This window comes from Xiphophorus maculatus, chromosome 22 (assembly GCF_002775205.1).
Source record: "Xiphophorus maculatus strain JP 163 A chromosome 22, X_maculatus-5.0-male, whole genome shotgun sequence".
NCBI classification, from domain to species: Eukaryota; Metazoa; Chordata; class Actinopteri; order Cyprinodontiformes; family Poeciliidae; genus Xiphophorus; species Xiphophorus maculatus.
Window position 1 is genome coordinate 2,421,422 of NC_036464.1, and position 69,542 is coordinate 2,490,963.

At 41.5% G+C, this 69,542-nt stretch overlaps 6 protein-coding genes and 3 long non-coding RNA genes across 11 annotated transcripts; 3 read left to right on the forward strand and 6 right to left on the reverse strand.

Moving 5' to 3' along the window:
• Positions 1 to 2,692: 2,692 nt before the first annotated feature.
• On the reverse strand, positions 2,693 to 16,099 carry slc22a15 (solute carrier family 22 member 15). 2 transcript variants are annotated; one of them, XM_005815685.2, is made up of 13 exons: positions 15,954 to 16,098; positions 15,225 to 15,374; positions 15,011 to 15,143; positions 14,279 to 14,443; positions 14,077 to 14,206; positions 11,938 to 11,998; positions 10,276 to 10,442; positions 9,283 to 9,423; positions 9,059 to 9,144; positions 8,460 to 8,568; positions 8,310 to 8,382; positions 5,682 to 5,840; positions 2,693 to 5,595 (listed from the first exon to the last, which is right to left on the reverse strand). In XM_005815685.2, the coding sequence occupies exons 1-13, from the start codon at positions 16,035 to 16,037 to the stop codon at positions 5,551 to 5,553; spliced, it is 1,503 nt and encodes a 500-aa protein (XP_005815742.1). In that variant the 5' UTR covers positions 16,038 to 16,098; the 3' UTR covers positions 2,693 to 5,550. The 2 variants fall into 2 exon arrangements, with proteins under 2 accessions (XP_005815742.1, XP_023183332.1); XM_023327564.1 differs by lacking the exon at positions 2,693 to 5,595 and having other exon boundaries at positions 5,796 to 5,874; positions 15,954 to 16,099.
• Positions 16,100 to 16,163: 64 nt separating this feature from the next.
• On the reverse strand, positions 16,164 to 18,049 carry LOC102229974. The gene has a single exon (XM_005815684.2). The coding sequence runs from the start codon at positions 17,829 to 17,831 to the stop codon at positions 17,130 to 17,132; it is 702 nt and encodes a 233-aa protein (XP_005815741.1). The 5' UTR covers positions 17,832 to 18,049; the 3' UTR covers positions 16,164 to 17,129.
• A 771-nt stretch (positions 18,050 to 18,820) lies between these two features.
• LOC111606706 lies at positions 18,821 to 20,554 on the reverse strand. The gene is made up of 2 exons (XR_002752216.1): positions 20,255 to 20,554; positions 18,821 to 19,656 (listed from the first exon to the last, which is right to left on the reverse strand). It is a non-coding gene; the product is annotated as an uncharacterized LOC111606706 (long non-coding RNA).
• A 289-nt stretch (positions 20,555 to 20,843) lies between these two features.
• LOC102229712 lies at positions 20,844 to 22,756 on the reverse strand. Its single transcript, XM_005815683.2, has one exon. The coding sequence runs from the start codon at positions 22,647 to 22,649 to the stop codon at positions 21,810 to 21,812; it is 840 nt and encodes a 279-aa protein (XP_005815740.1). The 5' UTR covers positions 22,650 to 22,756; the 3' UTR covers positions 20,844 to 21,809.
• A 428-nt stretch (positions 22,757 to 23,184) lies between these two features.
• On the forward strand, positions 23,185 to 28,208 carry LOC111606715. The gene is made up of 3 exons (XR_002752220.1): positions 23,185 to 23,263; positions 25,572 to 25,733; positions 28,110 to 28,208. It is a non-coding gene; the product is annotated as an uncharacterized LOC111606715 (long non-coding RNA).
• A 2,729-nt stretch (positions 28,209 to 30,937) lies between these two features.
• LOC111606714 lies at positions 30,938 to 32,307 on the forward strand. Its single transcript, XR_002752219.1, has 3 exons — positions 30,938 to 31,058; positions 31,760 to 31,873; positions 32,086 to 32,307. It is a non-coding gene; the product is annotated as an uncharacterized LOC111606714 (long non-coding RNA).
• An 839-nt stretch (positions 32,308 to 33,146) lies between these two features.
• kif11 (kinesin family member 11) lies at positions 33,147 to 44,111 on the reverse strand. 2 transcript variants are annotated; one of them, XM_023327013.1, is made up of 27 exons: positions 43,939 to 44,111; positions 43,631 to 43,744; positions 43,039 to 43,168; positions 42,857 to 42,954; positions 41,901 to 41,979; positions 41,648 to 41,833; positions 41,451 to 41,575; positions 40,814 to 40,904; positions 40,595 to 40,740; positions 40,421 to 40,517; positions 40,254 to 40,349; positions 40,030 to 40,118; positions 39,313 to 39,379; positions 38,460 to 38,533; positions 38,274 to 38,388; positions 36,262 to 36,333; positions 36,053 to 36,188; positions 35,807 to 35,979; positions 35,608 to 35,733; positions 35,197 to 35,352; positions 34,953 to 35,092; positions 34,718 to 34,878; positions 34,522 to 34,640; positions 34,224 to 34,446; positions 33,613 to 33,749; positions 33,428 to 33,538; positions 33,147 to 33,351 (listed from the first exon to the last, which is right to left on the reverse strand). In XM_023327013.1, the coding sequence occupies exons 2-27, from the start codon at positions 43,702 to 43,704 to the stop codon at positions 33,241 to 33,243; spliced, it is 3,132 nt and encodes a 1,043-aa protein (XP_023182781.1). In that variant the 5' UTR covers positions 43,705 to 43,744; positions 43,939 to 44,111; the 3' UTR covers positions 33,147 to 33,240. The 2 variants fall into 2 exon arrangements, with proteins under 2 accessions (XP_023182781.1, XP_023182779.1); XM_023327011.1 differs by having other exon boundaries at positions 33,147 to 33,354; positions 43,939 to 44,110.
• A 6,849-nt stretch (positions 44,112 to 50,960) lies between these two features.
• Positions 50,961 to 53,371, forward strand: LOC102220095 (early growth response protein 2b-like). The gene is made up of 2 exons (XM_014471438.2): positions 50,961 to 51,156; positions 51,232 to 53,371. The coding sequence occupies exons 1-2, from the start codon at positions 51,054 to 51,056 to the stop codon at positions 52,206 to 52,208; spliced, it is 1,080 nt and encodes a 359-aa protein (XP_014326924.1). The 5' UTR covers positions 50,961 to 51,053; the 3' UTR covers positions 52,209 to 53,371.
• A 2,175-nt stretch (positions 53,372 to 55,546) lies between these two features.
• LOC102220352 (2-aminoethanethiol dioxygenase-like) lies at positions 55,547 to 58,825 on the reverse strand. The gene is made up of 2 exons (XM_023328054.1): positions 57,881 to 58,825; positions 55,547 to 57,794 (listed from the first exon to the last, which is right to left on the reverse strand). The coding sequence occupies exon 2, from the start codon at positions 57,648 to 57,650 to the stop codon at positions 56,889 to 56,891; it is 762 nt and encodes a 253-aa protein (XP_023183822.1). The 5' UTR covers positions 57,651 to 57,794; positions 57,881 to 58,825; the 3' UTR covers positions 55,547 to 56,888.
• Between the last annotated feature and the right edge of the window lie 10,717 nt (positions 58,826 to 69,542).

The window sequence follows — 69,542 nt, forward strand, 5'->3', positions numbered from 1 at the left end:
AAGGGCCAAACTAATACCACGTGTAACAGTGCTTTGGATGAAAAAGTCACATAAAGCCAAAAACAGCAATTACCTGATGTAAAAATATTCAAGGCTTTTATTTTGAAATTATTATTATTCTCCATTTTAAAGTTCCAAAGTAATCCAATGTGTAACAGTGCTTTGGATGAAAACGTCAAATAAAGCCAAAAACAGCAATTACCTGATGTAAAACTATTCAAGGCTTTTATTTTGAAATTATTATTATGCTCCATTTTAAAGTTCCAAAGTAATCCCATGTGTAACAGTGCTTTGGATGAAAACGTCAAATAAAGCCAAAAAAAGCAATTACCTGATGTAAAAATATTCAAGGCTTTTATTTTGAAATTATTATTATTCTCCATTTTAAAGTTCCAAAGTAATCCCATGTGTAACAGTGCTTTGGATGAAAACGTCAAATAAAGCCAAAAACAGCAATTACCTGATGTAAAACTATTCAAGGCTTTTATTTTGAAATTATTATTATTCTCCATTTTAAAGTTCCAAAGTAATCCCATGTGTAACAGTGCTTTGGATGAAAACGTCAAATAAAGCCAAAAACAGCAATTACCTGATGTAAAAATATTCAAGGCTTTTATTTTGAAATTATTATTCTCCATTTTAAAGTTCCAAACTAATCCCATGTGTAACATTGCTTTGGATGAAAAAGTCATATACGGCCAAAAAAAGCAATTACCTGATGTAAAAATATTCAAGGCTTTTATTTTGAAATTATTATTATTCTCCATTTTAAAGTTCCAAAGTAATCCCATGTGTAACAGTGCTTTGGATGAAAACGTCAAATAAAGCCAAAAACAGCAATTACCTGATGTAAAACTATTCAAGGCTTTTATTTTGAAATTATTATTATGCTCCATTTTAAAGTTCCAAACTAATCCCATGTGTAACAGTTACTGAGTTAAATCAGTTATATACAGCCCATAGCAGCAGTAGTTCTAAAGGCCAGTTCTCAGTCCTGATCTGTTTCAACTGAGGATAGATAGAACTACAGCGATGCGTATTCGTAGTCCAAATCAGCAGCCAATAGCCTCTTGAGTTCCGTTGCTATGGCAAATAATGGTCTCAGCAGGTGTGAGCTCTGAGCTGTGAGCTCTCAAACACACAAGTGTGTTTGAGCAAACACACTTTACTGAAAAAAAGCATTGGAAACAAATCCTTCTTGTTCGGGAACCGTAATACATATTCGAAAAGCGTTTCGAGCGTATGACAGTTCAATGTGTCTTCTGCGATAGTCCCGAGATTCATATCTGTACCTCACTCAGAGCATTTACAGTGATGAGAGAAAGAAATGTTGTGCCCAGATATGAACCGAGATGGGCTGTCACTCTAATTTGAAGAAAAATGAGAAACTTTGGGTCGCTTAGAGGCAAATTGTGGACAAACCGTAACTGGTATCGACGAGCCGTCTTCACTTTCGAAGAGATCACAGACGTATCTACAAAATGAAATTTGAATGGCATTTCTAGGTGAATTTGTGACGACACAGCAAATCCTCAAAAATAGGGTATTTCTAGGATTTTTCCCATTGAGTTATAATGGGGTTTTTTTCGCAGTTTTTTGCGAATTATGTCGCCACGTTAAGCCCAAATCCCACCAAAAATAATAGCTCCAATGGCGTGAATTTTCTGCACGTTTTGATACCTCATTTGTAGGTGTGCACCCAGCGGTATGAGCCGCATTAACGGTTACGGAAGAAAAATAAAGAATTATAATAAAGAGACGCTTCTCTCCGACAATAGTAATAGGTTCCTGCCATTGCTTTGCATGGCAGGCCCCAATAATAATAAAGAAACTTTTCTTGGGAGAATAGCAATAGGTTCCTGCCATTGCTTTGCATGGCAGGCCCCAATAATAGAATTTAATGTTGAAAATACATCATTAAATAAAATTTGTCTGCACAACAAAATACAAACGAAGCTGAAGTTGGTTTCCAATTCCAGCTTCTGATTCGGGAAATGGCTAAAGGGCGATTCCACCTAATTTTTCACTACCTTCCGCATCTTTAATCGACTCTAGTTTAAAAACTACAACACCTAGAAACTTCAAACCTGGACTGGATTATTCTGCTCTGATACCAGGCTGAGCTGCTGTGTTCAGCCTGGATGAAGCAGCAAAGAGGAGCAGCAGCTTCATCACCACGTCTGTTTGGCCCTGATCCAGTGTGAACGCTGTGTGAAAGGGGCTGTGGACACTTAGAGATGGTGACCTCACCTCTGACCTTTGCTCTGGCTCTCATCTTCACACTGATCCATGCTGCTGAATTCACATCAGCTCACACACACTTTCTACCTTCACCTGCAGAGGAAACACACATCATTGATCAGCTCTGATCATCCTTTACATCATTAGAGCTGGAAAAAGATCAGCTGCTGCTCTGATTGGCTCTTCTTCTCTGCTTCATGTCAGTGTCAGTTGAATGCAGTCAGAGGAAGCTGCATCAGCTGCTGCACTTCTACTGTCAGGCCACTAGATGGAGACACGGAGACACTTTTACATTCACTGATTCACTGACTGAACAGCAGGAACTATTTTATTTCATAAACAAACTCTATAAATGGATTATCCAACCAAGAGTAACAATTTAATAATCTGACTGAATCAAACAGATTTTAACGTTAATATTTTTATTTTGAAAGTACTAACAGGAAACAGCTGGAAGTTGTTGCATCTGACTTTAATGGTGGACAGAAAGTTTGTTCAGAGAAACCAAAGAATCATCAGCTGATCATCGTGATGTTTGATTCCTGTTCATCAATAATCAATAATCCTGTAGATTAATCTTCAAACAGATTAAACGTTGATCTGAAATCAGAAGTGAACATTTTCTCCGAACATCAGAGAAACAAGCAGGAAAATTCCTGAAGACAAAATTCAAGTAGGAAACAAAACAAACTTACAGTTTATTCAGACGGTCCAAAGATCTGAAGAATGAAATGAAACTTTATTTTGAAGATGATGGTATGAAATCATGCACAAGAACAAGGAATGCTAAAGGCATTTTTGTACCACAGTAATCTCAACATGTTTGAAAAGGAGTAGGAAGAAGAAAGAAACTTTTTACTGAATATCTGAACAGACTGAGACCCAACAGAACCAGGAGGCCTCTAAGAACCACTGTCCTTAGCTACAGGTAAAACAATTTATATCAGCTAAAATCACAATTAGCAGTCAGACATTTTAAAGATCAGTAGTCTTGATCAACATTACCAAGAGACATAAAAACGTCTCTTTTGTCTTCTTCTTGTTTCCCTTTTCACAACGTTGTTCTGCTAACTTCTCTTCCTGTTAGTCGTCCAGTCAGGGTGAGCTGCATGCCACCGCTCTGAGTCGTTTCATTTCATTTATCTGGATATTAACCTCCAGAGAAATCTTCATTTCTACTGCCTGAGGTTTCTATAACAGTGAGCTGGTCGTTTATTCTGTTAAACTTATTCTCATCATTTTATTTACATTTTTTTAATAGAAACACCGCAATTGTGAAAATCGGAAAGGATTTTTGCAGATTTGTAATGTTTTGTTTCAGGCTGAACAAATAAACATCAATGTCTATATTTTTCTTCAACATTTATTGTAAAATGTTTTTAGTTTTGTCTTCTCGACCCACTTCTGGTACCAGTTAAAATGCATCCATCGTGTTTACCCAGCTCTCCTTACTGGTCCGGTTCGGCCCACTGACTTCAAACCACAAACCTCAGGATCAGAGATTCCCACAGCATGACACCTGCTTTACCGTGCTTCAGAGGTTTGGATGAGTGTTGATTCATCTAAGGCAGAGAAATTATCTAGTTTTAAACTGATGAAGATTTTTCTGCTCATTAAACCACAAAGACAGAAAAGAAGAACAAAGGAAGAGAAAATTCATATTTTTACTCAAAGTTAAACCAAAGATTCCTGTAAATACAATAACATCCATTTAGTAACGTTATATTCATTTCAGTATTTACAGAGTAAACAAAAGGCTTTCAGGAATGTTGCAGTGTTTTTAGTCCAGGAGCTTTGATCCCTTTAAAAAATCCTTAATTATCATTAAAATGAACATTAATCCAACTCATTTTACATCCATTATTACTGGAAAAAAAAACAGGATTTAACATGTCAAAATATATCAGAATTTACTACAAAACTAACTTTTAAATCAAATTCAAATATTTAGGATTGGTCCCATAAATGTGCAGATTTAAAGTTCAGAGATTTTCTGACCTAGGAGAGTTAAAGACGCTGCAACATGAACCAGGAATTCATCTTTAGAGGCTTTTATCAAAAATTAAAGGTTTTTATTCCAATTTTAGGATTCAATCAGTAGAAAAACTCTGATAGTTTGAACCCTGAACCTGATGTTGGTCTGAAATCTGGCTGGGAAAAGTGACGTTTTATGGAATATCAGGAAGTAAACAGGAAATAAATAAATCTATTATTGGTTGTTTTCAGGATGTTTGATGATAAACATGAACGCAGCAAAAACAAAATATTACCAAGAATTTCTGTCTAGTTCTTGTGTAAATATCTTAGTGCACTTGAAATATGATTAAAGTAACTTTCCAATGTAATATAGGAGATTAATTTAAGGAAACAATTTAACAACGAGTTACACCAGCTGAGTATTTCACTAAAATGTCTGTCATTCAGTTTAAAACTATCAATATCTTGCTGAAAATGTACGTGTAAGTTAGTTTTGTCTGATGTCCAGTGAGACGTTTGGACCAGAAACCAGACAGAAATCCTTGGTGATATTTGGTGTTTTTGAGTGTCTGGTTCTCATTATGGCTGTTGAACATCAGAGAGGAACAGTTATTACCAACCACAGTTTCTCCTGCAGTTCAAAATGATTTCCGGTAGAAAAACATCCACTGGAGTTCAGGAAGCTGTGAAAAACTCGATTTCAACGTGTAAACAGGTCAGATTAGATCTACATGTGATCATGAAACTTTCTGCTGCGGCTTCAATCTGATCACTTTCACTTCCTGGTCGTCTGAAAAAGCCAAAGCAGCCAGTGACTCAGCATCACCTCTGCTTTTAAAAATAATCTGATTCCGTCCGGCTCGGCTTCCTGGCCTGCACTGGCAGCCACCAGGGGGCAGTAGAAGCTTGATTCATATAAAACGCTTCATGGAAAATATGAAACATCACTTGATCCATCACTTGAGCCGCCATTAAACCGCGTTACATCACCGCTTTCACTGAAAGCGAAAAAAGTTTCTCTAACGGATCAGAACCACGACCCGGTCCCGGCTCAGATTAAAGCTCTGCTCCCAGCAGATCACGTTTCCCAGCTGATCATCAGCTTCTGGGTTCAGTGAACTTTGACCTGGCTCTCTGGCCACAGGAATGTTTAAAGTTTGTGCTTCACTTCCTGCCAGCGGCAGCAACATCTGGACTGAAGCCAGGAGAGAAAAACCTGAGAGGAACCGAGGAGAACCCTGCAGGCGGCGACCCGGAGACTCCCCGTCTTAAAGGGACGGTACGCCGCTCTGAAGCGGCCGCTCCCTCTGGACCGAAACGAAGACCAGAGCTTCACTTGTGGTTTGATTTCAGTTTCTCCTCTTCGTACAGCAGAGCCTGCAGAGAGAAACGAGACACTGGAGATAAAAATCTGGGTGTTTAATCTGATGACGATTTGAAGGGTTCTGGATCTGCAGCATCACCTTGTTCTCCAGAACCCGGCTGCCGCTCGGGCCGCTCAGCTCCTCCAGAGTGTCGGCTGCAGGTCTGTTCAGGGTCTCGGGCAGCAGGAGGCCCAGGCAGCCTGCAGACAAACCGCTCAGGCAGAACACGGTGAAGGGCATGGAGGCGTGGAGCGCGCGCTGAAACACAGAGACGGTTTCACTACAGCAACACCTGAGGGACAAAAATACACTGACCTTTAAACTCCTGACCTTTAAACTCCTGACCTTTACGGGATAAATTACACGTTTCCAGTTTAAACCTGAAAACTGCATTTAAATAGAAGAAGAAGTTTTTTCTAATAGTGTCTAAAAACTTTTGACTGATGACTAAAAAATGATTGAATCTAAATATTTACAGTGAAAATCTAGAAGCTGTGAATCTTTTGTCTAAAGATTCTGCTTTTGGTCTTCATCACCGTTTCCCTGAAGGCAGCAGTTCATGCAGATCTTTAACGAGTCGCCAACAGCAGTCAAAACTTTATATTTCATGACTTTCTATCATTTTCTAACAATCCAGGCAACTTGTTTGATTTCACTTCAGTGATTCCCAACTGCTGCGTCTCGGTTCCTCAAAGTTAAATCTTTCTATGTTTTTTAGTTTTGAGGTGAAAAACGGATAAAACTGTTTATATCTGCAGTTCTCAGAGGCGCCACTAGGGGTCGTCACATGCTCAGGGTGCAAATGGAGCGGAAAGTCCCGAGGTTCTGTTTAAATGGGTAGATTCTTGGGGATTTTTCACCTCAGGTCAAACATTGTGCTGCAGTTTAATGAGATGTTAAAGTTATCTCTGAGGAAAGGTCGACGAGTGCAGCGGCTTCAGATGGAGGGTGTGGTCGATTGTTTACATAAACATCTCCATGGCGACGCTGTCCTGACACTAGAAACGTTACTGTGGTTCAGTTTTCAGCTACAATCATGTAGCAGCTGCAGCTGCAGCGTAAATTCATGTTCAGGCAGCTTCCACTCGGCATCTCTGCAGCCAAACGCTTTCTATCTGGTGCAGCCCACGCTGCTGTCCTCCTACAGCCATGTTTCCAATCAGAACGACGGTCAGACTCCATCAGAGGCCAGCGGGTGAGTCATGAAATGACTTGATGGAATTCAGACGACCAACGCCCTGAAAAATCTGAAACGGGCTGGAAGGAGGAGTTCGGTTCTGAACTATGTTCTCTGTGAAGCGGCTGTCAGAATGCAGCAGAGAGAAACCACAGAATTACATGGTGTCAAACACACTCCTCTCATTTAAAACCAGCAGTCAGAATGTTATGAGGGGAATGACGAAGCTGAACCTGACTGGGCTCATGTCTCTGCATGCTGCCAGTTAGCAGAGGAAATGACCTGAAAATAACTCTTTGCACTGAGTTGCTGGAAACATTTGATGTCAGACAAAAACTGATTGTAAAAATAAATATTAAAGTGCGTTTTGACTCTGGAAGAGGAACCTCAGCTCTGGTCGATCACGAACAGACAGTTTCTAACTTCCTCTGGTCCATTTTAAGGATGTTATGAAAGTCTAAGAAGTGGAAATGTTTAAGAAAGTTTTCCATTACTGCAAGACGCGTTTGTATATTTTTATATTTTCCCTTGAATCAAATCCTCCGAGTGAAAAATCACCGTCACACAAACATGTTTGGGTTTATTTACAGGCATCTCCTGGTTTTCTGAACCATAAAATTAGCATCTAATCCTTTTTACCCATTTTAATAACTTTATTTAATAGCTATATCAAAGCATTAGCATTGCTGCTGTTATATTTAGCAGCTTCTTAAAGGAAACATCGGCTGTTGGAGGTCAGATCCGGTTCAGTTATTTAAGTAACTCAAATATGCAGTAAGCCAAAACCTTGGGTGTTAGCATGCTAACAATAGCAGCATTGTTATGATGTTGAGTCATTAAATCATCTTTCCTCTGAACTCTGAAGTCAATGTTGCCACTGCTGGAAACTGATGATTAACCTGCTGCTTCAGTCACTGAAAATAAGGCGTGGTCATCAAGAAACGCTGGACAACATCCAATCAGTCGCATTTATTACAGAGATCACAAAGAGAGAAAGAGAAAGAGAAGGGGAGCGAGAAAGAGATAATTAGAGACAGAGATAGAAAGAAAGAGTTAGAGAAAGAAAAATATAGAGATGTACAAGGAGAGAGAGAAAAAAGAGAGATGGAGAGAGAAAGATACAGGAAGGAAGAGAGAGAAGAAGAGATAGATTTAGAGAAAGACTCTATGACCTCTGACCCCTCCTGCAGCCTCTGCAGCATTTAATGATGAATGCAATCTGACATGCTGCAGCAAAGATTCAAAATGGCTGCTCAGCCCGGTCCAACATCCTGTTCTACTACCAAGGTCCAAAGAGTTCTGGATTTCTCACTTTGAGCTCACATCCCAGTATGAAAAGGTTCAGCCCCAGTATAAAGCCTGACCCTGTTATACTGGGAGTTTCAGTGCAGAGAAGCAGAAAGCATGACAGAAACCGAAGAGGAAGAAACACTTCAGTGGTTTTCTTCAGACTTAAACAAACAAAATACTGAAACTAAAAGCAGACGATCTGCAGTAGAACCGGATCAAACATCGGCTTCGTTTTCCCTGAAGAACCGACCAGAACTCACCATGGAGGGAACAAACGGCGCCAGGATTCCTCCGACTCGGCAGGACATGGAGCACACTCCCAGCCCGGCGTTCCTGCAGCACAAACGGCTCGTTTAACCTCTGACCCCACCCAAACCCAGCCCAGGTGTGGCTGAACGCCTCCAGGTCACCTGATCACAGTCGGGTAGAGCTCTGAGGTGTAAACGTAGGCGATGTTGAACGCAGCGCTGACCATCAGCTTCCCCAGCAGAGCCAGAGACGTGATGCTCAGCAGAGACCCTGAGAGGAGGAAGGAAAGGAGGAAGGAGGGATGGAAGGAGAGGAAGAAAAGAAGTCAAGTTTATTTGTACGTCACATTTCAGCAACAATTCAGGTCAAAGAACTTTACATGATAAAAACATCATTCAGTCACCAGTTATGAACAAGCAACAAACATTACATCAAAATCACACAAATGTGTTTACCAATGTTACATTTATTACTAATCAAAGGCAAGAAGGAAGGAATAAAAGGGAAGGAGGGAATGATGGATAAAGAAAAAAGGAGTAATAATGAAAAAAGGAAAGCAGTAAGAGAGGAAGATCACACAGAGCTGACAGAAGCTAAACGAACATCTGATGACAGGAAGGTTCTGTCGGCTTCTGAATAATTTATTAAGAGGAACCAACATCCTGGACCTCAGATGGCCCTCTCTCCACTTCATCATCATCTTCAGACCTGAGGAGGTCTGAGCCGTGTCCACCTGCAGCAGCAGGAACCGGAACCTCACCTGAGTTCTCTGGGATGAGCGTGGTGCAGAGGCAGGCGGAGCCGGCCAGGAACAGGAAGCTGGACATGCTCTTCCTCCTGCCGGCCCTGGAAACAGGAAACCAGCAGCAGATCAGCAGCAGGAGCAGCAGAGGAACCGTCTGCTGCTCCTGGAGCCCTGGAGGGCTCTGGCTGCAGGCGCCGGTCCGGCTGCGACCGGAGCCTGCAGGCGTGTCGGCCTCTCACCAGCTCTTATTGATGAAGTAGATGCAGAGCGGATAGGCCGGCAGCTCCACCAGGCCGTACATGGCCACGTTAACGAAGCGACTCCCCGACGTGGCGCTGGCTCCCAGGGTGAGGCCGTAATACACCAGACTGCAGCAGTACCTGCAGCACGTACACACACACACATACACACACACACACACACACAGGTAGAGTCTGAGGCGTAACCTGAGATCTGCTGAATGGGTCTCAGTTCCAGCTTTTACTATCAGATCAGGAACATTGAGCTCAGATGGAGCTGGAAGAAAATCAACGCTACAGAAAAACGTTCGCTGTCGTGTTTTTGACCAGGCTGAAAATACGAACTCTGCTCGTCTCAAAGGACATTTAGCTTTTAGATCCACACCCTGCTGACATCATGTCATACAGCAGATGATGTCATTGAGATGAACCCTAACAAGATGTTTCAGTCCAACCATCTGCTAGAAAACAGCAGCAAGAAGAGAAGAAACTGGAGGCATGTTGGAAAATAAATGAATTTATAAATGAAAAACGAACATTTACGAAGCATTAATGCCAGGCTGAGAAAAAAAGAAACTTAGGAGCCTAAAGTCACATTACTGCAGAAAGATTTGTCTCAATTATACAGGAATGAAGTCGTATTATAAAAAATAAAGTAAAAAGTAATTAAGATAAAGTCATATTACCAGAATAAAATACGACTGATTCAAGACTAAACTCATATTATTACAATAAAGTCTCAATAATACGAGAAATAAACAAAAATAGTAACAGAAGAAAAAGTAATAAGAATAAATTCCTTAAGTAATTTTAAAAAATCACAATAATAAGAGAAAGTCATATTTTATAAAGTAAAACTAAAATATTGTCTTTAGAGGTAAAAACAGATTTCCTGAATCAAAAACTAAAACTTGTCTCAGTTCCAGATCAGAGGTTCATTTATCTGGACTGAGGGTTAAAACGGCCCAACAGAACCGGCGGTCCGATACTCACCACACGTACATGAGCACCATCGTCCTGAGGCGCAGGACCGGATGGACCGCCAGCTGCAGGACGCCGCCCCGCCTGCTCACCGGGCCGCCGGGCTTGGCGGCGCCGACCCGCTGCAGAACCAGGTTGGTGGCGTTGCTGCCGTTCCTCACCGCCATGTAGCGCAGAACCTCACATTACAAACAGAAACATGTTTAAATTCAGTCAGAAAAGCTATAAAAACAAGAAACCTGCAGAGTCATCGGGTTTGTCCTGAAGAGGAAATGAAATCTGAGATCAACTTTATCCGCCTATAAAACCTCAGAGACTGTTTTTAGTTTTACTCTGGACGGAACCGCTGAACCCAAATCATCCAGGGACAAACGTCCCGACTCGTTTTGATCACTGATCCAGCCTGTTCTAAATAAATTAAATAATAGCTAAATAATTAAAGAAGAAATATGTAAGAAAATTAAATATTAAGAGAAATGAAAAGAGAAATTTTATTTTTAATAAATATAATAAGAAAAAGAACAAAGAAATGTAATATGCAAATAAAGCTAAAGAGAACTAAATAAAGAAAACAAAACTAAACAAATACATCAGAAATTATAGAATGGATAGCTAAATAGGGGACAAGTTAAAAACTAAATAAGACATGTGTAACAAATTGATGAATATATAAGAAAATTCAACTGGAAAGAAACAAAATTTAGAAACTCGTGTTTCTGAATGTATTTAATTGTTTTTATCTTGCAGAGATGATCAGCATAAATCAATATGAACTGAGTGAATCAGCCAATCAGCTGAGCAGTCCGGAGACTCTGATGAACATCAGGGAGGTTTGCTGCAACGCCGCGCCCTCTGCTGCAGCTGCTGCCACGTTTGGCTCAATAAGACAGAAAAAAGCAAACAGATGCATTGTGGGAGTTTTAGTTTGTTGGGTCAGAAGTTAAACTGCTCCAGTTTGATGATTTCTAATGTTATCATTAAAAAGAATGCAGTTAAATCTGGAATCCACCGACAGACCCTCAGAAGGCGTAAAGAATGTCTGGCTGGAAGCAATCCTTCCCATAATGCCTTGCAGGACGCAAACAGACGACCCGGGTCAGAAACACAAGCCTTTGAGTGAGGAAACAAATCCCTCATTCTGCTCCAACGCCTCAGAGTTCAGCAGAAACACCTTCGAGACGCACGCTTCCAGGGAAACCATGGCAACGAGTCAGGAGACACACACACACACACACACACTCCTGCTGTAGGACGAGGACGCCTCTGACCCAGGACGATGATAAATCTGAACGCTGATGCAGCCGTCTCTCCTCAGGACTGACAGATTATCCCATCAGAGCTGAATTTGTCTCAAACAGGAAGTGACATCACTCCCTCAGATTACTGCAGTCAGCTTCAGCCACAGACCAAAACCACAAAACTCACAGGAAACTCCCCACCCACCTTCAGAACAGCTGTGATCCAGTAGCCGGGTTCTGAGGTATCAGCGGCCATGTTGGAACTTCCAGTGTTGCATTCAATGACAGTTGGGAACAATAACCGCTCCTCATTCTCTCAGCTCTTTTTTAGAATGAGGAAATGCCGAAATAACGACAATGTCTCTGAGATTAGTGCAGAGGAAGTGATGTCAGGATGTGTGTGCAGAGGAAGTGATGCGTCTGCAGGTGTCCTTACCTCTTCGGCTCGCTCCGTCTGTCCCTGAGAATAAAGCCAGCGAGGAGATTCTGGAAGAGTTCTGCAGGAAAACACAGACGGGACGCACTAATCAGCAACAGATATTTCATCTGCAGGTTTTATTCTATGAAAAAATCTCACAGCATCACCGTTTGTCGATTTTCTGACGATACAATGGCAGGCAAAACTATTCAAACCCACTAAACTTTTCCATATTTTGTCTTTCAGTTTTTATTCAATGTTTTATTTGTAAAAAATGTTTTGAATCATATAATTTTCTTTCTATTTCACAGTCGTATTACACTTTGTGTTGGTCTGTCACATTAAAATCCAATTAAATATACTGCTCAAAAAAATAAAGGGAACACTTTAAGTGTGAAACACCTGTTTAAGTGTTCCCTTTATTTTTTTGAGCAGTGTATATTTATGGTTGTAATGTGACAAAATATAGAAAAATTAAAGGGGTATGAATACTTTTGAAAGCTTTTTATTAAGTTGCATTTAATCTGAAGCATTTTTGAACTGAACTGAGTTGTGAGGTCGTCTCCTCTGAATATCTGTGATAAAAACAGATCAGAGCTGAAACCAAACATGTTTGCTTCACACATCAGTTTATCTTCTCAGCTGCAGCAGCTTCATCTCCGTTCAATCAGATTTTATTTTCATGCAGGCATGTTTCATCTCCTCTGACACATCAACATGCAGCACAAATAAACTTTACAAATGAAATTAACCCAGAAACACATTTTAATGCTGATGTTTCAAACGTGGCTGAAAGAAACTTCAGCTTCCTGGACTTTAACCTCCAACCTTCGTCCTGTCCTGATCAACCTCAACGTTATTTATAGAAAAGAGGAAGCCAGAGTGTTGCTCTGGTTTCTGCAGAGACTTTAAGACGACGACTATAGATAAATAAATCATAATCAGGATTAACTCAGCAATGATTTAGCTAATTATTTCTGAAGGAAGATCAAACCTTCAGAGAAGTTCATCTCACCTCTGAGCATCTCAGAAATCTGCTCCTCCAGAGTTGTACTTTTTAAGGAGAAGTGTTTCAGCTGCTTTCTTCTCCAGATCTGAAGCTGCAGCGACCAACACTTTCTCTCTCTCTGTTAGTGTTTAGTTTACTCTGACGTTGTTGAGGAAAGCCCAGATCAGTTCCACTACCTGCAGAGGATTTCCTCCTCCTCCTCATGAGTTTATGACTGAGTTTTAAACAGAAACCAAAACAGATTTGATAAATTCCCCAGCCTGATCCAGACCTTCAGTCACTCCCTGCCGTCATTCATGACTCACTGAAGGTCAGAACAAAAACTTTGTGGTTTATAAACTCTGCAGATGTTCCTCTTTCAGGTTCACTTCCTTGTTCTATAGAAAGGATCTTTTGATTTGGTTCAGAGCTCTGTCAGGACTTTTCAAGGAGTTCCAGGTGACCCATTATGCCTCCTTGAACAGATTAGGATTTCAATTTTTATACAAAATTATTCTTAGATAGTCAGGTTTTTATCTGCTCAGTTCTGCCTATTTTGAGCTGTTTAGGGGTCTCTGTCACTTTAAATCCACATAACCTGCTGCTGGCCACGCCCCCAGCTCAACGTTTACACTTGTAAGTGAAAATATCCCCAAACAGATGTGCAATTATACAACCATATATCTCTGAAAAGCGTCAGTAGAACCTGCAGCAAATTGTTTCTGGATGCCAAGTCAACAACAAAACACTTCTCATTTCCAGCAGCCATTGTACAGCAGTAAACCCAGCTGACCAAACATGCTGGAGCTCAGTCTGGGTTGCTAGGTAACAGGTGTAGCTATTCTGGGGTTGTAGGTTTGATCATTTATCCAGACACCAAAAAACATTAAATTATTGCCTTGGTGATTTTTTAAGCGCTTGGGATGTTTTTAGAAACAGTTCAGACCCAAATGGAAGTACAAAAATTTACAAATGTGAATTTTGCGTAATAGTTTGAACTTCATGCTAACCTTAGACTTTTAAAGTAAAAATTTCAGATTTTACTCAAAATACTAGCTTAGCTTCATAAATTCTTAGCTTATTATAAAAGGAAGTTGACATTTCAAATTCAAATACTTTATTAATCCCAAAGGGAAATTAAACCATTATGCAGCTGAGTTTCTACTCACACAGAGAGCAGAAAGAACAGGACGCCGGAGGAGTTGGCCACCATGGCCAGAGTCCTCCAGGGCCGGACAAAGTAGCCCAGCGCTCCGAACAGAGCAATGCCGACGGCGAAGATCATGCTGGTCAGCGTCCCTGCAGAGACAAGCAGCTGCAGCTAACAGAGTCTAGGCAGCAGGGCGAGCGAGCGGGTCAGCGGCGCCGTACCGGTCATGGCCCAGTAGGACTTCCCCACGTACTCCTGGGTGAGGACGAAGCAGACGAGGCCGATGCCGCCGTTCATCAGCCCCACCAGGAGCCGAGAGGCGGCAAAGACCTCGTAGCTGGGCGCCAGGGCGGTGAGGTAGCCGAACATCACCTCAAAGAACAGACCTGGGGGGCAAAGGGGGCGGAGCATGAGGAGGAGAACCCAACAGAGCCTGGAGGAGGCGCATAATTTAATTATTGATATCTGAAATAAATGCTTCAGATTGTCAGTAATTGATTGTATACGTCTTGGATTAAAGTCTCCATTAAACTTAATAATAAATCATTTACAGTAGTCAGAATGTAATTAGACTTGTCTTAATTATTAATACATCTAGTCATAAACCAATTTCAAATATCTGGAACATAAGTGTGGTGAAGCAGATTTTATGCTAAAACTGCCTGCCGTAGCCTCCTGGTTACACAGAGTGCTGCTGGAGTAAAACATCCCAGCTATGTGATGATTAAAGCTCTCCGAGTGAAACTCCTCCACCTCTGATCCCATCTGCTTGTTCATTCCTGCAGGAATTCATTGAACCTTCAGGCTGATTCCTGACACACTGGGATACAGCGTTGCAGGCTGTTGCAGGTTGGGAGCAACGCAACAACCTCAGGCAACGGTAAAGCAACAAGCAACCCTGATCCTGCTGGTCACACTGAAGGAAAACCAACCGGATCCCCGTTTTCCCTCACCTGTCAGGTAGACGGGCCTCCGTCCGATCCGATCAGAGAGCGGCCCGAAGACGACATTCCCCACCAGCAGCCCGGTGAAGAACAGCGACCCGGCCAGGCTGACCTTATAGGCCTGCTGTCTGATGAGGACCCACTGAGGCGCACAGGGACAGGAGGAAACCCGTTAAAGCCTCAGTGTTTTACTTCCTGTCTGTGGACGTTCGGCTTTCCAGACCTCCGTGACGATGGAGTCCACATCCTCCGTGAAGATGACGTGCTGCTGCAGCTCCCGGTGGCCGGACGAACCACCGTCCTGCTTCTCGACCCGATACTCTGGTGTGTATCCGACCAGAACGATCAGCATGGACTGGCAGGCCATGTAGACCTGAAACACAGAAAACCAGAACATACTCCAACAACACGGAGATTTAAAGACAAGCAGCAAAAGCAGTGCTTGCCACTTTCTTCAGTCAGAGGCTTCATCAGATTGATTGCAACACTGACTGCTCACTGCATCAACATCATACCAACAGAACCAGTTTTCTTCCAGAATTTTATGCTTTTTAATTTAAGACACTGAGCCTTAATACAAACTGTTCTTAGGTTGTTACATGACTCAGATCTTCTTGACTGAAATTAAACTGTTCTGCTGGTTTATAAAGCTTTAAATCGGTTTCATTTACCTTCATAAGGTCACATTTTAGACTGAAACGTTCATAAAACGGACACTTAGAATAAATTGACCCATTCTTATAACCTACACGACCTTATAGGTTTGTGGTAAACTCGCCAACAGTCTGAAGTATTTATGGAAGATTCATTTTCACACCAGGCTCAATATTTGTTGTTGTTTTGGGCTCATTCTGAAAGCCACGTAGCGCTGCAGCTAGTGCTAGCAGAGAGTTTCCTGTCTGGTTTTTTTCTATTTAATCGCTTAAAATATAAATATTTAAAGGTGACGAACCTGCGCCAGAACCAGCACGGTGACCGCCCGCTTCTGGTACGGCCCAAACTCTCCAACCGTGTGGAAAGCAGTCTCTATATCCATGCCACCGAGGCCGAGCCGAGCTGGCTGCTAGCCAAGCTAGCATCGCAGCACAAAGATGAGCTGCACGAGCAAGATGGTTGGCTTCTTTAACTTCCGGGTTCACTTCCCCGTAAATCTATATTTTCATTTGAATTTATTCTAAAGCTTCGGACAGCAACACAGCTAAGAACTCAAACTGATATGCTAACTTAAATGTTTTTGTTTGTTTGTTTTACTTGAATGTTTGTGCAGTTTTAGCGCAATATGTTGCGTCTGAGCCAAATCAAGAGTGTGCCCTGCCTTAATGTCCGAGTTCGCTTCAGTTCAGTTTGAGTGACGAAACGAAATTTATTCAAGAAAGCAAGTTACAGAGCAGTGGAAAAACAAATGAATACACGAGTAGCACAGGATACTGGCATTTCCGGTCCAACGCAAAAATAAATGAGACGCTTATTACTGTTGTTGTTTTAACTCTGGATACTGACAGTCAGACATGCATTACAGAGACTTTACGCAAAATCAAGAAAATTATGGACAGCATCCTGTTAAGCTGCGTTAACAATAGAACTGAGCAAATTGTTGTTGCAAAAATAATTCACTTAATGGAAACAAGCCAATTTCGGGGAAAAGATTTTTTTGATAAAAGAAAAAAGAAAGAAAATGCGCTAGGATTAGAATGTTTAAAGTATCCAAATGAATATATTTGCACAACTGCAATAGAAATACTTTTTCTGAAGCGAGTCAGGTGATCACCAGCTGGACGTTACTACTAGCGAAAACCACAAAGAAGACGACAGGAATTAGTCTTATTCATGGTTCGTAGTTAGTTTTCTCCCAGACTTCGGCCAGCTGGCTTCACCAGAGATCTCACGGCATCGCACAGTTCATAAAAAGTTGTATTTAAAACATAACTCTTCTGTAAAATGGCTGACTACAATTTCCCCAAATAATATTTAAGTGTTTACATCCATGAAGTTTAATAACTTCTACTGCATAACTTATTATTTACCTTGTGGGCGAAATAAAGTATTCTTGTAATTAATTTTTTTTTTTTTTTTTTTTTCACCATGTAAACCAAAAGGATTTTTGAACAAATGGCGGGTTCTTGATAAGTCAAACAATAACTGCTGCTCCAATTGCTAAAACGGCCACAAGCAGAACCGCAGGCAACGGAACCGGACCGCTGCTGGGTTCCTTCTTGAAGGGGTTCGCTTTTGGGTCGCTCTCCTTCTCGCTGAATAGATTCTTCACTTTGCAGGTGTAGCGTGGAAAACTCGAAGTCTTCTTGGTAATAGAAATGCTGATCGTCTTTCCCCCCTCCTTCCATTGTCCCGTTTTTCCTTTCTTCCAGAAGTACTGGACGGGTTCGGCACCTTCAAACGTTCCACCACAAACCAGGGTGCATTTCCTAGAGGTCAGGCTGCTGCAGCCCTGCGGCCTCACGGTGATTTGAACAGGGTAGTCGTCCAGCTTCCTGACCCCCACAACGTTAAATCTGACAGGAAGGACTCTGTTGTTGACCTCCACCGTGAACTGCCCGTCGTCAGATTTTCTCATGTTGCTGATGGTCAGTATTGCGGTGGTCGGGTCCAGGTGTAATCGGCCTTTTAAGTCACCCAGATATTCCACAGGAGCATTTTTCGTAAAGTATTCAGCAGCAAGGTTCCCCTTATGCTTCCATGTGATGGCGGTGATGGCCTGCTGGTACTTTGGGTCGAGCTTCAGACTCTTTCCGACCTCAAAGTAAATGAGGTCCTGAGCAGCGGCCGGCAGCGCCATCAGCACCAGGAGGGAGAGACCAGCCGTCACTGCCATGACGGAGCGTCTCCGCCGCCCTGAATATCCACGTCTAACTTGAACAACTCCACACCATCTAGCCCGCGGTTCTTTGTGATCAAAATGGCGGCCGCTCGTTGTCCTTGGCGGTTGGAAAGAAACGTAACGGTTTGTATGTAACGGCTCGCAGCTGTAGCTGCGTTGAGACAACAGCCGTAAAAACGACGTTTTACTAGAAGAGCTCCACAACCACAGAGCCTGAGGCTCTTTATGATCAAAATGGCGGCCGCTCGTTGTCCTTGGCGGTTGGAAAGAACTGTTAAGGTTTCTGAAATGGAGTGAGCCTCAAAATGTCTTAATTTATACAAATATCATCATTCCAGAGGCGGGCAGAGTGTCCAAAAACGGTTCTGAAGTAAGAGTATCACTACTTCAGCATATTTCTACTAGTAAATGTAGCCGTAAAAAGTATTTGGTAAAAAGTTTACTCAAGTACTGAGTAACTGATCAAATTATGATTTAATACTTAAAAATTACATCATCAAAATATAGTTAAGTGAAAATGTTGGTATTCTAATGATTGAAATGACAATTATATCTAAGAAACAAAAAATATCAAAACCAGGCAAATCCAAATAAGTTTCTTTCAATAAAAAACTTATGAATCTTTAAGGAAAACAGCAAGAGTGTGTCTGAGTCTGGTGATTTTTTTATTTTATTTTTTTATTAAAACATGTTTGTTTTTCATTTAGTGGGTAGAAAATCCAGAAATTTTGCTCAACTTAGAGTAGAAACACTTCATAATAAAATTACTCAAATAAAAGCAGAAAGTATATTAAAAAATACTCCTAAACGTAATCTTTTTTCAAAAAAGTTACTCAATTAAATGTAATTGAGTAAACTAGTAACTAGTTACTACCCAACTTATTCTGACTCTATGTGAGTAAAACAGCAGATCCTGTCTCCTCCTCTGCTTTAGGGCTGAAAATTAAACTGATTGTTAAAAATAACCAAGCAGTGTTAAAGAGTGAATTTCTCAGTCACGTTTATTAACATCTCAAACAGACAAAAAGTAAAAACAGAAACAAATAAATGAATAAAACAAAGCTATCAGGCCCATTGCATGTAATTTTGCATAATTTGTTTGAAAAGGAGCAGGTAGAAAAAGATCTTCTGATTTCCTGCCCTTTATACTTATCAACCTACAAACATTTAAATCTAATCATTTAAATTATTCCCACACTGAATGACACTTAAAACTCACATTCTCATAATTAAATTTACAATGTTCATAAATTATTAATATCAATAATATCCCTTTTGGTCTTTGAGACATCTGTCCTACACAACATATTTCCCAATAATCTCCTTTTTGAACAGATTTTAAATCAGGTTTATAGTTTTACTTTGTTTAAACTCATCATTTAATCCATTCCATAAATCTGCCACACATATTGATAAACAAACCCTTTTATTTTATTTCCTTCCCTCTTAAATTATAATCCCCTATTCTGACAAAACATTTTTTGAATATTATGCGGAAGTTGATGGTTTCTTACTTTTAACATGAATTGCATAGTTTTGAATCTTACAAGGAACATTTGATTAAAAAAACAATAATGGGTTTGTATGTTCCCAATATCAACAAATGATCCACTGTTGGGCTTCCAGTGTTGCATTCAATGACAGCTGGGAACTATCGCCTCTCTTCTCATGCTGTCATTTTTTATTAGGGTGAGGAAACACCCTAATAAAAGGGTGAGGTTACTGAGATTAGTACAGAGAAAGTGGTGTCATGATGCGTCTGCAGGTGTCTTTACCTCTTCCCCGTCAGAATAAAGCCAGCCAGGAGATTCTGGAGGCTCTGCAGAAAAACACAGACAGGACGCACTAATCAGCAACAACAAATCTGCAAATAAAAGTGTTGGTTTACAACAAAGAAACAATAAGTATTAATCTGATTTATTCAAGTCTGGACAGAAACATAAAGAGGAGCAGAAAAACCAAAGGAGGTGGATTAGCAGTGGAATTGATTGCAACACTGACTGCTACTGGAGATCCTTCCTGCTCACAGCATCAACATCAAACCAACAGAACCAGTTTTCTCCCAGCATTTTGTGCTTTCAATTGAAGACACTGCGCTCATTTTAAATAAAACATCTGCAGGATGATTTACAGCTTCTCGACTGAAAGAAAACTATTCTGCTGATTCTATTACACGTTTAACTCGGTTTTATTCAGCTTTAAAAGTGACGTTTTAGCCTGAAACGTCAATTGAATTTGATAAAACAAATTTAGTCATTTGTATAACTAACACGAACTTATTAACTCGCCAACAGTCTTAAGTGTTCATGGAATGTTGCTTTTCACAACTAGAATTAATATTTAGATGTTTATTGTTGTTTCCAGTCTCCTTTTCTCTCTTTAACCACCTAAAATGTAATTATTTAAGTGTGACAAACCTGCGCGTGGAAAGCCGTCTCTATAGCCAAGCTAAGCTAAACCAGCACCGCCATACAAAGATGATCTGAACGAGCAAGATAGATAGCTGCTGTCATTTCCGAGTTCATTTCCTCATAGATTCGTATTTTCTGTTCAGTTCATTCAAAAGCTTTAGACAGCAGCACAGCTGAGAACTCAAACTAATATGTTAAATTAAAGTTGTGTGTGGATTTTTTATATTTTACCGCATTCAGCGGCGCCTCCAACCGGTGCGGTTTAAGCAACACTCCGAGCTAGCAGCTACATTTAGATCACACCCTGCATTAGCTTTCAGAGACTGCTTCTAGGTAAACATACAACCGTTATTTCAGTTTATTATTAAGCTCCAGACAGCAACACAACTAAGACCTCTCATTAATATGCTAAATTGAAAGGTATTTGCATATTTTTCCAATTTTAGCTGCATCTGGAACCGATGTTTAAGCGTCACTCCGAGCTAGCAGCTAAATTAAGAGTGTGCCCTGCCTAAACTTCCGGAGTTGCTTCACAGCGACTTTCATGTAATGCCTTTAAGTTTTTTTTGGTTTTAGAGAAATATAGGCTTCAGACTCAGCGACGCAGCGAATTATTTATTTCACAAGGTACGTTACAGAGCAGTGGAAAAAAGAATAAATACAGGAGTAGCACTGAAAACAGGCATTTACAGTCCAACACAAAAATAAGATGCTTAACAGTTTTTTGCATCCATCAATCACTCTCTCTCTCTCTCTCTCACACACACACACACACACACACAAAGGGTAAGTTAAACAGGTCACACTCATTTTAAAGCCTAAGCTTCCACTAGAAACAGCTCACTATCTTCCTATTGTCCTCCTGAGCAATTTATTCCAGTACATTCAAAAACAAACTTAAAAAGCATATTGCATCTAAGGTAATATTAGTCAATCCATGGCTTTATCATGATATATATACAGATGAGAATACGTCATATGATGCTTAAATAAAATGCAATCCTGTGCAACAATTGAGTCACATTGAATCCGTTTTAGCAGAAAGGCACAGTGGACAGATTCTCTCTAAAAATGGGTTTTAAAAATGAGGTTTTTGCAACGTGACAGCATTAAATAGATATGAATAACACATTGCATTCATTACATCTCAGTTTCTCATCATTACTGTTCATTATCCAAACAGGTCTTTAAAGCAATGTTCTTATGCTTTCTAAAACTCCTGATTCACATGCAGATTAACAAACTGCTAAAATGATGGAAAATAAAACAATTCAACATATTCATATGAAAAAAAACTGGAAAGAAAGAAAGAGTTCACGTTTAAGCGCCGCAGATTTTTTTTTCCCTTCATAATTAATCCGAACATGATGGTCAAATGGAAGATCCAGACAGATATAAACACTGAAGAGCTTTGCCCTCGCTGACAGGAGGAATCTGTAATAATGTGTACATTCACATAGATGCAGGAGGGCAGAAGGATTTATAACCAGTGTGTTCCTCTGGGAAGGCAAACAGAACAAGTTGGAGTTCTGGTCGAGAAGGATCCACAGTGGTCAGGCCCTCATAACTCTGAGTTGGCGTCTTTACCAGGCTCTGGCATATTCAAAGCTCTACTCTCATCCCCATTGGCTTTCTCTCCATCGCCTTGTCTTGCTGGTGCAGAATCCTCATTCTTCTTTGGATATATATATTTCCTGTAGATAAAAAATCCAACGGCTAAACTTAGTAGAATAATAACAATAACGATCCCAGCCACCAGACCTCCATTGACCCCTGAAGATTCCTTGTCTTTGAAGGGGTTCACTAACGGGCCGCTCTCCTTCTCGCTGAATTTGTTCTTCGCTTTGCAGGTGAAGGTTCTGAAGCCCAGTTTCTTCTCCACCTCGCTGAAAATTGTGATTGTCTTCTCATCCTCCTTCCATTCTTCCGTTTCTCCTTTCTTCCAGAAGTACTGGACGGGCTCAGCGTCTTTAAAGTCCTCACCACATGATAGGGTGCAGTTGGGGGATTCGCTCTTGCACGTCAGAGGCCTCAAGATGACTTCAACAGTTACCAGCTTCCTGACCCCCACAACGTTAAATTTGACAGGAAGGACTCTGTTGTTGACCTCCACCGTGAACTGCCCGTCATCAGATTTTGTTATGTTGCTGATGGTCAGTATTCCGGTGGTCACGTCCAGTTTTAATCGGCCTTTTAAGTCACCCAGATATTCCAGAGGAACCGCATCCTTAATGTATTCAGCAGCAATGTTCCCCTTATGCTTCCATGTGATGGCGTTGATGGCCTCAGAAGACTTTGGGTCGAGATTCAGATTCTTGCCGATCTCAACGTATAAAGGCTCCTGAGCCGCGGCCTGCAGCGCCAGCAGTGTCAGGAGGGAGAGACCAGCCGTCAGAGCCATGATTTTGAGCGGTTCTACTGGGTAAATACCGTCATATCAGCCGGAATGATCGACGTTGTGCCAGAAGAGCTTCACTCCCTTCGAAGTCTTTGAGAAAATGGCGCCCGCTCCAAACCCGTCCGAGACAAGGCCACACCCTTGGCTCCGCTCCTTACCCGTCTGCCGGTGTGTGGACCGGCAGATTAATTGTGAGGAGCATTACTGTCACATGCTGATCTGGACTGTAGTGTAGTCGGTACATGTATATATTTTCTCTAAAATATCTTTGCTCTTGACAAATAAAAATGTTATTGAGTTAAAATTTCTTTAGCTGCTCATTTACTGTCTAAAAGTGAGACCCCGCCCACCGCGCTGCTTCCCTCACCGGCTGAAAGGATATGGAAGTACCTCAGTTTCAATATGGCGTACAGATTACGTCATCGCGTACCGAGAAATGGGAGGGAACGCATGAACGTCTTCCAAAAACCTTCAGAATGTTTCTGGAATCAGGTCCATTACAGAAACTGAATCCGGCTGGTTGTTGTGTTAAACCTCTCAATCATTTACATTTCAGGTTGGGAGAATGTGACTAAATTCTGACAAATAATTATATTAAAACCGACGTGGATCTACAAGTAAGTGAGTTGAAACATATTTTAGTAGTATAAAATAAAACTTTAGGTCTGTTTGTGATCATAAAATGCATTTAAAACATGAACATAATTATTGATTTGTGGATTAAATCATGATTAGTGAACTAGAAGTTTCTTTCTTTACCTTCATTCCTACAGGAGATTCTTAAAGAACTATTAACTATCCTTTTACTGTCATTGTGCACGAAATTAAGCACAACAAAATTTTAAAAATAGGAACTCGAAGGCAAGTTACATAAATTGATAAAATAATAATAGATAAGTATATCTCAATGAATGTTAAAATATAGTAGAAACACAAAAACCACTGGGATGTTAAGAATAAATAAATGTGTTTTTAAGCAACGATGCCAAAATATTATTTATTTTTGCGTTTTGTACATAATGATTATAATACATGTATTTCCTGTGATAACTGTAGTGTTAAATAGTGATTAATTTTTTTTTTTTAAAACCTATAATAGTTAAAATATGGCACCTGAAAATAGTGAGATTAGATATGGAGCTCCACAAGGCTGCTCTTTAAGCCCAGTCCTTTTCAGAATTCAAAGACATTATGAACCATAACAATAAGATCCATTTCAATGCTTTTTAGTTTAAGATACACATAAAATAGAACAGTTGGCTGACTGTGGCTTTGATACTGACTCTTCTAGGCATAATGTGAGCAAACAGTAGCCTGTTTCCAGGACTCTTCTGTTTTATAGGTAAAAATTAATCTGATTAATAGTGGGTTAATTAATTACCAAATAATTAATAATAAAACCCAGTTTATTATGAACCACATAGACAAATTTGATTTCATTTGCCATTTAATTATGATATAGTATAGTTACATAATAATGACACTGTACATATTATTTGCGTATATCTTAAAGAGATTCAGAAAATATAAAGATTTGTATTTAGAAACATGCATTTTTTTAAGTAAAGCTTAATAGGAGGAAGGTACTTTTGATTAAAATTAAACCTTATGTGTAAAAATAAATCAGCAAAAAGGGGAAATAAACACATGAATGATTTATGTTAGCGGGGGAAACTGTTGTTTAAATATTAGCTGATATTGATATCCGATATTAATACTGCTGTTATGGCCGATTATCATTATTTAACAACATTATCGTTTTCCAACACTTTCAACACTATAAAAGCAACGAAACCAGTAGATTACCTCTGCTACAGTTAAACTCCCATAATCCTGTGCTTCATCACTATCAGAGTCACATGACCGACCCAAACAACAAGATGGAAATAAACTCAGATTATTTATATCAGCCCAGGTTTACTAATCAGATCGATACGGATATGTTACTATATGACTAACATTGGTCGATACTGATATTATTGCCAATATGTGTATCTATTAACTGGTACTGCATGTAAACAACATGAGCTCAAAATGCCACACCTACAGTTAGCCTCCCAAAGGATTGTGTTTAATAATGGATAAGAGGCTTATTAATTATTATTTAATAACGTGTCACTCAAAGAAAAGCTGAGGATTACAGCTACTTCCATGATACTATTTGTATTTAATTTCCCTTTGGGATAAATACAGTAGTTTTGAACTAGAAAGGAGGAATTCAGGTCTGCAGGAATATTTTTTTAGTTTCTTGTGTTGAGTTGCAGAACGTTTGTCTTTAGAAAACTAAAACGGTACGAAGCAGGTAGATCTCTGTCTGCCGGTCCTGGACCTGCGGTCAGCACTGACCAACTTCATCTTAACACCAAAAACAGAATTATTTTCCATTGTTTGGGCTGAAAGAAAATTATTGTTTCCTCCAAAGCCACTCAAGTCTATTTTTCTTTTATGTTTCTAAATCACAAATGTGCATACTTGTAGTAAAGAACAACTTATTTTTTGATCTCCACGTTTTCCATCTCAGAAGAGCTTAGAATCTTCAGAATCACAAAACGTCCCAGACTTGTTCATGGTTTCGTTGTGGTCAGTCACATTTACAAAGCATCACCACCTTAGGAGGAACAAAGAAAACAGTAACTGATATAAAAGATTAATATTTTCATTCCAGGTTGTATATATAAGAATGTTGTGTTATTGGAGTTTCATGTTAGGTGTTTGTTAGTTAATGGGTTAAGTAATCCTCAGCTGGAAAGGTTTGGGGCAGCAATGGCCAAAAGGCTCAGAAGGAGGATTTCTTGTAGAAGGGGTTGACAGTCGGGTCGCTCTCCTTCTCACTGAATGGGTTCTTCACTTTGCAGGTGATGGTTTCAAAACTCCAAGTCTCTTCAGAAATGGTGATCACCTTTTCCCCCTCCTTCCATTCTCCAGCTTCTCCTTTCTTCCAGAAGTACTGGACAGGCTCAGCGTCTTTAAAGTCGACACCACAAGCCAGGATGCATTCAGTGTAACAGTGTATCGCATGTCAGAGGCCTCATGATGACTTCAACAGGGTAGTCGTCCAGCGGTGAAGAAACTCTCAGTTACAAAAAGGTTTGTGATTCCTGTCCTAAAGTCACTGTTTGGTGTAATCTCCATTTTAGCATAAATCAGGGGCGATTCTAGGATCTGACCTTTAGGGGGGCTGAGCCCCCAGCAGGGCTAAGACCCATGAGAAGATATTCGTTGGTGCAGTTTTCTAAATCCAACTGCACCATTCACAGAATAAAAGAACAATGTTCATTTTACTCTAACATATACTTATAGAGTAAAATCAGAGAAACTTTACATTATTTCCAGAGGTGTATGAACTCAGTTTGAAACAGAATCTCTAGATCACATCATAGCTGCTAACATCTGCTAACATTAATGAGACACAAGCAGCTGTGGAGTCACTCAGTCCTAGAGTGGAAATGAAAATAAAATCTACTGATTTACACCCAGAGGTGGGTAAGGTACCAAACATTTACTCTGGTAGAAAGTAAACATTGAAGAAATGACTCAAGTAAGAGTAAAATAGTATTTGGTTAAAAGTCTAATCAATTACTGAATAACTGATCAAATTATCAATCATTTAATATTTAAAAATTGCGTCATCAGACAGAACAAAATACAAAGTTAAGAGGAAATTTTACTATTTTAAGGACTAAAATGACAATAATTCATATAACAAACACAAACAACAGTCAGACAAAATAATTTTCCAAATCAGTTTCTTTCAATAAAAACACTTATAAAACTTTAATAAGAGCTGCAGATGTGTGTCTGGTGAACTTTTGATTAAAACATGTTTGTTTTTCATTCAAAGGGTAGAAAAGATAGAAATACTTTAAAATATATTTACTCAAAGTACTGCGCACTAAAAATACTCCTAAAAGTTGCTTTTGTTTTTTTTTTCAAAAAATTACTCAAGTAAATGTAACTAGTTTCTATAACTAGTACACTCTGACATCAGTTCTCTACTCAGCCAGCAGGGGGCAGCAGAGCGTCTGCTGGCTTTAATCTCTAATCTGTCATGTTGAGTTTCAGGGATTAAAAGGTTGTCAAACCATCACCGTCAGGAATCCCCACTTCTCCACCTTAATCTCAATCTGAACCAGAGAGATGAGGCTTCATGTTGTGGGTCCAGATGGACAGAACCGGGCCGCGCCGCAGCAACGCAGCGTCTCAGCAGTTAATCCTGCTGCTGCGGCTCGTTGCATAACGTCTTTATACTCTTGTTGTTTTCCGTCAAAAGAGCTTAAAGAGTCCAGAACGCGGTTCAACACACACAACTGGATATGTGACCCGTTTGGGCCTCAGAACCAGAAACATGCCTGTAATCAACTCTGCATAATCTGGTTTATGGGACCAGAGGATGACTGGATCCAGTTTAAATCCAGCCGTAAACCTGAGCTAGCTAAACTATGAAGGCTTTTCACATGAAACCTGCAGGAAAAGCAGAACTTTCTATTAAAATAAAAGGTCAGGTGCAACTTATCTGTAAAGAAAAAGATTTTTCCAAAGAAAATAAGTTAATAGCTGCAAACTTAAATAGCTGGAGTGTAACAGCACAATGTTTAAAATAACATGAGGCAACATGAAAATATGACTCGCATCGTTAACTAGATTATTACTGACCTGCATTTGCTCTGATGTCTAATTTAATTTATATAAAAAGGGATTTAAGTCTTAAAAGAAGATTTATTAAAGCTCAATATCTATTATGTTCAGTTTTAGCTGCGTTATATTTAACAATTCAAACTTTTTCAAACATTTTTCTCAGAATGGAGAACCTGAAGGAGCCTGCTGCAAAATGATGTTTAAAAAGTTAAATCTGCATTTTGTTAAAATATGTAAGTGGTAGATCTGTATTAATTTATCCCACAATAAATGCAGTTTGTAGATTTTTGATACTTTTGTTTGTTCAGAACCAAAACCATCAATGAAATAAAGACACAATCAGACTTTATTCAAATAAACGATGGAGTTTTTAGTTTTAGGTTCTCTCACTCAGTAACTACAGCAGCGTCATTTTTCTGTCTGTTTTTTAAGGTTTTATCGTTTTAATTTCATTCTAAAGTTAAGAAAAAAAATCTGGACTAGATTTAGTCGAATAAAAAAAACCCCGCAAAATTTAATTCAACAATGATGCAAAAAAAATATTGATTTATGAATAATAAATGAATATTATCTTACCATACATGAGGATGACTCCTTCAGCTCACATCCACACACCTGAGGAGATAATCCTTACACACACACACACACACGCACACACACGCACACACACACACACACACACACACACACACAGAGCATCATGGCTCCGCCCACTTTGGTGGAGTTACAGGATCTGAGAGGAAAAATGTTCTGAAAGCTGGAAATGTTTTCAGATTAATAAGGAAGAATTGATTAATTGATTTATTATTGAATCTTTTAAATTTGCAGAACCTTCTAGATGCTGACCTTCTAGACGGCATCGCCGTGGCAACGACCGCAGATCCACAGGAGCAGAAGAAGAAGAGGCGGTCCTAAAGTAGAAGAAGAAGAAAGGCTCTGTATTTAGTAAAAAATAAAAAGTGACAAAACAATAAAACATTTAATATTTAAAAATGACAAAATCAGATGGACCAAATTACAGATTTATGTGGAAATATTGTATTTTTGAAGACCAAATTTAAAATACTAAAAACTCAGAGATGGGTAGTAAGTAGTCAAAATTACTCAATTACATTGGAAAAATATACATTTATTAGTATTTTTACTAAGCTGTATTTTTTTCTACTTTTACTTGAAATATTTTATTCTGAAGTATTTCTACTCTTATTTGAGTAAAATTTGTGGGTTTTCCACCCACTGAATGAAAAATTCACCAGACACAGAAACACCTGCAGGTTTTGTTGAAGTTTCATAAGATTTTTTATTGAAAGAAACTGATATGGAAATTTTGTCTTTTGCCTGATTTTGCTACTTATATGAAATTATTGTAACTTTGGTCCTGAAAATGTCAAAATTTCCACTTAACTTCACATTTTGGTCCATCTGATTATGTATTTTTTAAACATTAAATGATTGATAATTTTATCAGTTACTCAGTATTTGCCTAAACTTTTTAATAAGTACTTTTTTACTCTTGAGTATTTTTTTACTGCTATTTGAAGTACTGCTTCTCTTACTCGAGTATAATTTCCTCTATCCGCCTGTTCTATAAGTTTTTACTGCGTTTCTGCTCTTAAACCATCTTTGCGCGCAGGATTTATGCACAGACTTTGTTTTTAATGCACAAATTTTCTGTAACTTATGCTTCGTTGCCATGGTGATGATGGTCTCAGTCGTGGCGTGCTTCTCTTCCTCCATCCACGGGTCGTACCGGTCCAGCAGCTGCATCAGAGGCGGCGCCTCGGGGATGAGCTGGCGGATCACGACCCGGCTGATGTTGGGCGCCTGCTGCAGCAACAGGATGCTGAGGATCTGCGAGTGGATGCTGTGGAGCCGCAGGCTGAGCGCGGCTCCCAGCAGGCTGAGCGCGGCTTCCACCAACAAGGCAGAAATAGCAAGCGAACCGAAGCACACCACAAACAGAGAAAACAATCCAACATTAAAAACCTTCACCTTTATTAAATGTAGAGTGGAACCAGTACTTGGCAGAAGGAGACCAGTGTCGGGATGGTCTCAGCCACTGTGCGGTAAATCCATCTGCGTTTCCTGACGCACGGCAGAGCGAGAAGCTGAGAGACGGTGGGTCTTTCATTTGGTTGTGGGGTCAAATTCATCCTCAGGACTGACTGAAGTTCAACAAACAGGCCTGGAAACACAGGAAGAAAAAACCTGGATAGATTCATTACTGGCAGACGGAGGGCGGATGTTACGCTGGTGAACTCTGAGGGAAGGTGGCGCTGTTGGAGCTGCTGCCATCCTTCACCGCCGCTATAGGCCAGCAGCTCCAGAATAGAAACACCCAAAATAAGAACATAAAAAGGAGTTTTTATTAAAATTTAACTTTAATAATAAACGTGTGTTTAAAGGTGACCCATTTAACAGGTTAGGATAAGTTTATGGTCTATACAAAACATGTTCATTACATTTTTTTCTTATCTTAGTAGAGTTTAAGGAAAATCATTAGATAATGAGAATTTAGTCTGATCAGTTCTGCATATTTTGAGAATAATCCAAGTTCTGTCACTTTAAATCCTAATGAGCTGCTGTTGGCCACGCCCACAATTCAATGTTTACACTCATGAAAATGGCTGCAAACTGTGGGTCGGTTTTCACTCCAGGTCCTTATGAAGAAGTTATTTGAAACTCACATTTATCTGCAAATGAAAACCAAAAGCAACCAGATGGTCGATAAAACATCTAAAAAATGAGGAAAGTCTCAGCACAGTGAATATTTAAACTGACAACAGATGTTGAGTTTTTCCGGACAGTTATGTACCGGTTCAATACGGGACGCACATTTAACAGCCAAATATGGGGCGACTCGACCTGATTCAGGGGAGCTGAGAAACAGTTTTATAGTGCTAAAGCTAAAGCTAAAACAGGGCTAGAATCGCCACTGGCATAAACAATATTTTTTTAACTTCCGTTTTAACATAAACTACTTTGTACCTTAGTCCAAATTTCATTTTAGTATAACATCCATTTTAACCTAAATTCACTTTTTGGCTTAAATTCCATTTTAGCATAAATTTTATTACAACATAACTTCCATTTTATCATAAATCTCTTTAGTGAATAACTGAAATTGTGTCTCAGTGTAAATTCTGTGTAGCATAGAAACAGAATTTATGCTAACTGATGCTCAGACCAGGTTTTAAGCAAAAATGGAATTTAATGTAAATTAAGTGTTAGCATAAATTTCTAGAATAGCCAAAATTACATTTTTGGCTTAAATTACAACTTAGCACAAACTCTGTCACCATAAGTTCTGTTTTTACATAAACTGTTATGAATAACTTTGTAGCATACATACCTGGAAAATATATGGAACTGGTCTGAGAAACTATTGTGGACGTTTTTAACTTTATCCAATCGGTAACTTTGGTGCACGTCATGTTCCGCTATAAACCGGAAGTTGACTGTAAACAACCGTCCTCCGCTGCTGAGAAAAGAGCCGAGCCGAACCGAACCAGAAGGCTGTTCATTCAACGCTAATACAGACCAAACAGCTTCCTTCACTTCCTGCGCCGCCATTGCTAAACCTACACATAGACATAATATAAGGGTAGACGCCGCATTGGCCGCTCCGGCGCAGGAAATATGGCGGCCATCTTAGAGCGGTATACCCTCATACTTTGCTGAACCAAAACAACAGAAGATGCCTCAGTTCTGCTCGGCTTATTCGTGTTTAAATCTACGAACTGTTGATGTCAGGGACCGGGGGATAACTTTTCACAAGTAAGAATGACACATTATTGTTAGTATGTTGTGAATGTAATATTACTGTACTGTATTTATGCCCACCAGCGAAATGACAGCAAATGTTAGCTATCGGTCTTCAGCCGGAGATTTGATGACAGGAATATGTTTCAAACAGGCCTACTCACAATTTCAGTAGCTTTGTTTAATTATCATTATCAACAAATTTTAATCAAATTTGGAGTTTTATGTTCTTTAAAATATGAAGATCAAAAATAGTGAGTGTAACGTTTTTCTGAATGCTCAGCTTAAGCAGGCAACAAGGCTTCTTAGTTTCAACCGTTGCAAATAACATGGACCTCATTCGGACAATGTTTTTGTTTACACACTCCCAGATATCACGTTTTTGTTTTAAAGGTTTCCAAAAGATAAAGAGAGGAGGAAGAGGTGGGAAATAGCTTTGAGGAGGGATGGATTCACTGCAAGTGATTCATCTGTACTATGCAGAGAACATTTCAAAACGGAGGATTTTGACAAAACAGGTCAGATTGTCAGACTGAGAGCTGATGTGATACCATCAATTTTCAGCTTCCCAGTTCACCTTCAAAGAATAGGTGCATTATTAAAAGTTCATTAGCATTCATAAATGTGCATAATATTAGCCTTAAGGGATATATGTGTGTTTATGTACAGGTAGTATATACTATGAAGTCCATATTCATAAGGTTTTTACATTTAAGGTTGAAAACTACAGAACTACAATAACCTCCACAAAAGCCCAAAGTAGTGAGTATGTGGCCTCTCAAGATGACCCAGAAACTTGTAGTTCAGACCTGCAACCTCAGTCTAATGATGTGAGTATTTTTTCTATTGTAAATATCATATCATAATGGTCAAGATCATATTAAAATCTAAATTATTTTCTAACCCTCATGTTGAATGTTCTCACAAATAAAACAAATAAAACCAACATAGTTGAAGACACACACAGTGCTGCTGTCGTCTGAAAGAAAGTGTGCCATAGTGATGTCTAAGTGATGGGTGATGTCCATCTCTCTGTCTTTAGGATCATTGCTATGCTTTGCCAGCTTCTCTTACCGCTGTCACTGCAAAACATAAGAGAGCGTTGGCAAGAGTGGAATATCTGGAGCGGGACAAGAAAAACACCATGGCCAGAGAGAAGAGGGCAAAGACCACAGCAAAGTCACTTTTGGGGGAATTGAGTGAAAAAAATCTCATTACTGAAGAACTCAAAGAACGGCTTGAATTCTACTCTGCATTTGTGCATTATATGTATATATATATATATATGTGTGTGTGTATGTATAAGGCTATTAGATTGTGTAAAAATGTAATGAATATGTAAATACTGTCACAACAGATAAGTATGTATGTGTGTATATATGAGATTATCGGAATATATACATAATGTGTGTGAATAAATTGCATCTTTGGTTGTATCTTGCAAAACATGTCATACTTTAAAACATTGTATTCCACCAAAATTATTTAAATATGCTAAACTATACGTTCCTATACATGCAATTTTAATAGCTGTATGCCTAAAATTTAATTATGTGACAATGTGATTACTATTCAGCGTGTTATGATCTATTAAATGCGCTGATCCTTTATTGTGCCTGCCAAATATATAAGGTTGAGTGGAGTGGTATACCGCTCCAAGATGGCCGCCCTAAATCTCGTCAGCTCCAATAGGCGAGAGCGGCCCATGAGGCGTCTATCCATATATTATGTCTATGAACCTACAGGCTACCAATCTAAAGCGGCGCAGGAAATCAACGTCATCGTCCGTAACTCAGTCTGTTCACTGATTGGCCCAGAAGAAATCAAAATCAAAGATCTTTGATGGATTTAGTATTCAAAAATTACCTAAGATGGCAAAAAGGTTAAGCAAAGTTAAAATGTTGGCATTTTAAAAAATAAAAAGAAAAAAAAATCAAACTTACAAAATTAAATCAGGCGAAAGAAAAAAAAATTGTCCAAATCTATTATTTTTTTTCCAATATAACTGCAGATTTATGTCTTTTGATCTTTTGGTTGAAACAAACGTCATTCAGTGAAGTTACTGCAATCTAAAAAATAACATTAAACACAGACTTTAAATAGTCTCAGTGTAAAATGAATCAAGCTTTATTACAAGTTAACAACAAAAAATGACAAATGGACGATAAAAATGTTAAAACTGATGTGTGCGGCGGGTTCAGTTCAGGCAGTGCAGCGGCAGCCGCGACTTTATTGGAGAGCCCTGTCCTTCGCTGTCCGCCATTTTGGACCTGGACAGAACCTTGGTCTCCTTCCTGCTGCCTTTCTTCTGCTGCGATAGGATCAGAGCAGAACGTTAGGCGGCGGCCCGGTTTCCCCCCGCGGCCCGGTTTCCCCGAACTCACCTTGAAGAAAGGAAGCCGCTTGCTCTCGTTGAAGACGAGGTTCTCGTCGACGAAGGGCGGCTCGGCGGCCAGACTCTCGCTGCAGGAGCTGAGATCGTTCTCCAGGGAGTCCTGCAGACAAACCGGGTCAGAACCGAGACACGCTCACAGAACCAGCTCAGAGTCAGGGAGTTCACATGGTCAACCTGGCTCTGCCTGTCCTCCTCCTCCTCTGGGCCTTCATCCTCCTGCCTCATCCTCAGCGCCGCCAGCAGCTCGCTGCGCCTGCCGCTCTTCTTCAGAACCCTGGGATAAACAAACTCCCGGCGCTGAGGAGTCACACCTGAAGGCAGCAGAACCGGGTCAGCATCAAAGAAAACGTTTACCTGAAACTCAGCAGATGATGATGTCATCATCAGCTAATTAAAGTGTCAATTTTAAAAACAAGAGTTCTACTTTATCTCTTTTTAATAAGTAAAAAAAATAAATGGGAAACAAAATAAATCACTTGTGAATATTATGTTTAGTAAGAAAAACAAAAAATTATTCATGAACATTTAAATAAAATTTAAAAATTAAAAGCAAATATTACATAAAAATTTAATAATTTTACCAATTAATAATTTGATCAATAAAAAAATATTTAAATAATAAAAAACCATTAAAATAAAAATAAAAAAATTAAAATACTAAATAAAGAAATCAGTAAGTACTTAAAATAAAAATAGTAAATAAAGATCCATAATAATAATAATAATGTTGTTGTTCTGTTTTGGTAGCCCAGAACCCTGACCGGTTCTGGTCCGTTCTTCCTCACCAGTAGGAACGTCCTGCTGCAGCTCCTCCAGCAGGAAGTTTCGGACCAGCTGCTGACCCGCCTCCAGCTGCTCCTCCAGCTCCGCCTGCTGCCGCTCCAGAACCACCAGGTCCGAACCAGTCTGCTTCTGCAGATCCGTCAGAACCCGCCGGTTCTCTTCCTGCCGGCTGCTCAGGTCCGCCTCGGCGGCCCGAAGCCGCTCGGCACCTCGGGTCTCCACACCCTGAACACGGGTTGGGTCGGTTAGCAGAAGCAGAACCCAGCAGAACCCGGCCTGCGGCCCGGTTTAACGCTGTACCTGATTGAGACTCTGGGCCTCTTCTGCCAGCTGCTCCATCAGAACCAGCTGGTCCTGGGCCCGGCGGGCCACCTGCTCCCTGGTTCTGGAGGTCCACTCTGCGTCCTGGTCCACCAGGCCTGCAGCAGAACATCATCATCATCACCTTCATCTCCAGCTGGAGGGGGCGGGGCCTCACAGGAGGCGGTACCGGTACCTGACACAGCGCCGTGGAGGTCCGAACAGCGGCCGCTCATCTCCTCCAGCAGAACCCGGTTCTGATGGGCCGCCTGGCGCAGCGAAGAGGCCAGAGAGGAAGAGGAGGAGAGCAGATGCTCCACCTGCAACGAAGAACGCTGCTCCACCGCGCCGCAGCGGCTGCAGGGAGGAAGATGAAGATGAGGAAGAGGAGGGACACGGTGAGGAAGAGGAAGATCATCACGAGCTCTGACCTGCTGAGGTTCTGCTGCAGCTCCTCAACCGGGCCCTGCAGGGTACTGGAGGCCACGTGCAGCTTGCTGTAGTCCTGCTGGGTTTCCATGGTAACCAGGTCCATTTGGTCCAGCAGGAACTTTGCGGCCCGGTTCATCCCCTGGCAGAAACACGACCAGAACCGAGCTCAGCCGGACCCAAACCCCAGCAGAACCCCCCCCCCCCCGGACTCCAGCTGGTTCTGATAGAACCGGGCCGGCTCACCTGCTGGTGGCGCTGCTGGGCCCATTGGATCTGCTGCTTCAGCCGCTCCTGCTCCTCCTGGAGCGCGCTCAGTCCGGTCAGAGCGTCCTGACGCAGCGCCGCCAGGTCCAGAACCAGAGCGCTGAGGAAGACTCCAGTCTCCTTCATCGCCTCCACCTGCAGAGGGTCGGGGGGTCAGGAGGTCGTGGGGTCAGAGGTCATCAGCAGGTCTAGATAAACATTAATCTCTCGCAGATCTTTGGTGGTTAAAGTTTCAGCTGCTGATTTTCTGAATAATTAAGTTTTAATTTGAACTTTTTAAACTATATTTGTGTTCATTACATTTTCTAACATAAAATAGTTGTTGGGTCACCTAGTGCCACCCAGTCTTCCTCTGATCAGAACCGGGCCTGAATCCGGGTTTGGACCCACCTGATCGGCCAGATCCCGCTGCGTCTCCATGGAAACCTGCAGGGCGTCACTGAGCTCCCTGATGGTGGTCAGACCCGGCAGCGTCTGCACGGCCAGAACATCCTGCACCTCCTGCTGGTGCTCCTCCTGAACCAGAACCAGAACCAGTGGGTCAGAGTCAGAACCACCAGAACCACCAGAACCCCAGCGCTCTGCTCACCAGCAGCTGCAGCAGAACCTCCCTCTGCTCCCGGGTCAGCGCCTCGTGCCGCTCCACCTTCTCCCGGCAGCGGGCGGCGCTGTCCGCCACCAGCGCCTGGACTCCGCCCACCAGCGTTTCCACGGTGACCAGGGCGCCCCGCAGCGTGGCCTCGTTCCCCACCAGCAGGCTGTCTGGATGACAGAGGCAAACATGAGCCCACAGAACCCCAGCCCGGCCCGGTTCTGGACGCAGGGCGCCACCTACCAACGGCGTGGGCGGCGCCGGTCAGCATGCGGGCGTGGGCGGTGCCGTGATGCTGCACACTGCGCTGCAGGCTGCTGAAGGCGCCGTCCATCTTCTGGGAGAAGCTCTGCTGCGTCTGCATGTTGTGCTGCTCCACCTGCAGGACCAGAGGACCCGGTTAGACCCGGTCAGAACCAGAACCGCCTCTCTCTCTAGCCAACATGGCCTACCTTGGTCTTGCGGTCCAGCTTGGCGTGGAGACCCGACACGTCGCTGGTGCTCTCACCGACGGCGCTCAGCAGCTGCAGGCGGAGAGGCCGGTCAGAGAAAACGACGATAAACGAGTTTTAAGGTTTGGAGATAAAAAATATCTAGAATTAAATATAAAACAGTTTCAGTTCCAGTGGATGATATTTATTATTTCTCTGGTTTTCTGCAGCAGGAACAAGATAAACTAACAAACAGGTTCTGAAATATATATAAAGTTATAGTCAAAAACCCCATTTAACAAAAAAATATATAATAACTTTCTTCAACATGTAAAAATATAAGCCAACCTTTCTTCCAATAACAGATCAATAAGTCATTGATCCATTAGGAATAATAAATATTTATCACATTGAAACAATCCAAACAAATCATGTTGAGGTGCATCAAACTTCCTGCTCAAAGTTTTCTGGCTTCTAGCAAAAATAAGTCATTTTAAATAACTGACCTAAAATAAACATTTGATCCAATTTAACTTCAGACAGCAACCAGGAAAACACACACAGGCATGTCCATCTTTGTGGGGACTTTCTATTGACTTCCATTCATTTCTATATCCCAACCCAACCTTAACCATGGACCTTACCACAGGGGCCGCTTTTCATTGGCTGATGCCCATTCTACGTGGCCGTCTCACAAACACACTTAGCTTCCCGTTAGCTAAGTACAGCATAATAGCAGAACTGATACAACTTGTACACCTTGAAGCCTGTCTGCTACACAGTCTGACGTTAGCTAAGCAGATCAATATGCAATGTGTCTGTATCTGACATACACTAAAGATTTTATTTTAGCAGAAAAGGTTTTGGACTAAACTGTTACTCGTGTTAGCCACGTTAGCACCAAGTACAGCTAGTCAGTCAACCATCGCTGTGTTCAGGGAAGCGCTGATTAATAATCGAGAAATAAATATCAAGCCTGGAAACTTGATACCGTAACGGACTGAACGTTATGTTTTTAACGTAATCTTTGCTCGTCTTAAGGGGCGCAGGCGGTTGCCATGGTAACAGGTTTGCTTAAACTACAAAGAGAGAGAGTAAAAAGGTAGGAGTGGTTTTGAGTTGATCACCTGTTCAGGTTATTTTACCTTTCTTTACCTTTGCTGTGGCTCATTACAGCCGCTGTAGTTTCTAAACGTTGGACTAATTACCTCGTTGTTTGTGAGTTTACGTCATTCACAACAAACATCAAACAGAACAAATATGTTTCATAAAATTTTAACAAACAAATGGCTTCTACCGCAGTAATTATGTGAAATTAAATTAATTATATCCCAACTTCAGAAGATTTGCCTTTACCTTTACAGAGCTCTTTGGTTCCTCCTATCAGTCTGTAGCTTCTCATATTGAGGTCAAAGTTCAGATCTACCATAACTGACTGACACCTGCTGGCCTCAGGTTTGCAACCAGCTTGTGACTGAGAAACCAGTAACCTCCTCCCAGATGATGACATGAACTTGTTAGTTCCTCTGTCCATTTAGCAGCTGATATATTGTGAAAATCCGGTAGAAATGATGCTCTAATCAGTCATGTTTACATAGAAACAACGAGCTGGGAGGCTTTGTTTGTGAGACTTGGGATCACGTGGGTCGGTTGTGGGCGGAGCTTGGTAAGGTCCATTACATACCTGATCCCAAACCAAACCACAACTCACACTTCAGTCCTAAATCTGACCACCACTGTTTTTGGGTTTTTTGGGTCAGGCTTCGGTCCCCACAACGAAGTATTTGTCAGGAAAATGGTCCCCATAATGTATTACAAACACACACACACACACCTGTTTCATTAGGTATATTAACTGTAAATAAAAAGTTTCCAAATTCAGGCTTTCAATCAAATGTCAGATTGCATTTAATTGTCGACATTAAAACTCCACAGTTTGGTATTAAAGTATTTTTTCCAAGCCTTGACTGACGGATGGGTTTCCATCGCCATAGCAACCCCGAATCACGGTAGCGACGGGTGAAGGTGCGTACCTGTCCGGCGGCGCTGTACAGCGACTCGTGGACCAAGCTGAGCTCCGAGCAGATGAACTCCTCCTCCACCAGCTTCTCCTTGGTCTTCTCCAGATGCCTGCTGGTCTCCTCCAGCCTGGAACCAGAACCAGAACCGTGAGAGCCCGGCTGATAAAGGCGGATAAACGCTACGCGGAGCGGCTCTACCTCTGCTGCTTCTCATCCAGGTCCATGCTGCACTGCTCCAGCCGGCTCTTACTGTCCAGGAACAGATCGTTCACCTGCAGGGAGCAGAATAAAACTCTAAGACGTTTTAAAGCCAAGACAGAAAACTAGAAATATGAGAAATGGCTGAACGAGAATGGTTGCATTTCTGGATCCGTTTACAGCTTTTCTAATAAAAACACTAACCTGTTTTAAATCATTACAGAATAAACAAGTCATGTTCATTTCCTGAAGTGTGCATTGCCTTTTCTGCTCATCTTTCTGATTGGCTGCCTCTCAAATTCATCAACCTACTTTGCTTGTCAAGTTAGCATAGCAAGCGCAAAAAGTTTCCAATGAGAAATAAGAGGAAAAAAAAACATTTTAAAACTTGATGTTTCTTTACATGTTGTATTATTGTCTGTGGGTTCCTGACCAGACGCCAATTCTGTTTATGGAAACATTTGGGAACCAGAGCAAGAGACAAAACTTCCTTTCACTGAGAAAGTTTAATCATGTTCAGCTTTGGTCGCTGTGGTTTGTCACCCCCATCACCTCCCCACCCCAACCCTCCATCACCAGTGACAGACACAAAGAACGCTAGCTAGCGTTCATCCCAGCTAGCTAGCAGGGATGTATTAGCAGGTAGTTAGCGGTAGCCTCAACCGCCTCCAGTAGAAAAGTCAGAAGGAAAAAAAAAAACGACATGAATGAGATTTCGATTAAATCATCCTGTCAAGATAAAAATTAAAACCAGTGAATAAAATATTAAAGACCAATTTACATTTTGTTTTATGAATTTCAGACATTGTAAGGATGCATGAATACACTAGCTGCTAACTCCCAGAGCAGATACCTTCTTGAGCTCCTCCTCCATCATGGCAATCTGCTCCTCCTGAGCCGTGATCTGGGTCACCATGCTCCTGCAGGACAGAACCGGGTCACATCAAGCCGCTAAAAGCTGTCGTCTTCCATCAATACATTGATTATTGGACCCAAACTTTTCCCTTTCAGTCCGACTCATATTCAGATTAATCAGAAATCAAAACGATCCTTGATGAAATTTTCCATTAAACTGGTTAAAAACATCCAGTGATACCAACTCCCACCTGTAGGTGGCAGCATTTCATCCTATTAGTGCTGCTGCCTCAGTCTGATGTCAAATTACCATCTGATAGATATGGTAACAAAAAAAACAGTTTTAAGTCTAAAAATGTCTCTAATCTTGTTATTTCTCTTCATCTTTTTATTTATAGATTTTGAATGGAATGAGGGAAAAATAGCTGGAATTCCAGATGTTTCAGACTTTTTTCTGAAACATCTGGAAAGATTCTGCTGCTTTGATTTCAATGATGCTTTATGTGTAATAAAGTGAAGATATCATAAGCTTATGCTTCTACCTACAGTTTTTCTTTTCAGTCTACACTTTGTTCCATTGACAGGAACTTAAATATTGTTTTTCTATTTCTATCTGCATGAAAAACTTAAAGAATGAAACAATAAATATTGAGAACTAAGAGCAGCAGAAATCGGTGAGGGTGTGGAGACTTCCTCAGGACTTGGCTGAACTCACTCATAGTTCTCTGATGAAAGGTAAACCCCGTTTTTGTCTCGGGTGGCGGCCAGGTCCCGTTTGAGCCGCTCGATCTCCTCCGTGTATTCCTGACAGGACAGAGAAAAAGCTCCAGATTTACCAGAACATGAAACTATCTGACGGATGAATCAGGAACCAAACGGATGAATCAGGAACCAAACGGATGAGTCAGGAACGTAAACGTCTGAGGAAACGAGCGCCACCTTGATCAGGGTCCGCTTGGTGAGCTTCTGGTTGACCTCGGGTTTGTTCATGATGTTCTTGGCTCGGCTGGCGTACTCCAGCGTGCTCAGCGTCTCCTGCAGGCGGCAGAGGTCGGGGTCAGATATCTCAGAACCGGGTCCGGGTCGCGGTCAGAACCGGGTCTTACCTCCAGGTTGCTGGAGGACGGCGACACGGTGGCGATGATGGAGGTCTTGGTGCGTCCGCCCAGCGAATCCTGCAGGATCCTGGTGAGTTTGGACTCTCTGTGGAAGAACCGGGCCCACAGTTAAACCCAGATCAGCTGCTGGTTCTGACGGGCCCGGGTCTGTGTGCGGCCCACCTGTACGGGACGTGGGGCCTCTTCTCCACCAGGGCGGTGATGACCCGGCCCAGCGTCAGCAGCGACTGGTTGATGTTCCCGGCCTCGCGGGCCCGCTTGTCCACAGCTCCGGAGCGGCCGATGTTCTCGCTGCCGGCGAGGTCCACCTGGACAGAAGCGGGTCGGGTCAGTACACTGGCTCGGCCGGGTCGCCCTGACCGGGTCCGGGCGATTCCTCACCAGGTTGAGCTTGCCGATCTTCACCAGCTCCTCGCCGTCCAGGGTGATCTCCTTCATGTGGATGGTGACGGAGAACACGGAGTGGGAGCGGCTGCAGAGAGACAGGCGGTCAGAACCTGGTTCTGAAGACGGCACCGACCCAGTCAGACATTTATCAAAGTTTGGTTTTTCCCTCCAACCAGTGGGTTTCCATTCAGAGCAACGTTAGCGCGCCCAGGGCGGCCATCTTGTTTTACAGCTTTAATTTATTTTACTTTTAGCTCTATGACAGAATATTAATGTCTGGTTACAATTTATTTTATTTTCTTAATTGTGTGAATAAAAGTCACAATGAATATTAATGTTACCAGAACAACGTTGTGATATTAAGAGAATAAAATAGTAACTTTGTGAGACATGGAAAATAACAACAAGTTAAAATGAGGAAAGTTGAGCATCTTATGAAGTTATACTTTAGTATCAGTTGTACAGATAATAAATAGTTAATTCTTATAATTTCTTATATGACAATAATCTCATAATTAAACAGTCTAATAGTGTGAAAAAGTTACTTTTTGAAAATATTCCCTTTTTGGAAGAACGGACGAGAGACAAAAATAAACTAATGAAAAATCTAAATTGCAGTCGCCATGGAAACCTGGAGTAGGCGTTCATCAGGGTGGAGGCCGTCCGCCTCTTGGCTGCTCCTCGCTCCAGGATCTGGTAAACCTCGTCCTTGTTGTGGACCACCACCTCCTCCAGCCCCTTCACCACCACGCCGCGCTGCAGCACACACACAGGGCCGGGTCAGGGAACAGAACCAGAACCCTCCCGGCGCCGGTCAGAAGCTCCCACCTTGTTGCGGGGGTCGTCGAACAGCTGCAGGCGCTCGTTGACGTCCTCGGTGGGGCTCAGCAGGTCGAACAGCTCCTCGTTGTAGATCTCCAGCAGAGAAACCTTGACGGAGAACTCGGTGCCGTTCTCGCTGAGCTTCTCGAAGATCTGGTGCAGCGTCCGGGGGATGATGCCGGCCAGCGGGTCCTGCAGAACCGCAGAGGGTCAGGCCGCTGGACGGAGCCCCGCCGACCGGGTCAAAGGTCAAACTCACCTCCTCCCAGGTGAACTGCGCGTTCGGAGTCCGCTCCCCCTCCATGGTGAAGGTCTTCCCGGTTCCTGTCTGACCGTAGCTGCAGAGCAAACAGGAAGTGGATCAGAACTCGACTCAAACAAGAAAATTCAAAAACTTCAAGGTTTGGTTTCAAATCTGGGAGATAAAAACTGAAAATTTACTGAAAAAACTGTTTCAATTCACTGTGGTATAATTTATTAGTGCAAATATTCTACAGCAGAGACCATGTAAAATAAATTAAAGATACGTTTTGAAATGTCTCTCATCTTTACGACGACGTTCTTTAGCAGACAGAACAAAAACTGAGCAGTAAATTTCTGCCAAAGAAAAACTCAAAAATGACCTGGGAAATTTCTGACCTGAATTTAAACATTTCTGAGATTTTTGATGGAAATTTCATTTTTTGTTAATAATCCATGTGCAGCAGCTCTCATACATCATCACACACCTGGTCAAAGAACAAAACCCTCCATTTTAATACAGTTTAAAATATAAGCCAATCTTTTATTTCAATAACGGATCAATAAGTCATTATTGATTGTAATAATTAGTATTACAATCCAAACAAATCATGTTAAGGTAAATCACCTTAACATTAAATTAAATGCTTAAGCACAAGATACAAAGAAATTACAAAAAAATCCTTAATTTTCTTTTTAAAGTTTTCTAGCATTTAGAAAAAAAGTTATTTTGTGGATTTTAAAGACATAAGAAAAAGAAAAGCAAAAGAAATGTGTCTGTGTTTTTAGGTGTAAAAGTATTAAATAATGTTTTCCAATTTAAGATTTTAATCAAATGTTTGACTGCACGTTATAACCAAACTGAGCAGTTTGAATATCCAGCACTTTCCAAACCTTGAAAACACCTGACTGAAATTCAAGCATTTTCCAGGAACCCTGTTTAGCGGATCAGGAGGAAACCAGAGGGCGACTCACGCAAACACGGTGCAGTTATATCCCATAATAACCTCGTCCAGGATGGGACACACCACGCTGCGGTAGACATCGATCTGCTTCGCAGCCGGGCCAAAAACCTGGAGAGAATAAACATTCCCAATGAGAGACCAGTTTACCTCCTGGTTCTGACTGGGCTCTGACTGGGCCACAGGGGTTCTGACCATGTCGAAGGTGTAGGTCTTCCTGGAGGACTTGTCGTTCACGCCGCCTGTCCTGACCAGCACCTCCTTCCTGCTCTGGTCGCAGTCGATGACTCCGTGAGACGACCTGTGCTCCATGGTGTTGAAAGGCCTGAAACAGGAAGCAGAACCAAATAACAGGAAGTTCCTGCAGAATCAAACCAATTTATTATTGGTTACGTTTAATATAGACAAAAACACCGTTTGCCTCTTTTCCTCAGACAACAACCAGACAGAGATTTAAAGAGGAGAAACAAAAGCAAATGAGGTGGATTAGCAGAGCTAGCTAACAACTGATGTCATCCAGGACATGTTGCTGTAAAGCTTCATCTATCCTGCAGAACAAACAGGACAGATTATATCCTGTTTGAAGATTGATTAAGAGTCATGAGAGAGAAAAACAGAAAAAAACTTCAGTCAGAGGCTTCTTCTGATCCCTGCTAGACTGACTGCTGCTGCTGCTGGAGACCCTTCCTGTCCCGCATCATCACCATCCACAACGACTCTCTGAAGAAACTTGGGGGTCGGAGTTGCATTTAATTTCCGTTTGTTTTTACCCGGTTTTCCGTCTTACCTGCACCGGACCACCACCTGGATATTGCGGCCCTTCTCCTCTCGCCTCCCTCCGGTACCGTTAATGGAAGCCATGGTGGCCGCAGACAGAAGCGCCTCTCCGCGGTCTGACAGCCTGCGGACGCCGTTAAAGCTCCGGTTAGCAGAGAGCAACACACCGACCGGACCGCAGAAAACTTCACAGCGATGTTTTAGAACCGGTAGAAACGAAGCCATTCAACGCAGAATAAACCGCCCGTTGTTTGAAATCCGCCGGTAAAGATTAGCGTCGCGGAGCAAAACGAGCCGTTAAAACTCAGAGTAACTCACCGAGTGAAGGAGTGTCTTTTCCTCCTGTGCCGCTATAAAGTCTTGTGATCTAATTCCGATCAATTTAGATCAGTAAAATGTCGGTAATCCGTTTTTAATTCCTCCTCCGATTCCTCAAGAACTAACAGAAACCTCCTCTGGCGCTCAGAGCCACAAATCTTCAAACTGTACTTTTAAAGTTTAACCCACCAATAGCCGTGCAGCAACGGACAAACTAAAGACGCGATTGGTCGTAAAGAACACGTGACTCCTTCAGGGTGGAGCATCATGGGAGTTGGGGAAATAAAGTACCACAGTGACTCCAGTAGATGGCGACATTATTCTGAAAACGGTCCAATGAACTTTCAATTTAATTTCCGCATAAAAACATGATACAAAGAGGCTCCATCGGTTGTTGTAGCCAGATTATTTTAGCATCGAAACTTTATAATAAAATACATATTTAAAATTTTAACAGTTTTACATGTTAAAAGATGAAATATTTAGTTCTTTATTAAGAAATGCTCACATTCTGCTGTCTACTGTATAACTGTTATACATCTCTGGAAAATAAAGTTATTTTATTCCCCGCAACAAAAAAAGGCTTGCTAATCTGGGCTTTCTTGTTCTTTCAGTTTTAAGTCAGATCAAAGTCTGGGTTTTGACTAGACCCAAGACTTCGTATTACAGACGTACGTAATACAGAGAGGGATAGAGAGCCGACAGAAATTATACTCAGGTAAAATCAGCATCACTTCAACACATTTTTACTCAAGTAAAAGCAAAAAGGAGCCGTTCAAGAAATTATTCCAGTCAGTAAAAACTAAGAAATTCATCAAAATACCTGATTTAAGATTTAAAATGATTTAATCTGACAGACTAAAATGTATTGCTGGAGTTTAAAGACTAATTCAAAACAAAAAATATAAATAAATATAAATACCAAAATTATAAAATAATAAATTTAGACAAAAGAACTGTCTCAGCAGATCTGTAGATCTGTGTCTCTGACTTCATATCTACATGAGTTAGAGTCTGCTGTATGTCATGATGACCTTTCAGGTTTTTGGAGACTTCTTTCAGCATACTGCAGCCTGCTTCCAGGGTGGATTTGCTTTAACTAGGCCGGGCCTGGAGGAATATGGTGAATGTTTTCCGTCCAGCAGAAAGGCTGATTTCAGGTTGCAGGAGGTTCTGTCCCCTCCAGAATGAGGTCCGCCTCATTTCCATAACTATTTTAACTGTGAGGGTGGCAGCAAACTGAGGTGGGAACGGCATTGTTCCCTCCCTCCCACTCGTTCCCGGCCTCTGCGAGTCTTTTTGTGATCAGCGGCCCACTCAGGACCCGGATGGACCCTCTTTTCCCCCCGTCCCGCCGGGCCAAGCCGCAGATCCAGAGATCCAGAGGAGCGGGTAACTTCTGGGCGACGAAGAGGAGCATCTCGTCTTCCTCTCCTGAAGCCTTCATCTTCTCTCAGGCGACCCAAAAGCGGTGAGTCCGTCCAGAGCCGACCTTTTCTCACGTTTGGGTCAGAAAATGAAAAATGTAACTGTAGGTTTGGTTTTTAGTTGGTTTCTGCAGCTTCATGGCGACTTTTTGGTTGAAAACACGAAGGACTGAATGCTGCTTCTGTGTTCTCAGGTTCGATGAAAGCTGCAGAAATATTCAAACATGAAGCAGAAAATTAGTTTTCCTTCAGGAACTCTGGAAATTTTCTCACCATCTGTAAATAAGCTGCTTTTGTGTTGTGAGAAGATTTGTTTCTTTGTTTTCCGAGTCAAACTCTTAAATGTTCTTTTCATTCGGAATCAGTTTGGATCCTTTATCTAAAATGAAAAAAGGAAATAAAAACATTAGATTATCATTTTTAGCTGCTTATTGTCATTACAAAGACAAAAGAATTAGAAAACTCTGCATTTCAAAGAAAGTCTTGGCTGCAGCTTTAACGTCAAAACTGGAACATTTATGTAAAAGTTCACCTCCAGTTTGTTCATTTTAGAAATATATTAAGTTAAAAGTGGATAAAATATAATAAAAAGCATAAATTATTCAGACTTTAGAGGTTTTTTAAATTTCATGTATTAGAAAGACGAGTGAAAGTTCAGGCCAAAGCTGCACAGATTCTCTTTTTACAGAAATGAAGCTTCAAAATGCAACAGAATAATATTTTAAGTCTTCCTGGGTTTTTTAAAAAGGTTTTTCATATTTCTGTTACAGATTTAACAACTTAGAGCCTTTAAACGAAACTTTAACCTGCAAAGTTTCTTCATGTTTTCTTTATTGGCTGAAAAACAAAATAGTTTTATTGGAGTTTAATTCAAAGTCAGAAAAAAGATGCAAATGATCTGTTAACCTCTAAATTGTAACTATTACTAATAAATGATTATTTTAAGACAAATAATCCAAAAATAAGTTTTTATACTTTGTGTTTTGAAAAGATTTTTTGACTTTTTTTATCGTCTTCATTCATTTGAAGCCTTTGCTCCAATTTGAGATCAAAATGTTGCCCTGATGTCACAGCTGGAAGATTTTTAGTTAAAATCCACTTTTCAGTTTTTGCTTTGTAAACCTTAATATGAATAAATGAAAACCTGGAAATAATTTTAGTATTTGGTTCAATAAAGACAGCTGGAAGTTCACTAAATGAAATCATTCATCATTGTAGAGGTTATTTAATTTGTTCCCTGGTAAAAACGGGAGAATAAGAATTAAAAGGAATAAATTATTTTAAGGGTTTGTTTAATTTTAATTGCTTAAAGTTTAAGGAACAGAAATGGAAATGCAGGAGGAAGACGACAGGCCGTCTTCATCACTAAACCCAGAAGAAAAGACGTTTTATTGTTTGGTTTTTTTTGGATTTGCATCCAAACGGACCAACATGGACGTTTCACATTTTCCCTTCAGTTTCTCTCATTTTGTTTAGGAAACAGCAGATTAAGCTTCTGCAGAGCAACGTTAACATTTTTACATTTCCTTCAAGTTTCAACTAGGAAGCACAAAAATGCTTCTAAACAACTGAAAGTTTAACTTGAATAAAGATGATTTTCATGACGATTATTCATTTTGAAGCCGTGTTTTCTGTTTTTGTCAGTTTAATTTGGTTTAAAGTGGAACATTTTCAATGTTTTATTCAAAATGCAAAATCCCAACAAAGACAAAAGAAAGTTCAAATGTTGCTCTGATGTCACAGCTGGAAGATTTTCATGAAAATCAACTTTTTACTTCTTGATTTTTAACATGTTTCGCTGTAAAAAATGGGGAAATGTACATTTCTGACAATAGTTTCTTTGAAGTGGAGGAGAAAACTGCAGAAAGTCTTTTTAACAGATTTATGTGAATATGAAGCTCTAAAATGCATCATTAAGCCTAAAGAGTTTCATCTTCAGTTCAGCTTTTTGGAAAACCTTTAGATGAACCTTTGCTTTTAGTTATTGGTTCTGCTTCACGGCGTCTTTATGGGCTGGAAAACACAAAGAGACTCATTTATCCTGCAGGTTTAGAGTTTAGATTGAATTAAAGCACAACAATATTCAAATAAAAAGATGGAAAAAGACAGAAAACCATCAGTTATTCTCTTAAATGAAAAACATTTAATCATTAATGAAACTTAATTTGTAGGAATTTTGTGCAGCAAATCAGACAAAATATTAAATATTTAGTTAATTATGGAGAAATGTTCATTTGTTTTTTTGTTCATGCTTCTTTTATTCTTCTAGAGATGAAAATCATAACTTTATCAACATAAAATAAGTTTATATATTCATGATCTGGCAGCTGAAGGATGATAAAACAAAGTTCACCAGAGTTTTAACTGCAGATCTGTAAATAATAGATTTACAACGAGACATTTTGACCAATTTCTAGAATAAAATGGAAAAAAAGAAATCTGAAAAATTATAGAAAACTAAATCCATATTTTAAAGATTTTAAAGCTAAAAAAAATCTACTGCATTAAAAGTAGATTTTTATATGATCTATTAAAAATATAAATGATAATATTTTTATTTTATTTGTTGTTTTCCATGTTCATTTTATTTCCAGATTTTTAGAAACACCGGCAGGAAAACTCTGGATTACTTTCAGTATTTTACTCGGTTTGATCTGCAGGAGTTTCTCTCGTTTTCATCCATTTTTGTTTTGGTAGTTTAACCAAAAGTTTGTGCAACTTTAAATTTAAGTTAAAAAAATGTAATTTATGTTGAATTTAGAAAGAATCTGAAATTTAAACACTTAAAAAGTGTCAGAAAGTAAAAACACGACTTTTGTTCATAAAATAGAAACCAGGTTTTTCTGTTTCAAATCAAACTGATGAATATTTTTGTGTTTTTGCTTCTTCAAACTAGAAGTTGTTCTGTTTTATCCACCAACTATCACAATAAGAGCAGCTGGGCTGTCAGGACTCCTCTGGTTCTTTGTTCTGGCCCATCAGAACCACAGTCTGTTTAGAGCTAAATAATCTGGGCCTGGTTCTGGTTCTGAAGCCTCTCACTCATGCAGATCCTTCGCTCTATCATCCGACCCCCAGCAGTCAATACCTTCACACGAATATGCAACCAGAGTCGATCAGCAACGATCCGACTCCACTGGTCCTCTGAACGGCAGGGACCAAAATCAGAACCAGCAGTAAACCAGTTTATTCCCACAAACTGGGAATAAACCAGGAAAAACAAGCAATAAACCAGAGAAATAATCCAGGAATAAACTGTAAACTAAAGCAGGAATAAAGCAGGAGGAGGTTTTCCCTCCACCGTGAGTCACAGCTTCAGCTTCGGCTGCGGACCCACGCAGGGAAGCTGCTTCTAAAAAAGGCCAGAATGAGTCCAGATGACGGATCCGACCCACAAATAAGGATTTGTTTTCATTTTATGAAGATTCAGACCTGAAGCGTCTTTCAAACTGGAGGAAAACGGATAAAAACCTGAGAATCTGGCAGTGAGAACAGAAACATGCAGGTTCAGATCTGATGGTAAAGAATCAGGAACATCTCTGGGTTTAAACATGAGGTCAAGCTGAGGCCTCAAAGGTCACGGCGGCTCGGACAGCTGCTGCAGGTTCCACCTTCAGAACCTGCGGTTTGCTGCGTTTCTGTCTGTTTTTGTGTTTGTAAAAATGTTAGAGGGGCAGCAGGCGGAGAGCTGCTGCCCAACATGAAGACAAAGATCCATATTAACAAAAACCCCGAGATGACAGATGATTAATCGGCGCGGCGGGCTCTGCCGGGCCGCCGGACCCCCGGCTGACACCCAGAGCCGCTCCACACAAAACCACAAACCCCCCAGAGCCCCGGCGGCCCGCAGGAGCGTGGGCGAAGGGTGGACGAGGGCGCCGTCCCCACGGAGACGCGGCGCACTGGCGCACAGAGAGCGGAAAATAAAGATGAGCTGCAGCAAAATCTGACAGGAACAGGAGAGGAGATCCAGTTTGTTTGCTGCAGAGCAACCGGAGTGTGTGGGAGGGTTTACACGTCAGATCGGGTGTGTTTTCTGACTCCATTCACTGCACTCTGAGTGTGTGAGCGTGTGTGTGTGTGTGTGTGTGCTGCTACCAAACCCCCATCTGCCACGGGGTGGGCGGCTCGCCACACAGCGACAATGCACGGCAACATTTTTGGATCTGTGGGCGTTGAAAGGCTGCAGAGTCTCCTGCTCTCAGATTCAGCACAAACAGATCAGACCGAACTGGATCCAGTTTCACCAGTTAAAATCTGAACAGTGCGGCAGGCCGATGTGGACAGACTCCTTACATTACTAGTGAATGTAAGGAGTGAACAAGTGAAAACATGCAGTTATAGTATTTATAGTATTATGGGATGGTTTTAGATCAGGGTGTCTAAAGTGCGGCTCGGGGCCATTTGTGGCCCTCAGAATGATTCTGAGTGGAACTGCGGTTCTGGTTCTGCAGGAGGTTCCTTCTTGTTAAATGGATCCATTCTGTTCTGGTGTTGCCATGACGACGGCTCAGGATGAGGGACCGGTGCAAACCACAGGCCTCAGTTCAGGATGTAACTGGACTACATCAACTTTAAGGTCACAGATATTCAGTCAGGTCTGGACTCCAGAACAGAATGGATCCATTGTAACAGAACCAGAACCAGAACCAGAGTGGTCAGCCATCAGACCTGGACTCTCAGAAACAGAGTCAAGTTATGGCAGCATTAACTACTGATGATGCAGGAGGAGGAGAGCAGTAGGAGAAAACAGCAGAGGAAGAGTGGGCAGTTCCTCCAGCAGCCACTAGGGGGAAACCCACGGAGTTCAGGGAAACAGCCAGTCTGACATTTTAATGTCACAACAAAACCTTTAGACATAAAATCTAACTAACAAAGATAATCAGAGCAAAATCAAAATGTAGTTTTCAAATCATGATTTAATTAATTAATGTAAAATATAAAAACCAACCAGCAGCAGCTGAAACATTTCTGGATACAGATGAGTTTTTATCACGTGATAGAAACTCATTCAGGATGAAAACCTGTTAGAGGTTCTGACGCTCATAATTTGTCAGATTAGACTTTGACTAGGCCACCTTCATTTTGGACTTTTGGTGTGATGGTTGGATGGTCAGATGGTTGGATGGTGAGATGGTTGGATGGTCAGATGGTTGGATGTCTCGGGGTCCAGGCCGGCCTCCAGCTGCTCCCTGCCGGCGGTGTGTGGGCTCCTGGCCCCGCTCCTGGTCCCGCTCCGCCGGATTGCGGCCATATAAGCAGCCGGAGCTCCTGCCGCCTCACCGGAGGACCTTTTATGGAGACACGCGGCCGGAATTCCGAATCCCGCATCTCGTTTCCCTCTGAAAAAAATCGTGAAAATGATGCGTGATGATCTTGGGGAATAAATCCGTGACTTAAACCTGAACGCCTCATTTAAAACCACTTTGGTCTTTTTATTTTTAATAATCCGGCTTCTGTCCTCACCGCGGCTCCACTTCTTCTATTTCTGGAGTTCCCTCTTTTTTTAAGGCCAAGTCCATATTTGGTCAGTGACGTCAAGGGACACCCAGAGATCCCCTTTATAAGCATCGTGAGGCGCGTGGGAGCCGTTAAAACGAGCAGAGAGGCGGAGGAAGGAGCGGGGTTAGCGGACAGCATGAAGGGAACCGGGGACACCGTGGCAGAGACCCGCTGAAGATCCTCGGGATGAGCGCGAAGGTTCTGCTGGAGGGAGTTTCTGTGGTGGACACGGCGGAGGGGGGGCTGACTGTGTTTAAGGAAGAGCCGGTGGGAGAGGAGGATGGAGGCGGTGAGCTGACTCACCTGGCTGCGTCAGAGCGACCTGCAGGTGCTGACCATAACGTCTCTTTTCTGTGTTTTCCAGGTGAGCTGCTGTTCCAGGGGAGGAGAACACCTGAGCTGCAGATCCACGGAGATCTGGCGCAGTACGCGGCCACTTTACGCACGTTCACCGGGCGGTTCTCCGTGGACTCCAGGGGGGCAGGAGCGCCGTGGGCACCGGGAGACCCCATCAACGTGGTCAGCGCTGACATCACCGCAGTCGACCCGGAGTCCGGGTCCGCGCCGGATATTTACGCACCTGGAGGAGGAGGAGGCGGCATGGCGCACGGCCCGCCGGACATCAGCCACATGTACGCGCACCCCCACCCCGCCCCGTCCTACTCCTGCAGCGGGGAGATGTACCAGGACCAGTCCGCCTCGGGCTACCTGGCGCCGCCCACCTGCTCCGGGTCCTACCACCCCCCGCAGCCGGACGGCCCCGCGCTGCTCTCCATCATGCCAGAGTACGGCGGCTTCTACCAGCAGAGCTGCCAGCGGGACATCCAGTCGGCCTTCCCGGACCGGAAGTCCCTGCCGTACCCGCTGGACCCGCTCAGGGTGCCGCCGCCGCTCACGCCGCTCAACACCATCAGGAACTTTACGCTGGCCGCTCCACCCGCGGCAGTGGAGGGCCCGATGTCCGCGGCGTTCCCCACCCACCAGAACCTCCCGCTCAGGCCCATCCTCAGACCCCGGAAGTACCCGAACCGGCCGAGCAAGACGCCGGTCCACCAGCGGCCGTACCCGTGCCCCGCGGAGAGCTGCGACCGGCGCTTCTCCCGGTCCGACGAGCTGAGCCGACACCTGCGCATCCACACCGGCCACAAGCCCTTCCAGTGCCGCATCTGCATGCGCAACTTCAGCCGCAGCGACCACCTCACCACGCACATCCGCACGCACACCGGGGAGAAACCGTTCTGCTGCGAGCAGTGCGGGAGGAAGTTTGCGCGCAGCGACGAGCGGAGGAGGCACATGAAGATCCACCTGCGACAGAAGGAGAAAAGGTCCTCCGCCTCCTAAAATCTACCACCATTTCACAGAAAATGTCGTTTTTAGCAGAAACCATCTCGTTATTTATGAACTTAATCTGCAACAATGAGCAGAAACCTCCACCAAGTTTAGTTTAGATGACAGAGTAGATTGAGCAGCTAGAAGAGTCTCACGTTCTGGTCCAGGACCTTCCTGTCTGTGTTCTGATGCTCTCAGGGACCCAAACAGCCCAGATTAGACATGAACTCAGCAACACGTGGCTCCGTCATCTCAAAGGCCCAAATCCCAACTTCTTCATGCAGTCAAACGTAGAATCAGTTCCTCCTCCACGTAGCTCAGGTGGTTCGGTCTCTGGAAGACATGTTGAATGTTTCAGTTTCAGTTTGTTTGCTCAGGAAGTGAACTGGAAGGACGATCTGCAACTTTCACTGGATTTCAGGTTTTTACCTGATGAATGTAGGAGGAGAAGTCAGAGTCCAGGCCGAAAAGCTTCTTATGCAAACGTGACGAGAACTAAAGCAGCTTCTTGTTGATGCAAATAAATGTTGGTTTTGTTCAGGAGGTTCTGGTGATTTGTTGTTTCTAGACAATCTGAACCAAAACTGATTTGGTTCTGGCTGCATTGGGGGAAACCAGAGACACAACTAGACTGGTCACTCAGCATGGTGCCTTCAGGGTTCGTACATCTTACAGGGAACTTGCACAGAGTAGATAGAAGCTGGTTTACAGTCATTTCTCAGGGATCTTTGGGGAACTGAAAGTGTATGTTTACCCCTACAGAGGACATCTGGGGTACTTACTGCACATGTTCAGATGGGAACTGAACAGGGTTATACTCAGCAGGAACAGGAAACACATCAGCAGTAAAATGAAGGAATTATCCGAATTTCTTGGGTGGGAGAGTCTGAATAGTCTTGGCATCGGGTGGATCAGCACCAGGAGGCAGGTCCTGCTGGCAGAACATGAATAAAAGGAAAATGTTCATGGTGAATCTGACATGTTTAATCTTAATCTTTATCCAGTATGTGTGTGTGTGTGTGTGTGTGTGTGTGCCCCCCTTTTTGATGCTGCTCTGGGCAAATGCCCAAATGGTCCCTATCAACAACGTGGGTACATTCGGTCCAGTACCTTCTGGTTGGTATGTACTGGGAACTTAAAGGTATTTATTTACACAGTACATCCAATGTGCTACTTTTTCTAATACGTACAGGTACCATGATACCTACAGGGTAAATATAACCAAATATTTTACAGATGACTTATGTGTTACTTTCTGTCAGGTATATTCCTGTTTCTAACTACTTACCTCTATACTTCAGAGATGTATGTATGAGGCACATACTACAGTATTTAAAAGTTTATTGCAGGCCACATTTAAATCTCTTTGGGGGTAAAGCTAGTCTGTTTCATTCCTAACCTATGGTTAACTCAAGTGGAACCTACTGGATGTTGTATTTTAGCATTTCTTCCTGAAAGTCTGCCTGTGTAGATCTGGACACAGATGGGTTTTAACGGCTACTTTCGTTGTACAAACAGTTCTGTAAAATCCTGCTATGCAGGTAAAATATAAGTAGTGTTAAAATCCTAATCAGTGTAAACTCTGTACCTACCAGGTGAGTAGAGAAACCGACAGGGTGGTGGAGGCCGTCTGGCGCTTTCTTACTTACTGAACGCTGATCACAACAAACCGACTCAAACTACAGGAAGCTGCAGGCATCTGAAGTGTCTGTACTTCACCATTAGCTTATAAAGTGAATATTCTCACACACAGCCCTGTATGGTCCTGGTGTTTAAAGACTAATGGACAGTTAGATAATACTGCCTCGTTTCCACTCAGCGGTATGGCACAGGTCGGTGCGGTTCGGTACAGGAGAGTGTTTCCACCGCTAGTTTAAATGGAGTTAAACCCAAACACTTAATGTTGCACCATAGTCTGATGACAAACGGACTCTCACCAGTGCAGAGGTTCTCAACTCCAGTCCGTAAGGAGTTTAGAAACTTTTAGATGTACAACAAACCTCAATCAAATGCCTGAATCAGTTAAAATCGCCAGATTTCTACTGATGACTATTTTACTCAGGTGTGTTCAAGCAGAGACATCTAGAAGTTACCAGACACCGACTCTAGAAACCTGGGTTTGAAGACACCTGAGCTGGTATATCTCATGTTCGCTGCAAGCAGTGATGTTTTTCTGTCCCCCAACCAATGGACAGTGTTGACTGACGCCATTCGCTCCATCCTAACTGTACCAAACCATATGGACCAACAACTGAAGGGAGTCCAGGACTGGTGAGGTACAGATCAGTTCTATGAACTACTTCTTAATGGGAACAGACTGAAGTGTCTACGGAAACTTGTACACACTTCCATCTTCTTCCACTCACCTTCTACCTTTAGATCACCGTTTCTCAGGTCCAGTCCTCAGAGATCACTACCCAGCGTATTTTAGATGTGTCTGTTCCAGAACACCTGATTCATGAAACCAAGAGAAGCCTGTTAGTCACCCACTTATTCGAGCCAGGTGTGTGGCAGGAGGGAAACACCTACAACATGCAGGCCAGTCTGGAGCTGAGAAACATGGCTATTTTATGAGGTACTCACAAGGTACCAGTAGGAAACTTCCAGTAGGTCATTTCCTGGGCTCCTCTACCCTAAAGTCCTTGGTTGTATATATTCTGTAGGTCTAGACTGCACCAAGTGGTATCCTAGAAACACCCTGTAGGTATTCAGTAAAGGTCAAGAACTGAAACCATTAATCAAATCACTGGACACTAAAAAACACAATTTTGACAGAATAACACTCAGAGTTAAAAATAAGCCAGAACTGTATTAAAAATATATACATTTTGCACTTAGAATAATAATAAGCAGCTTTAGCTTCACCTGGTTCAAATTCTGTGGAAAAAAAATCCTATTGAGCAAATCTTCATAACTTTATTCAAAATCAGATCAGCTTTGCACCGTACTGATGGAGACCTAAGAAAGGCTGAGATCTTTACATGTTAATGTTAGATTTTCTTAGTTGAACCTTTTTTTAGTTTTTAGGATCTAAATTGGGCAAAAACTTATGTTGTAATTAATTTTAGCTGATTAAAGCACTGAAGAGATTTTTACCTGGGCAGATTTAAAATGTCAAAGTTTTGATCTACTTTCCTAAATACCAGGAGTCAAATCTCTTCAATCTGTCATCAAACATCGATCAAAGAACATAAATCTATCAGTTATCAGCTCATTTATCTGCTTCCTGTTCCCTCCTCCGCCACACGGTGGCAGCAGCGATCTCTCTAGATCATTTTAGAAAGAAGTGAACTTCTAAAAACTGGAGTTTTATTTATTCTACACAGCTTAAAACCGAGGCTGAGACAAAATCATGTTGATTATCTTTATTTTGGAATCAGGCAGACAGCTTTAACCTGCACAGATCCACAGAACCACCCAGAACCCCAGCAGAATCTCAAAGTTTTGATTTAATGCAGCAACCATCACATCCAGGTTCCCTGAGGATCTCAGAGATAAAAACCACAGAGTCCAGATGAGAGGAGAAATCTGGGCTTTCTTTCTGTGGCTGAAGGCAGGAAGACGAGTCGGCGGCTGCAGCCTGGAGGTTACTTGGTTCAAAGCTGCTTCCTTCATGCAAACGCTGGAATAAACAGCAGTGGAGCCGAAACGAATCAGATGGACGGATAAATCAGAGCGCAAACTGCTGAGATCAGGAAAGAAAACTGATTTTAATTCATCTCTCCTGGTCTGAAAATGTTCAGTTATAGAGCAGCAAACGTCTCCTCTGGGTGTGTTGTTTAATTATTACTAAAAACATAAAGCGTGTCATAAAGTCCAGCTCTGGAGCAGCAGATCACAGGTCAGGTCTGCACAGATTAATGACTGACTGCCTGCAGGAAAACTCACATTCTGAGTCACAATTATGTTTCATTTGGGTCAGAACAACAGAACTACTTTACAATGAGGCTCCTCTTTACAGATGGCTAATAAATATTTCATAGATATGTTAATTACTACTTTATAAACCATTAATTAAAGGAGATAAGGAGAAAAACTATTGTTGAGCCTGTATATTTTATCTAGTTATTATACTACTTCGCACAATAAGCATTTGTAAATGTTTCATTTAGCATGTAGCCTAAATAAAACAATAACAGTTTCTAATGATTCATTAAGTGTTAATAGATGAATGGTAACATTTTTACTAGGTGCAGAAAAAATGATTCTGTAGAGAATCGCAATAATGAAACGACTCAAAATGCTCAAAAATCATTTTCAGTCTGCTTCATTTATTGTAAAATGATATTATGAATAATTGTTTGACATGTTTGTTTTGACTTAAGGAAAAACGTAATGCTGCAGATTTAAGTTACAGAATTTTATGCACAAAAATATTCATGTTTAAATATAAACTGATGGATTTGATATATATTTGATATATGAAATAAATGTTTTTATCAGACTTGTCAGGAACAGTTTAAACAGAATCTCTAGACCGCTTTAATCGAAAGTCGTTTTGAATCGAATTCTAAAAATCGGAATGAATCTGAACACTGAAAGATTTGCATCTCTAATATCTCTAAACTATTTATTAGCCATCTATAAGGGGAGCTTTATTCTAAAGTGGTACCAGAATAAGTCTGGCCAGGTCCGTGAAGCCCGGTACGGGACCTGGGCCAGGTCCATTTAACCCGGTCCGGTCCGGGCGGATCACAGGTGCACCTCCGGGCCGGGGTACGGCTCCCCTCCGCACCAGAAATGAGGCGGCTGGGAGATCTCCATGAGCCAGACCTCCTTCTCTTTCCCGTCCGCGGAGTTCGGTTCCGAATTGGTGAGAACCTGGTAGTAGTGGCAGTCCCTGCCGTCGTCCGGGTCATACGGCGGGGCCAGAATATCCATGAACGCCGTCGGCCCGTCCACGGCGTCGATCTGGTGAAGGTTGTCCCGCTCCGGAGAGAGGACGCAGGGGCCGCTCTCCTCCGTGTATTCGGCGGAGGACCGCAGCACGGAGCGCCGCAGAGCGCCCATCTGCGCCGGGGGCAGCGGCGGCGCCGCCTGCGTCCCGCCGCCGTGCCGCTCCAGCCGGTCGAAGCAGCTGATCCTGACCTTCCCGTAGAGGACTTTGAGCACGCCGTGCATGCCCGGATGGTCGTGCAGCGGGATGGAGGCGCCGCTTTTCAGCAGGAACACCCCCATGCTGAACTGGTCCGTCTCGCAGATGTGCATGTAGGTGACCGGCGGCACTCCGTGGTGGTACGGGTTCGGCCGCGGCGCGCTGTCCTCGGCTCTCCGCGGGACGAGCTTCAGGTCAGCCGCTCTGACTTCCGTCATCAGGCTTTTCAGCTTACCGTGGTTCTCTACGAAGGACTTTCCGCTCTCCTCACCGAGTCCTGGTGGGTTCCTGAAGGTGACCAGAGCCTGTCGGGCTATTCTCTGGACGATGGAAGTCATGGTACTGTCGCTTGGCATCATCCCGGATCAGGAGCGCAGCTGCCCGGCTCCGCTGCCTGCTGTTAGCCGTAGCCCCTCTGCTAGCTTCAAAGACAGTTTATTGACAAGATGCTCCACTCCGCTGTCAAACCGCTTCGAACTGAAGGACCTTTGCTCGGAACCGAACTGTTTAAAATGATTTTACAAAATTAAAATTAAACAAGTTTCAGTCTAAACATTAAACATTTAAACAGAATATTCATCATACTTACAATGAATACGATTCTATGGTAAAGCGACTTTATGGATAACACGTCCTGATGTTCGTTTAGTAGCTTTGTTATTTTATAAACACATTAATGTTTAAATGTTTCGGAAAAAATTACGAAATTCATAATAATTTCTGAATCTATGACCTTTAGGCATAAAATCTGAATTTAACGGTCACTTCGAAACCCCATTTTTAAATAACTGTCAAACACGTCCGCACCAGGCAGCTCGAACGCAGAGAATCATGGGAGATGTAGTTATATATATATATATTTTAGATAAAAAAGCTCTACTTTCTTGTCACAAAGTAAAATTAACTTGAAATACTGATAGAGAAGACTTAATACAGTTTTAGTACTTTATTTAAAAAATGACTAAATGATTACTGTCAATATGTTTGCTAGTTTGAGATTGAGCTTCCGAAAGGATACACTACATTTCCCAAGATGCCACAGACGGCATAGCGATAACCAGCTATTCCTCGAATACAAGCGGTTAGGCAGTGAAAACAAGTTGTCTTTCTGTCAAACTGTGTCAAGTTTGATGCTTATAGATCAGAAACTGAAACAAAAAGCGACTGTGTGTCGGACTGATACTAACAGAGACCCTGAAGATCCCATTTTAAACTGGTTTCATCTGGTGTCTAATTTCAGGAGCCTTTTTATGCATCACAGAAAGCATAAAAAAATAAGATTCTCCAGGGAGAGATGATTATACAACACATAACTGCAAGGATTTATAAAAACAAGTGTTGGATCCACATGGTAGAATTTATTTTTAAAAAATTCTCTGACCAACAAGGCTTGAAATCTCCACACAGTGTAAATTTGTGTAAATCTGCAAAGAAATGTTACTGAAGGTCCTAGATCAGGGGGTCAACGACCTTTGCAACTTTTCAGTCCAGCTAAACCAAATTTATTTAGAGTTGCAACACCACTCTTCAAAATAAAATAATTTTTTATAGAACCAACTAAAGGAAATTTGTTCCATTTTTCAATTATTAAAAACAGCAACTTGTTTTATGTTATGTTTTGTGGAAATATTTTGCAGATGGTGAATGAAAATGCTCAAGAAAAAGTGCTAAAGATATTATCACCTTAACTTTTATAAACATATTTAATTTCTTTAGCATTTTTAGCCAAATAGCTTCCATTTCATTGACAATAAGTCCTTTTAGCTTCACATTGATGATCATGACTGACCTCAGGTACCTCAAGTATTTCAGAGCCTTTCCCAACACTTATAGAAAACTACAGATTCCAAGATCATTAGTTAAAGAAACTGTTCAGCAAATACATCAAGTTTTTTCACCATATTGAAAAATCCCCTTCAGACTGAAGGAAACGTTCATTGACCCTCCTGCACTCTGTAACAGGTGATTTCAAAACAAACCAGGGGAAGATAACATGTTTTCCTTTACTAATCAGTCTTTCAATTGATTTTAAAGCTCAGCTGTTTTTGTAGTCTTCAATAACGCAGCACATGAGCAAAACTAACTCTGGAGAGTTAAACATGTTTTCATAAGCCCACCAAATCCTTAACACTTCTAAATGCTTATAACTGCCTATTTTAATAGTTTTAACACCAAATATACCTTAATATACATTAATACACACAGTAGAAACCATCATAGCACTACCTTAGAAGCTCACATTTACCGTCTTCCTTATCTCAGTAACTGGTAGTAGTAGCTCAGGAAAAAGGACTAAGGAAATGAATGGCACTCCTGGATTAGCTGCATTAAGCCGAGATAGGCCAGCTTCCAAAGCTGCATTTTATTTTGAATATTTTAGATATGCTCTGTGAGAAAAAAAATCAGCAGATAGGAAAATTTTCCCAGATTCAAACTGCTGCATCCTGGGTGCCCAAATTAGCGTTAACATAGATCCTTCCTCCCAGCTGTTAGACTCTATAACTGTCACTGCTTCCAACAAAATCAATGTCACTTACTGTAAATAGTCTGTTTTACAGCACAAATACACGACCACACTTTGTAATTTCTGGTTAAAGTAACCTATCCACTTATACATTCCTCTGGATCAGAGAGTGCTATTTTTAAAACCTACACAGTGTGTTGAAATGTGTTTACAGTACAATATGCTATTCTTTATTCTGTTTTTATGTATTTAATATTTTTTTTATCTTTGTGTGAATCTACTTGCACTGCATCACCTGTCACTTTGCTGCTGTTGCCCTCCTATGGCACAACAAAGGTCATTTCTATAAAAGAATAATATTTGGAGAGTTATGTTCCAGATAAAAATTAGGCAGCAGTCCACCGTGGCGTTAGAAAAACTGGCCTTAATATCACATAATAGAGAAAAACACAACACTATATTTCCAAATAACAATCATTTCCTGGTCTGGCGGGACAACAGCAGGTGTCTCTGACTGATAAAAACCTTTAAATCTGCTCACAGATTTATTTGTTTTGCTTGGACAGATCAAAGCAGACAGAAAGAGAGGATCCGCGACCCGCTTCACACCAGAACCGGATGTATAAACCACATGCTAGGCTTTTCCCACACATGAAGGAAAAGGAAGCACCTCAACCATGATGTCAGATTCCCATCAGTGGTTTTACGGTTCACTTCTCTAAAAAATAAACAGCATGTGAATACATTATTCAGCCAATAAACAAAAAGCAGAGGCTTGAGATAGGAGATAAATCGGCCTAATTGTCTTAATGTTGGGAGATCAGCTGATTAAATGGTAAATCAATCTGATCCACCGATCTTATCAACCTCCGCAAAGTTCTGAAAACGAGTCACTGTTTCCTTTTACTCTGCTGCCGACTTGTCGTTATATTTAGCCTCGACAAAAAAATCAATATTGACCAAAATCAATATCAGTAGGTCAGGCTTTTTAAAGATCACCGATTGGTCAGAAAACTGCAGCCGGTGCAGCAGCAGCTGCAGGAGCCGACTGGACCTCAAATCCTTCTGATCTAAACAAAAATGGAGGATCTGGACAAAAAGAAGAAACTAAATATTAAGTTTACAAACTAGATATTTAGTCTCTTATCAAATATTTAGCTTGCTAACTAAATATTTATAAATGAATGACTAGCATGGTAAAAACCTGACAAATGAAACAACCTAACATTATTGTGGTTTACTTTGATAGTTTCAGGAACTGATCCTGTTTATGGCCTAACATGATAAAGTCACTGCACTTTAGTTTTTCTTATTGTTTGTGCTTATATGTAAATAACAATCTAAAATAAAACCAATAATAGTGGAAATATAATTAATTAGGTTATTCCAGTGTTATTATGCCTGATGTATTCATCAATAGTGAACATTTTGATTATTCATTTTTTGTCAGGATTTTGTTTTCTGTGTTGATTTGAGTTTTTCTGTGTCTGGAGTCTGATTGTTCCCAGGTGCGTCTCGTTCCCTGATTACCTCTGTGTTTAATGTCACCTGTGTTCCTTGGTCCTTGTCTCACCTGTACAGCTGTATTGTCTTGTTTAGCTGTTTATTTCTACCAGTGGCTAACAGCTCTGAGTGTTTAGTATCTGCCATCTGTGCTGCCTGGATTTTGGACTTTCTGGATTTGTATTTTCATCATTAAATCATCTCTTCTTCATCCCACTCTGTCCTCAGCGTCTTCCTCACCACCATTCACCGCAAATTGTGACTTTTTTACTTTTTAAAAAACATTGTATTGAATTAGGATCACAACTGAAAGAGTTTATATTAACATTTGAGTATTTTTTGTTTTTTTTATTAATTAAATCGAAGCTCAAGAATAAAAATACAGATTCATTTGAAGAACATGTTTTCATAATTAGTTTTTGTATCATTTGTTTTGGGATGAAAATGAAAACTTCCAAGACTAAGACTGCAGTTTGAAGCTGACAAAGGCAGGAAATGCTTTTAAAATACAGTCAAACATAACAGATGGATGAATGTTTTCTCCTCATTTTAGGTATTTTTTACATTTTATTCTGAGTTTAATTAGTTTTTTGCAGTAAGGTAATGTCATTTTGTGTCTTTTTCTGGTAAAACAGATTAGAAATGTGGTGAGCGTTGAGTTTTTGAAGCTTCCCTTGAATCAGCCGTTCTCTCCAACACCTCCAGTAAAAATAAAATGTGCTCCCCGTCAGAGCCAGCAGGACGCCGGCGTCTCGGTGCGTGGAGCCATCACCCTCTCCCACGCAGCTCCTCAGCCTCCGTCTGATAAACATCTGACACCCACCTCCACACGAAAACACTGCACAGCTCGCGTGGCGTCACGACTCGACTCGACTCGACTCGACTCGACTCTCCTCCCCTCCCCTCCCCTCCCCTCCCCTCCCCTCCCCTCCCCTCCCCTCCCCTCCAGCAACATGTTGGGTTTTTTCTACAAGCAGGAAGTGGAGAGAGGCTGAAAATAGACGCAGTGATTGTGGGCCTGATGTGGAGCCAAGCAGTGGAAGCCCTGCGTGGCTCATCGTCCAAACCAAATAAACAGGATGACTTATTGCAGAGCAACAGGCCATCAACACACCGCCTTGTATATTTAGGACACGGCTGTAAACAGTTTACCTTGTTTTGTGTCGATAACAGACCGTCGATGTCTTTTAAACGCTCTGAGTTCAGTAGCAACATTTACACAAAGAAAACCAGTGAATTTACTGTCTACTTTAGTATCAAGTCTGCATGTTTATTTTGGTCGTTTCACTGTTAATTCAGGATGAATTTTGTACACTTTGTCCTCTAATTAAAGGTATTTTCAGTCAAGGTCAAAGGTGAGTTAAAATCCCAAGAACAGGAGGAAATAAAAGGATTAAAATTTGTTAGTTTATTGTTCCAGGGTTGCTGTTTATTCCCATTTGGTTTCAACTCAACAGACTTAAATTCAAACATGTCATTAATTTCTGTGGTTTGGTCTAAGATTGGAAACAATGAGACATGTTTTTGTTTAAAGGTTTTTTTTCCAGCAAAAAAAGATCAAATAAATAAATCCTGAAATGCATGAAGCAAAAAAAAACTCACATAATTCACCAAACATCAGCGTATTGATCCACACAGATCAATAACAGCATTATTTAAAATCAGCAGCCTGGCTCAGCTTCACACTGGGAACCAGAAACAGCTGCAGCTGCTGAGGTCTTATAAAGTGGTTCTGAGTCGGTTCTGGTCCGGAAGATACAAGCAAAAGCAAAAATATTAAACTACTCCTTCAGGTAGATGTTTATGATGAATGTTGACTTGAACTGAATTAACTGTTACTGAACTTTTGGGAGAAGCAAAGAAGAAAACGACAGAACAGAAAATAATTTGTCTCCAGCCAGAACAGAGACACGAATGTCTTATTGGCCTAAAATACTCAGTTATAATAAAAATAACAGCATTTTCACTGTATGACAGCCTACAAAGATCAGAAAAGCTCCTTCAGGGTAATCATGTCATCAGTATAATCTAACTAGCTACTGATTATTAATAAAGATGCTGAAGTCATTAAGACGTTTTAGTCACATGTTCTTGTGTTAGCATTAGCATTAGCAGCTGACATCACTCTCTATCTAAACTGTCTCAAATGCAGGAAATGTTTTCTAAAACTGGAAAACTTTTAAGCGTTTCTGCCCGACGTTTACATGAGTTCCAGAATTAACATGTTGTTCATGTGAATCCCAATCTCTAACCTAACCCCAAATTAATCCTACTCATCATACACAGCAGCAACAAGGGCAGATCACATATCTGCATGACCTTCAGGCAATAAAAACAGCCTAATCCAACTCCAGTCCATTTTCCTAGAAAGTCCGGTTTACTTGGGGAGGTGTGAATCAGCAAACTCTGGTCCACATAAACCTCGGTCTGGGTTCGCTTGAAGTGAACTCTGGTGTGGTTCCAGTGCAGATATGAGACCAGAGGCCGCTCCAAAAGCCGGTAGCGGACTACAGCACAGGGCATTCTGGGTAATTTCAACCAAAACGAGCGCACTAGTCTAACGCTGGTGGGAGAAATGTCCCTTGATCTTTTACCAATGAGAAAAGAAAAATCCTCCAACTGCTAAAATCTGACGTCTAAGTCTATGTTTCAGTTTTGTGAAGAAGGAAGTTGTGCTCAGAGGTTTTTGTGTCGTGCAGCGCCCCCACAGGCCAGGAGGGGAACAGGTTGTTTGGTTGGTTTGACTCAGAGCAGAGAGAAACAGAACCACAGCAGCTGGAGATGGAGCAGATGATACAACTTTGGTCCCCAACAGAACCAAGTCTACCGGACTATCAGGTGGAAATCTAGAGAGTTCTGGTTTGTTTCTCCAACAAGCCAGAACAACTTCACTGTCTTCAACGTCAAATAAAGCAAATGAAAGGCCTGGACGGTGGATCATCAGTTACTCCAGCAGGTACAAAGAAAAACCAGCTTTTAAAATAAAACTAGCATTAAAACCAATTCTTCCTGACCCAATCAGGATGTATGAATAGGTTATAGACCCGATGTAGACCTATAGACCTGGTGAACATGCCCAATCCTTAAAAAGGCAACAAAGGGGCGGTTTGAGACTTGCGTGCCGTTATCCCTCTGACACTTCAACGTGAGGGGATCCAAATGTGTTTAGTGACAGACTTCTGTCCTCAGGGTAAAGACAGGAAACTGAATCCGGAGGCCAAACAATCCCGTAGGGAACGTTCACATGCAGACACTGACATCACACGTAACCCCGCGATGTTCTTCATTTCCGAGACATGAAGTGCTTCCTACAATCCTGCAGCAACTAATTTATAGTCTGTTTAAGTTGAACTGCCTGCGAGCTGCATTTCATCTGATTTTCTCAGCGAGTCTGTGCCAGCAGAGATGCGTTTATCTGCGGCCCACGTGGGCTGTGACGGGGTTACAGTCTGCAGATGCTCGCGCTGATACGTCCGTTTCACAAAAACACATTTTCTCCCAGCAAAGATGGCGACGTCAACGAGGTGACTTCACGGCCGGGAGCGCGAACAGAGAGCGGTGCCGTGCGAGCGGCGGCGTTGACGTCAATGTGTTGCGTTATCGTGTTTACTCTCTGTGTGGAAGACCAACACACGCCTGCTTTATTTATTGACACACTCAGAGGCAGTTATGAACCATAACAAAACAAGTCATTTAACATTCTGTCCAGGCCTCCTGTTCATGTTTTCTCTCCAGATAGCAATGAAAAGAATATACACCAACACATCCTATTGCAGAGGAAACATGATGTCCATCATACTGAGAGTTTTTCTGAAACAGACTAAAATAAAATAGTAACAGAGTGAAACAGACTTTCTATTTATATCTAGTCATCTTGGTTCTTTTCTAGAAAAATGTTCTTTATTTTGGCTTTTATCCAAAAACAGCATAAAAACTGAAAGAAGTCAGAACTGTATAAAAACATTAAATAAACTATTTTAAAATGGATTTTAAGCACATTCTGTCAATGCCAAGAATATTACATGAACACATTGTTTTTGCACTTAGGGAACATAAAATCTGCTGTATTTACAGTTTTGACTCACATTTCCTTCAACAGACTAAAATAAAACAGTAACTTTCAGAGTCAGATAGACTTTCTGTATTTACAGTGACCTTGGTTCTTCTCCAGAAAATGTTCTGTATTTTGACTTTGGTTCCCCTCTGTTAATGACCCACAAAGGTCAGAGAAATAAACTGAACCTAATAAGAACGATTTACTGTTTCGGGTTTGAAAGGTTCCTTCTGTAGATGTTTGACTTTCTTTGAGACTTGGAGGTCCGGTCAGAACAGTCCAACACTTTACTCTCAGCCGTTCTTGGACGTCTCTAGTGGTTTTGGGTTGTGGTTCTGTTGGAAGACCCGTAACCAAGCTGACACCAGCTGACCATTTCTCTGCAGACAGTCTTGAGTTTCAGTCTGAAGACAAACAGTTAGCTTACCTCTAAATTGTACTATACTGTATTCATGTTACTGGTAATAAAAGTATTTTTAATTTAACTAAAGAGAAAATTTGCCTCTGGGACCCATAAGCAATATAAACAAAAAAAACGCATCAAATTTGAAGTTTACAACATTTTGACAGATAATTCGATTTTAATGCTGTCATTTGTATGACTTTTAGCTGAAATCATGCTTTTATTTTCAGAAAACGTTCATATACAGTAAATATGTACTTGCTCCATGTTTGTGTAAACACCATTTCACCAAACCGCACAGTGATCAGCCTTTAAATAGGCCGACTGACTGATTCCAGGCCTGAAGACGCATGGACACACCTTAGAGGACACGCCTTAGTTCAATACGTCCCTATGGTCAAATTATTATTCAGTCTTTTCAATCCAGGTTTGTTTCATTCGTTTATTTCTGAAAATATTGTCGTTGAACCACAATTCAAAAGCAACACCTGATTTTCACAGGTTAATTTTCAGTTATTACTTTAATCAGCTTCAAGGTATTTCAATAACCACTGTGGGTTTTTCGGTGATTAGCAGGGAGCTACCAGCCATTTTGTCAGGAGTGACCCAGTGATGAAGGTGGAAATGAGTTGAACTGAGAGGAGCTGCTGTGTCTAGAACAGGCACCAGAAGGTTGACATCAAGCAGCAGCCAAAGGATCTTATTGTGAGTCAAAATGACCAGTAAAGCCAAGAAAACACAAAAGATGCTTTATGGACGCAGTGGGACAGAATCAGCAGCACTTAATGAAGTCTCACTGCGGTTCTGGATTCTGTCATGGTCATGTGATCATACCTCTACAACACCTCTAACCTGTTGCGAAGCTCTAAAACTCTGTCCACTTAGTGACTCGGGGTTAGGACCCGACTCACTTCAGAGTCCAGATCCCATATCAGCAGCGTCCCCAAAGGAGACCCAGAGGGAAAAGGTCGTAAACCTCCTGGAAGTCAACAAAACACATACAACTGATTGCTTGAGGTCCCAGATGTCCTCAAGCATCCAGAGAATGACCAGAACAAACAGATGAATCAGAGCAGAAAAACCCAAACTGGTTCAATAAAAGGCAAAAAGCCCCATTTGGTTTCCTCTGTGGTTCTTAGATGTTCTCCATGTTCTCATGAGAAACAAGAACTGGAAGGAAAAATAGTTTTTCTTTCCTCAAACCCCGTGAGAAATATTTTCACACACAAACATGAATAAAAAAACATGTTTTTCCTGCTTTAAGATTCCATCACATTGCTTGTTTTTAATGACGGAGGTATGATGTGAGTGGAACTGTAAGGGAATAAACTTTAAAATAAATTATTCTGTCTGAGCTTTAAAAATATTCAACATGTTAAACACTGTATGCATGTTATTGTAATTGTTTTTTATCAAACTGCACATTAACGTTTAATGGATGTTTTTCTCTTTCGCTTCATTTCCTCTGAGTTGTTATGCAATACCTCCCCCTGCTGGCCAACATACCGCACTGCGCCTAACACCTGTCCAGTTTCTGTTTAAAAACTTGATAAAGTTTTAGCAGCAGTAAAACTACTTTTGAGTTTTTCAACCTAAACAGCTCTCTTGGTGCTGTGACAGTTTCTGTTCTTCTGATTACCAACCAGGATGATCAGAAACATTAATTTCTGCTTTCTGAGTTCTTCCATCTTTAAACTCCTGATTCTCGTTTTTGTAAAACTGGATTTTTATTGATTTTTTAAAACAGCGTTTAGATCTAAACCTGGTGTGACCCTGGACCAGCTGTTCCTCTGGAAAATGGAAGAAAACATTAATATTCTTAAAAGGAAAATGTTTGGTGACACAAAGTATTTTTCTTTTATTAGCCATATTTATTTAAAGATCATAGCAAGTTTGGCTAAAAACATTCTCCCACTTTTTACTAAAAACAAACTTTGCTACATTTATTCCATCAACCTGTAAAGGGAGTTTTTGTTGCTGGGAATAAAATAAATAAAATAGAAAACATTAAACTAGAAGAGTCAGGAAAACATCTACAATATCTGTTTCCCTTTTTAACCTTGTGCCATTAAAATAACATTTTGCATGTTTAATTAATTTCTGAGCTGGTAAAAATAAAATAATTCATAATAAAATTAGAATTATGGATTCAAAACAGGAAAAATGGCCGCAGAGTTTTGGATGTAAAACGTTTGGACACTCCTGATGTAAATCATTTCAAAACGTTTTTTAAAGGTTCTTTTTAGTGTTTCAGGTGATTTTGGGTTTTTTAATGATATGATGCTTTTATCATTGACCTGACAGAAATAAAGCCTCTTTTGCTCCTTGAGGAACCAGCAGAGCTGAACAATTTGGAGGTGTGTGTGTTTGAACGGCAAGAACGTCTCATTCTGCTTCCTGTGTGTTTTTGGACGAAGCACAGCAAACTTCTTATTACAGTTGAAAAGAGTCTTATCTTTCACACTTTCACGCATTTATTTAACTTATTTCTTTCTAATTTCCCAAGTTTTGTACGTCTGGTTGCCATGGAAACGGCTCAGCTGATATCACATGATCTGCAGAAACGATTAAACAAACGGTCTGAGGAGTGTGTCCTCGCTTCTACTGTTCAAGTTCACCAATCTGCATTAATTCATCTGCCTCCCGTGTGTGTGTGTGTGTGTGTGTGTGTGTGTGTGTGTCTACATGCTTCATGAGCGTTGATCTTACTTCATGTGTGTGTGAGTTTACACTTGGATGAGCCTTCTGTTCAGTGTGCGGTCGCTCTCACTGAGCTGGGTTTTTAGGTCGCAGTGTTCTCTACCACACACACACACACACACACACACACACACACACACCCACACACGGCAATGTCAGAGGACGATGTTGGGCGCTATTAGTCGCTGGACGGCCGCGGCTGTTTGGATGTTTAGGGGGTCCCAGAGGTCTTGTCAGGCGTACAGGGAGGAAGTGGAGCTGAGAGGCTGTGTGTGTGTGTGTGGGGTGTGTGTGTGTGTGGGGTGTGTGTGTGTGTGTGTGTGGGCGTGTGTGTGGCGTGTGTGTGTGTTGCTGCAGGGTTTACAGCCTCCACTGCTGTGTAACATGTCGACTTGTTTTAGTGATGTCATGCTGTACAAATACACACACTCTTTGTGTTATTGTAACCTTCACACACACTCCTCCATGAGCTCTGTCCCGAGTCAAACACGGGGTAACGAGTCTCTGACGGGGCGCGACTCGGCAGCAAACGGCCTCGGGTCCATTAAAGCTGCAGGACCTCCAGGTTCTGATCCAGTCAGTGAGCCTGATTCAGGTCAAACCCACAGCTGACCAACATCAACCACAGAGTAACTGCTGACATCACATCACTGGATCTGACACCAGACCGGAACCAGAACCGCGGTTCTGAAACCTCCAACTGGCAACAACTTGATATGTTTCAGAACGAAACATAAGGAACTTTACCAACGTTATGGATGATGACAGTTAATGCAGTTGGACCTGGATTGTTGCCCAATCTGATCCCAGCAACAGGGAAAGGAGTTTGAGGAAGGAAACGGATCTGATGGAGACCCGGAACCGGGACAAAGAATTCCTGGTTTGATCCGAGGAAAACCAGCATAGCAACCAGCATAGCAACCGGCAACGAGCTTCTCCTCGGTTCCCTCTAAGATCAGGGCCAGTTTGTCACAGGATGAAGCAGCTAACAAACCATCATCATCATCATCATCATCATCATCATCAGGTCAGTCTGATCTCTGATGCTCCGTCTGAATCCTTAAACTGTCCAGCAGCCGAAGCTGCGATGGCTCACACGTCCTCACAGATCCTGACCCTGCTGCTCC

Bases quoted from the DNA above. Each gene is read 5' to 3' on its own strand.
- LOC102220352 (XM_023328054.1), bottom strand. From the start codon at position 57,650: ATGATGCCAAGCGACAGTACCATGACTTCCATCGTCCAGAGAATAGCC.
- LOC102229974 (XM_005815684.2), bottom strand. From the start codon at position 17,831: ATGGCAGTGACGGCTGGTCTCTCCCTCCTGGTGCTGATGGCGCTGCCG.
- LOC102220095 (XM_014471438.2), top strand. From the start codon at position 51,054: ATGAGCGCGAAGGTTCTGCTGGAGGGAGTTTCTGTGGTGGACACGGCG. The intron at 51,157-51,231 runs GTGAGCTGACTC...TGTGTTTTCCAG, and splicing joins GGGAGAGGAGGATGGAGGCG to GTGAGCTGCTGTTCCAGGGG.
- kif11 (XM_023327011.1), bottom strand. From the start codon at position 43,704: ATGGCTTCCATTAACGGTACCGGAGGGAGGCGAGAGGAGAAGGGCCGC. The intron at 34,879-34,952 runs GTCAGAGCTCGT...TCCTCCCTGCAG, and splicing joins CTGCAGCAGAACCTCAGCAG to CCGCTGCGGCGCGGTGGAGC. The intron at 33,750-34,223 runs GTGAGGAAGAAC...TGCTGCCTTCAG, and splicing joins GCAGCAGGACGTTCCTACTG to GTGTGACTCCTCAGCGCCGG.
- slc22a15 (XM_005815685.2), bottom strand. From the start codon at position 16,037: ATGGATATAGAGACTGCTTTCCACACGGTTGGAGAGTTTGGGCCGTAC. The intron at 9,145-9,282 runs GTGAGAGGCCGA...TCCTGTTTCCAG, and splicing joins TACTTCATCAATAAGAGCTG to GGCCGGCAGGAGGAAGAGCA. The intron at 8,569-9,058 runs GTGAGGTTCCGG...TCCTCCTCTCAG, and splicing joins GCTCATCCCAGAGAACTCAG to GGTCTCTGCTGAGCATCACG.
- LOC102229712 (XM_005815683.2), bottom strand. From the start codon at position 22,649: ATGGCTCTGACGGCTGGTCTCTCCCTCCTGACACTGCTGGCGCTGCAG.